The 68,507-nt window shown below is 56.8% G+C and overlaps 3 protein-coding genes across 8 annotated transcripts in view; 2 read left to right on the top strand and 1 right to left on the bottom strand.

Annotated features, from left to right (window-relative positions):
- GRINA (glutamate ionotropic receptor NMDA type subunit associated protein 1) overlaps window positions 1-2,540 on the top strand; it is a 26,054-nt gene extending 23,514 nt beyond the window's left edge. For all 4 annotated transcript variants that reach the window (XM_039526431.1, XM_039526433.1, XM_039526434.1 and 1 more), the window contains exons 6-7: window positions 144-287; window positions 1,335-2,540. In XM_039526431.1, coding sequence (XP_039382365.1) covers window positions 144-287; window positions 1,335-1,484 — 294 coding nt within the window. In that variant the 3' untranslated portion in view covers window positions 1,485-2,540. The remainder of the gene's footprint in view (window positions 1-143; window positions 288-1,334) is intronic.
- Window positions 2,541-9,815: 7,275 nt separating this feature from the next.
- Window positions 9,816-50,095, bottom strand: LOC120397350. Its single transcript, XM_039523042.1, has 5 exons — window positions 49,427-50,095; window positions 26,170-27,605; window positions 24,270-24,488; window positions 10,502-10,648; window positions 9,816-10,130 (listed from the first exon to the last, which is right to left on the bottom strand). The coding sequence occupies exons 1-5, from the start codon at window positions 49,626-49,628 to the stop codon at window positions 9,816-9,818; spliced, it is 2,319 nt and encodes a 772-aa protein (XP_039378976.1). The 5' UTR covers window positions 49,629-50,095.
- On the top strand, window positions 49,876-65,869 carry SPATC1 (spermatogenesis and centriole associated 1). Of its 3 annotated transcripts, none has more exons than XM_039521367.1 (5): window positions 49,879-50,555; window positions 51,423-51,698; window positions 57,374-57,640; window positions 61,693-61,832; window positions 65,482-65,869. In XM_039521367.1, the coding sequence occupies exons 1-5, from the start codon at window positions 50,267-50,269 to the stop codon at window positions 65,812-65,814; spliced, it is 1,305 nt and encodes a 434-aa protein (XP_039377301.1). In that variant the 5' UTR covers window positions 49,879-50,266; the 3' UTR covers window positions 65,815-65,869. The 3 variants fall into 3 exon arrangements, with proteins under 3 accessions (XP_039377303.1, XP_039377301.1, XP_039377302.1); XM_039521368.1 differs by having other exon boundaries at window positions 49,884-50,519; XM_039521369.1 differs by lacking the exon at window positions 51,423-51,698 and having other exon boundaries at window positions 49,876-50,519.
- The last annotated feature ends 2,638 nt before the right edge of the window (window positions 65,870-68,507 follow it).

The following is a 68,507-nucleotide window of genomic DNA, read 5'->3' as shown; positions in this document are numbered from 1 at the left end:
CCTGGAAAGCAGAAAGACCTGGGCTCCTTTCAGCTCCTCCAGCAGGCAGAGCAGTGCTGGGGCCAGGTGCAGGCCCAGCCACGAGGGCAGGGGCTGGAGACCCCACGTGTGACGCCCCGATGGCGCATCGTCCTCTCCTGCAGACCAAGTATGACTTCACCTCCTGCCGGGGCGTGCTGATCGTCTGCCTGGTGGTGCTGATCCTCTTCTCCATCCTGTGTATCTTCATCCGGAACCGCATCATGGACATCGTCTACGCCTCGCTGGGAGCCCTGCTCTTCACCTGTGTGAGTGTCTGCCGGGGCAGGGCGCTCCTGGGGGTGGGGGCAGCGCCACCCCACTGTCTCCTGCAGATCCCTGCCCAGCGTGGGGAAGGCCTGGGCTGGAGCTGAGTGGGCAGGAGCCAGGGCGCTCAGCCTAGGGGCTCGCCAGGGCCTCAAAGGGGACAGCTCTGCCTGATGAACCCCTCCCCCAGGGGCATCTGGCTGCCTCACCACGGCTGAGAAACAAACCCTCAGGGTCATGGGCCCTGCGCCCCTCGGGCCTTAAAATCCACCCTCTCCAGCTGCTGGTCTGCTATGCCCACCGTATCCCTGTGCCCCTGGGTGAGCGCGTTGCTGGAGGGTAGCCTGGAGCTGTGCGGTGGGGACCGCTCTAGAACTGGCGGTAGCTTCAGACCCTCATCGTGGCACCTCCTGCTCCTGCCTAGTCCCAGCTGGAACCTGGCTCCCCCTGCCTGGGGTGAGGGTGGGCATCAACACCAGGGTCCAGTGGCAGCTGTGGGACCAGTCATCACGCCTGGATAAACGCCCCTGTTCTTGAGATGGGGGCTGCTGCTGGTGGGTGGGAAGGGGCCAAGTCACAGCTCTCGCTCACAAGCCAGAGAGCCCTGTCTGGGCCAGCACTGGGACCCGTGCCCGGATCTAGAGTCGGAGGGGCGTTGGAGACTCGGCTCAGAGAGGGAAGGAGGGCTTGGCAGGGCGGTGTCAGTGATGGCCAGGGACAGCCCTTCCCCTTGGATCACTCAACCCCCAGTGCTCTGCTCCTGGGCATGGCACTGTCCAAGCCCCTCCATCCTGGCAGCATTTCCAGAGCACCCCCATGTGCAGGGGGCAGAGGCGCAGCCTGGCACGGGCCATCCCTCCTGCCATGCCATGCGCTGTGAGCCCTGGGTGTGCAGGACGGGGGGCTGCATTCTCCCGCTCAGAGCTGCTGGCAAGGCCTAGAGCTGGGTACCTGGGCATGGTCCATGCTGAACGCGTGCTGCTGCGGCAGGCCTGGTGCCAGGGCTGGCACCCTGCTCCTGGATGACACCCCACCCCCCTCTCTTGCAGTTCCTAGCGGTGGACACTCAGATGCTCCTGGGGAACAAGCAGCTGGCCCTGAGCCCGGAGGAGTACGTCTTCGCCGCCCTCAACCTCTACACGGATATTATCCAGATCTTCCTCTACATCCTGGCCATCATCGGCCGGGCCAAGGACTAGCACGCGCACGTCCGCTGCTGTGGAGAGTAGGGTAACCTCCTGCCCCTGTGCCAGCCTCAGCTCACTGTGTCCCCGCCCCTGCCCCCAGCCGTGCTCCCCCATAGCCGTTTGGTGTGGTGTTGGTTCTCGTGTTCTAGTTAGTTTGACCCATGGTCCCCTCACCAGCTCTTCGGGAAGGACAGTGGAGCTGCAGTGGGCTCATGGTTTTGGAAGGACCTGCCCTGGGCCATCCTGGGGTGAGGGACACTCTCCATCCTTCGGCTGCCTGTGCTGCGTGGGGCCGAGCGCACAGGGGGCAGGGCGGGGGGGTGTAAATCGCTTTGCTCTGCACCATGTCAGGAGCTGCTGTCTTGCTTCAGGGAATGTCGCTGCCTGGTTGTGTCCCAAGCATGCTGCTCCCGCCCTCTGGCAGCCCCCATCCTCCACCACGGACGTGCCCAGCTCCCTGGCAGCCAGGGGCAGCTCTTTGGCCGCCACTGCTCCTCTCAGCTGTCACTAGCCAGCTGTGTCCCCAGCCTCCCAGTGGTGAATGGATTGAGCCCCCCCGCCCTGCCCCCAGGGAGCTCTCTGGCCCCAGGCGCTGCACTCTAGGGGCAGTGCTGCCTCACGCAGGCAGATCAGGCCTTTAGTGAGCTGACCCCAGAGAGCTTCAAAGGCAGGCTCCATTAGCACCTGGCCCTGGAGATCTGGCATGCTGGGCGGTGCCTCCGAAGCGCAGCCCCCACCGGGCCTGGCAGCACCTGCCTGCATTCCCTGCAGTTGGTCATGAAGATGTTGGAGACCCTGAACCGGTGGTGGTGGCTGCTCCCTGGTGTGCAGCCCCCTTGAGACTGCTTCCCGAGGCGCTATGCGTGGCTGGCCCGGGGCTGAGCGCAGGGATCTGCCCAGTTCCCCTCCCACGAGCACCTGGTGGGGGCTGCGTCACAGCCCTGCCTTCCCTTTCCGTGCAGCCCAGCTCCCTCCTGCTCCGGGCGCCGGAGGGCTGGGTCCTGGGGGCCCTGTTGTTCTGTATGTGACTGGCTGCTGCTGTTAATAAAGCTCTGTTTAGATGTGAGACCAGCGCCTGTCCAGACTCTCCTTTCCCCGTCCCAGCCCTCTCCTGGGGCGCCCCCTGCAGGAGCAGCATCTGTGCTGCCCCTGCCCAGGGGCCTGGCTAAGCAAGGAGAGACCTGGGTGAGCTCGCCCTGCCTGGGCCTGCGGAGCAGCGCTGGTGCCCCGTGCTGGGCAGCCCAGAGACAGCTTCGCCATCCCCTCCACACACCAATCCCTGGGGCCAGCGGGCTGCAATCCTGGAGCTGTGCAGGCCTCTCCCGCCCCCTGGGCCAGCTCCCTTGGCAGCTAGACACTGAAGGGAGCAAGGGGCTGGCTGAGGAGGTTCTCGGCCTATAGCAGGGTTACTAGCCCTTGGGCTCCGGGCACCTCTGGGCCGGGCGAGAGGACTTGTGCCTGCCCCACGCACCTGGGGCAATCACGGAGCTAGTGGGGGCTTTCTGCACTGTCTGGGCCCGGGTGTGCTACGTGATAAGGCCAGCGGAGAGGGATCAATCCCAGAGCCCCTCCCGGCCCCTGGAGCAAGGAAGGCCCTGACAGACCCTGGGGCCATGTAGGGGCAGGGGTATAAAGCCATCTCTGTCCCAGCAGCCCCCAGGCCCTGACCACACACGCAGTCTCCAGGTAGCACAGGCGGGCCGTGACTCCAGGGGCAGGAGGTTCTGGGGTGTGGCCCTTGCACTGCTGCATGCTGCCTGGCTGTCCCTGTGCCCTGAGCCCAGTGCCACTCCGCACTCAGCTGTATAAACAGGATGTCCTAATAAAGTGAGAATGTACCAAGCTTTGGGCTCCTCTCGTCCTTCCTGGGCTGGGCTTTCCTGCAGCTTCTGCTCCCCCTTGCTGCCCTGTCTCCTAGGCATGTTGAGACAGTACCGAGGGTCATGAGGCCTCTCCCCACCGCCCACCTTAGCATGTCCCTGCCTGCTGTGGCTCAGTCTCTGAGACCCACAAATGCTGCCTCCCAGGCCCCGCTGGCTCTGTACAGGTTAGCGATAGGCACACGCCAAACCCCGAGGCATAGGACTGGCAGGGACTCGAGAGGTCGTCTAGTCCAGTCCTGCACTCCTGGCCCGACAACTATCTAGACCATGTGTGACAGGTGTTTGTCCAACCTGCTCTTAAACATCTCCAGTGATGGAGATTCCACAACCTCCCTGGGCCATTTATTCCAGTGCTTCACCACCCTGAGACAGTTAAGAAGTTTTTCCTAACATCCAACCTAACCCTCCCTTGCCGCAATTTAAGCCCATTGCTTCTGGCCCTTTCCTCAGGGGTTAACAAGAACAATTTTTCTCCCTCTTCCTTGTAACAACCTTTAATGTACTAGAAAACTATTATCATGTCCCCTCTCAGTCATCTCTTTTCCAGACTAAACAAATCCAATGTTTTCAACCTTCCCCGGGGCCGCCCGGGGGGAGTGGGGCAAGTGGGGCAATTTGCCCTGGGCCCCCACGAGAATACAGTATTCTATAGTATTGCAACTTTTTTTAATGGAAGGGGCCCCCAAAATTACTTTGCCCCAGGCCCCCTGAATCCTCTGGGTGGCCCTGACCTTCCCGCAGAGCTCGTGGTTTCCAGCCCTTTTATCCTTTTTGTTGCTCTTCTCTGGACACTCTCTAGTTTGTCCACATCTTTTCTGAAACACAGCGCCCAGAACTGGACATGATATTCCAGTTGAGGTCTAACCAGCGCAGAGTAGAGCCGAAGAATCACTTCTCGTGTCTTGCTTACAACACTCCTGCTAATACAGCCCAGAATGATGTTTGCTTTTTTGCAACAGTGTTATGCTGTTGACTCATATCTAGCTTGTGATCCACTATGACCCCCCAGATCCCTTTCTGCAGTATCCTTCCTATGCACTCATTTCCCATTTTGTATGTATGCAACTGATTGTTCCTTCCTAAGTGGAGCACTTTGCATTTCTCCTTATTGGATTTCATCCTATTTACGTCAGACCATTTCTCCAGTTTGTCCAGATTGTTTTGAATTTTAAGCCTATCCTCCAAAGCACCTGCAACCCCTCCTAGCTTGGTATTGTCCACAAACATTACAAGTGTATGTCATGGAGGGTGGGGAAGTCAGGGCCCTGCACCCCTCTTCCTGAGATTCACTGTGACTCTCAGCCAGCCAGTAAAACAGAAGGTTTATTAGATGACAGGAACACAATCCCAAGCGGAGCGTGTAGGCACAACCAGAACCCCTCAGTCAAGTCCTTCTGGGGGGTTCAGGGAGCTTAGACCCCAGCTTGGGGTTCCCTACGTTGCACCTCCCAGCCCAAGACTGAAAAACAAAACTCCTCCAGCAGCTCTTTCCCCTCCCCCCAGCTCCTCCTCTCCTTTGTTCAGTCTCCCAGGCAGAAGGTGTCACTTCTCCCAACCCCACTCCTGGCTCAGGTTACAGCTCAGGTAGCTTCCTTCAAGGAAAGTCCCCCCATCCCCAATGTAACTCTCCTGCAACCTTCCCAGGTCAAATCCGCCCTGCTTCCTGCTCCGTCACAGTGTACTATATGCCCTGCTGGCCAAGACCTTGAGAGCCCAGGGCTACGAAGTCCGGGTACACGCCCTGATCGTGGGAGCCTGGGGCTCGTGGGACCCCCACAACAAGCCGGTTCTGAGAGCGTGTGGGGTCGGTCGATGTTACACCCGGCTCATGAGACAGCTCATGGTGTCTGACACCATCAGGTGGTCTGGAGACATTTATACCGAACACATCACCGGACACCGCCAATACCACACCGAGTAATCGAGACAGCCAACCAGGGAAATAACCCACTTCCTTCCCTGACCGACCAAGGGACGCACCCCACCAATGTACCTATCCGCTCCACCGATACTGGCTTGGACTCCTTATTCATTCCATGGGTGGCGTACCCGAGCCCACTTATCCACTGACACTTTAAAAACCCTTGCACCCCAGTCTGGGTCTATGCCGGATATGCAATATGTATGTATCTTTTCATCCTTGCAAACGATATCTGTAACCCCCCATAACCCAAGCCTGACCCCAGATGTACAGTACCTTCCCTCTCAACCTGTGTATATTTCATTTCAAACATTTACTTTAATAAAAATTTTAAATCTGTGCCATTACTGATGAAGATATTGACCAGAACCAGACCCAGAAGCGATCCCTGTGGAACCCCACTCGTTACACCCTTCCAGCATAACTGTGAACCACTGATAACTACTCTCTGGGAACGGTTTTCCAACCAGTTTTGTACCCACCTTATTGTAGCTCCATCTAGGTTGCATTTCCCTAATTTGTTTATGAGAAGGTCATGCAAGACAGTATCAAAAGCTTCACTAATGTCAAGATATACCACATCTACTGCTTCCCCCCTATCCACAGGGCTTGTTACTCTGGCAACGAAAGCTGTTAGCTTGGTTTGACACGATTTGTTCTTGACAAATCCATGCAGACTGTTACTTATCACATATTATCTTCTAGATGTTTGCAAATTGATTGCTTAATTATTTGCTCCAGTATCTTTCCGGGTATTGAAGTTAAGCTGACTGGTCTGTAATTCCCTGGGTTCTCTTTATTCCCCTTTTTATAGATTAGCACTATATTTGCCCTTTTCCAGTCCACTGGAATCTCTCCCATCTTCCAGTTTTCAAAGATAATCGCTAATGGCTCAGATATCTCCTCAGTCAGCTCCTCGAGTATTCTAGGCTGCATTTCATCAGGTCCTGGTGACTTGAAAATCTCTAGCTTGTCTAAAAGCAGCAAAGAGTCCTGTGGCACCTTATAGACTAACAGACGTTTTGCAGCATGAGCTTGAATACCCACTTAAGCAGTGGAAATTTCCAGGGCAGGTGTGTATATATAAGCAAGCAAGAAGCAAGTTAGAGATAACGAGGTTAGATCAATCAGGAGGATGGGGCCCTGTTCCAGCAGCTGAGGTGAAAACCAAGGAGGAGAAACTGGTTCTCCATTCACAGTCTTTGTTTAGTCCTAAGCTGATGGTGTTAAATTTGCAGATGAACTGGAGCTCAGCAGTTTCTCTTTGGAGTCTGGTCCTAAAGTTTTTTTGCTGTAAGATGGCCACCTTAAAATCTGCTATTGTGTGGCCAGGGAGGTTGAAGTGTTCTCCTACAGGTTTTTGTATATTGCCATTCCTAATGTCTGATTTGTGTCCATTTATCCTTTTCCTTAGAGACTGTCCAGTTTGGCCGATGTACATAGCAGAGGGGCATTGCTGGCATATGATGGCATATATTACATTGGTGGACGTGCAGTTTTTAACTTGTTCTTTCCCTATTTTAGCCTCTGATCCTACCTCATTTTCACTGGCATTCACTATGTTAGACATCCAATCACTACTAACCTTTTTGGTGAAAACTGAGACAAAGTCATTTAGCACTTCTACTGTTTCCACATTTTCTATTACTCAATGTGTGGGTCGGGGGAACAGTAATTGGCTCTCGCGGACTCTCAGGATCTCATAGACTTTAAGGTCAGAAGGGACCATTATGATCATCTAGTCTGACCTCCTGCACAATGCAGGCCACAGAATCTCACCTACCCACTCCTGTAACAAACCCCCAACCTCTGTCTGAGCTACTGAAGTCCTCAAATTGTGCTTTAAAGACCTCAAGGTGCAGAAAATCCTCCAGCAAGTGACCTGTGCCCCACACTGCAGAGGAAGGTGAAAAACCTCCATGGCCTCTGCCAATCTGCCCTGGAGGAAAATTCCTTCCCGACCCCAAATATAACGATCAGTTAAACCCTGAGCATGTGGGCAAGACTCACCAGCCAGACATCCAGGAAAGAATTCTCTGTAGTAACTGAGATCCCACCCCATCTAACATCCCATCACAGACCATTGGGCATACTTACCGTTAATAGTCAAAGATTAATTAATTGCCAAAATTAGGCTATCCCATCCTACCATCCCCTCCATAAACTGATCAAGCTTAGTCTTGAAGCCAGATATGTCTTTTGCCCCCATTGCTCCCCTTGGGAGGCTGTTCCTCAGCTTCACTCCTCTGATGGTTAGAAACCTTCATCTAATTTCAAGTCTAAACTTCCTGATGGCCAGTTTATATCCATTTGTTCTTGTGTCCACATTGGTACTGAGCTTAAATAATTCCTCTCCCTCCCTGATATTTATCCCTCTGATATATTTATAGAGAGCAATCATATCCCCCCTCAACCTTCTTTTGGTTAGGCTAAACAAGCCAAGCTCTTTGAGTCTCCTTTCATAAGACAGGTTTTCCATTCCTCAGATCATCCTAGTAGCCCTTCTCTGTACCTGTTCCAGTTTGAATTCATCCTTCTTAAGCATGAGAGACCAGAACTGCACACAGTATTCCAGATGGGGTCTCACCAGTGCCTTGTATAATGGTACTAACACCTTATCTTTTCTGGAAATACCTCGCCTGATGCATCCTAAAACCGCATTCGTTTTTTTAACGGCCATATCACATTGGCGGCTCATAGTCATCCTGTGATCAACCAATACTCCGAGGTCCTTCTCCTCCTCTGTTACTTCCAACTGATGTGTCCCCAATTTATAACTAAAATTCTTGTTATTAATCCCTAAATGCATGACCTTGCACTTTTCACTATTAAATTTCATCCTATTACTATTACTCCAGTTTACAAGCTCATCCAGATCTTCCTGTATGATATCCCGGTCCTTCTCTGTGTTAGCAATACCTCCCAGCTTTGTGTCATCCGCAAACTTTATTAGCACATTCCCGCTTTTTGTGCCAAGGTCAATAATAAAAAGATTGGTCCCCAAACCGATCCCTGAGGAACTCCACTAGTAACCTCCCTCCAGCCTGACAGTTCACCTTTCAGTACGACCCGTTGTAGTCTCCCCTTTAACCAGTTCCTTATCCACCTTTCAGTTTTCATATTGATCCCCATCTTTTCCAATTTAGCTAATAATTCCCCATAATATCAAATGCCTTACTGAAATCGAGCTAAATTAGATCCATGGCGTTTCCTTTGTCTAAAAAATCTGTTACCTTCTCAAAGAAGGAGATCAGGTTGGTTTGGCTCGATCTACCTTTTGTAAAACCATGTTGTAATTTGTCCCAATTACCATTGACCACAATGTCCTTAACTACTTTCTCCTTCAAAAAAAAATTTTTTCCCCAAGACCTTACATACTACAGATGTCAAACTGACAGGCCTGTAGTTACCCAGATCACTTTTTTCCCCCTTTCTTAGTTCCTATTTTTATGTTAGCAATTCTCCAGTCATACGGTACAACCGCTGAGTTTACTGATTAATTAAAAATTCTTACTAATGGGCTTGCAATTTCATGTGCCAGTTCCTTTAATATTCTTGGATGAAGATTATCTGGGCACTCCAATTTCATCCCATTAAGATGTTCGAATTTGGCTTCTACCTCGGATGTGGTAATATCTACCTCCATATCCTCATTCCCATTTGTCATCCTGCCATTATCCCTAAGCTCCTCATTAGCCTCATTAAAGACTGAAGCATGCCTAGATTATCCTTAACCTCCATTCCATCCTCAGTGTTTAGCGATCCCACTTCTTCTTTCTTCTTATTTATATGGCTAAGAACCTTTTACTATTGGTTTTAATTCCCTTTGCAAGGTCCAACTCAACATGGCTTTTGGCCTTTCTCACTTCATCGCTACATGTTCTGACCTCAATAAGGCAGCTTTCCTTGCTAATCCTTCCCATCTTCCACTCCTTGTGCCCTCTCGGCTCTGTATGGCCCCTGGGAGAAACCCTCTGCAGTGTGACAGCCCTTCTCAAGGGTTGCACTCGCTCTGTGGGGTTAGGCCCTTTGGCTCCGCCCTTAGTATCAGTTTGCATCAGCACCGCCCCCAGCCCTGTGTCCGAGGCGCCGGTGAACACCAGGAAGGTTTGTTAAAATCCGGGTTTACCAGCACCGGGCCCTGGATAAGTGCCCCCTTCAGCGCACAGAGAGCCCTCTGGCACTGCTCAGTCCAGACCACCTTGTCCGGCTTCCCCTTCCTACACAGCCCCGTGAGGGGAGCCGCCAGGGAGCTAACATGGGGCACAAACCTCCGGTAGTACCCGGCCATCCCAATGACAGCCTGGACCTGCTTCTCAGTCTGGGGAGCGGCCAGTCCTGGATCGCCTCCACCTGGGCCGGCCCCGGCTTCGGGTGGCCGCCCCCCACCTTGTGGCCCAGGTATGACACCTCTGCCATCCCCACCTTGCACTTTTCAGCTTTTATGGTCAGTCCTGCACCCTGGAGGCGACCCAGCACCCTCTTCACCTGGGGGACATGGTCCTCCCAGGTCTGGCTAAAGACACAGATATCGTCAATTTACGCCAGAGCAAAGTCCTCCGTCCCCCTTAGTAATTTGTCCACCCGACGCTGGCAGGTGTCAGGTGCCCCCTTGAGACCGAAAGGCAGGACCAGGAACTCGAAGAGCCCTATTGGGGTGGTGCAGGCAGACTTCATCCTGGCCTCCGGGTCCAAAGGCACCTGCCAGTAGCCTTTGGTAAGATCCATGGTAGTGAGGTACCGGGCGCCCCCCAACTTCTCTAGGATCTCATCAGTCCTAGGCATGGGGTGGGCATCGGACACGGTGATGGCATTGAGCTTCCAATAGTCCACACTGAACTGGATTGACCCGTCCTTCATGGGGGCCAGCACCATGGGTGAGGCCCAGGGGCTGGCGGACGGCTGGATCACCCCTAAAGCCAGCATGTCCCCGACCTCTCTCTCCAGGTCCTGGGCTGATTTCCCAGTGACCCTGAAGGGGGAACACCTGATGGGAGGGTTGGCTCCCCTCTCCACCTGGTGAACAGCCAGGTTAGTGAGCCCAGGTTGGTTGGAAAACAGCTGCTGGTACAAATGCAGCACCTCTCTGATCTCTGCCTGCTGGGCAGGGATTAGCTGGTTTGAGAGGGGAATTGATTCCAGCGAGAGGCTGGCTCCCGTCTCAGGAAGGAGGCCGACCAGGGATCCTCTCCCTTCTCCTCCCACTGCCCACACACAGCCCATACCAACTTCTCCCTGCCCCAGTACGACTTCATCCTGTTGACATGGTGCACCCGGCGGCGGTGAGCCCGGCTGGACAGTTCCACCACATAGTTCACCTCGTTTACCTGTCCGATGACCTTGAAGGGGCCGTCCCAGGTAGCTTGTTCCTCCTCACGGGGATGAGGAGCATCACCTGGTCCCCGGTGCCATGGGAGCAGGTGTGACATTATTGACATAAACTATGACCGTATAGATCATTGTTGCAACCACTGTTATATATTTGCACCAAATCTTGTACAAAGGACGTCCAGTAAGGTGTCTATGGAAAGGTCATGATGTGCTGGGTATGATTAGGCTGCCTGTATGTGTGTATCATTTCTGTAGTTGACATTATGAATATTGGCTCTGTACTTGTATCTCAATGTGTTTTGATTCTAAGTAGCCTCAGTGAAGCATTTGGTCAGCTTGAGAAGGGGCTATTCTCCGTAAGTGCCCAATCGAGAAACACTTCACTGACAATGAACTTTGGGAGACTCCAATCCACATCTGAGCTTTCCTGGGAAGGTTCAAACTAACATGTAAACAATGGCGTTGGCCTGCAAACTGAGTCATGCATGGACATGTGACTTGCCCATGTGACTCCAGACTCCATCTTGCTGCTGTGATTTTCCACAGTAAGAACAAAGGGATCCTTCCACGGGCAGAGAATATAAAAGGCTCTGAAAGCCCCTCCATCTTGTCTTCAATCCTGCTTCTGACCTCTGGAGAAACCTTGCTACAAACTGAAGCTCTGTACAAAGGACTGAATGACCCATCCCAGCTGTGGACATACTCCAGAGACTTGATTTGAGCCTGCAGTTTATTCCATCACTGCTACAAGCCTGAACCAAGAACTTTGTCATTACTGGATGTAATTGATTTCATTTAACCAATTTTAGCTCTTATGAATAAACTTTTAGATTTTAGATTCTAAAGGATTGGCAACAGCGTGATTTGTGGGTAAGATCTGATGTGTATATTGACCTGGGTCTGGGGCTTGGTCCTTTGGGATCCGGAGAACCTTTTTCTTTTACTGGGGTGTTGGTTTTCATAAACATTTGTCCCCATAACGAGTGGCACTGGTGGGGATACTGGCAAACTGGAGTGTCTAAGCAGAGGTGGCTCTATATTTTTTACCGCTCCAAGTGTGGCAGTCAGGCGGCCTTCGGAGGTCCGCCCCAGTCCCGCGGATTTGGCGGCATGTTTGCAGGGGGTCCGCCGGTCCTGCGCCTTTGGTGTACCTGCCACTGAATTGCTGCTGAAGCCGCAGGACTGGCGGATCTCCCACAGGCATGCCCCCGAAGGCTGCCTGACTGCCGCCCTCACGATGACCGCAGGCCACCCCCACCCCCTGACTTGCTGTCCCAGGCACGTGCTTGGTGCGTTGGTGCCTGGAGCCACCCCTGTGTCTAAGGGAATTGCTTGTGTGACTTGTGGTTAGCCAGTGGGGTGAGACCAAAGTCCTCTCTGGCTGGCTGGTTTGGTGCCTTAGAGGTGGAAAAACCCCAGCCTGGGGCTGTAACTGCCCCGTGTTAAGTGATTTGTCCTGAATTGATTCTCTCAGTCGTGTTCCACCAAAGGCAGCACCTGTCACAGTGGCGTAGTCAGCAGGATCCACAGAACCAGGTCAATTAAACTTTGGGTCAGAACCCCACGCTATCCACATTGGAATTGTGGTATTGAGAGTTTGGTTGGTTAAGGAGCAGTTGCAATGGGTGAGCAAAGAGCATATGAGGTCTTGACAAAAAAGCCCTGGAAGATTTGTGCTCAGAAAAGGGGATAAACTTTAGAAAGACGCTACAAATCAAGAACTGAGAGATCTGTTAACGGCCAGTGATCAGGGGGCAGGAGCACGGCCCTTACCCGATGCTACAGAAGCTGCAGAATAGCAAGTAGCATGCAAAAGGCAGCAAGTAAACTGCAACTTGAGCGTGAACAGAAACTAGCAGACACTGGATTGCTGGAAAAGCAAAAGAATGTTGAATTAGAAAAAGAAGCGAAAGAAAGAATGGCTGAATTGGGGTGGGGGGAGGAGGGGAAGCTGCTGAAAGAGAGAGAAGCCAAAGAAAGGAATGTTGAATTAAAAAGAAAAGCTGATGAAAGAAAGAAGAAGGCCGCTGAGAGAGAGGAAAGGCCTTGGAGGGGGCGTATGGAGCTGCTGAGGAGAGGGGTGCCAGACTTAGGCTCCAAGTCAAAAAAGCAAGGGAAGAACAGCAGAAACTGTAATAAACAGGACTTTCAAGATGATACAATGTTGGGATGCTGTAGAGACGCTCCCCGGGTTATGCAAAGCCAACTTGCGCAAATCCGCACTTACGGAAAAAGTTCCGTAAGCTAGAAAGTTTTGGTTGGTTGTTTTTTGTGTCATGGTTGGGTAAACGTTTCCAACTTACACAAAATTCGAGTTACACAAGGTGTTCCGGAACGGAACACTTGCGTAAGTCGGGGAGCGTCTGTATTACTCTGTAAAAGCAGCAAAGAATCCTGTGGCACCTTATAGATGTTATAGTTTAACATCTGTAGTATGCAAAGTCATGGAAAAATTTTTAAAGGAGAGAGTGGTTATGGACCTTGAGGCCGATGGCAACTGGGACAAATTACAGCATGGTTTTACGAAAGGTAGATCGTGCCAAACCAACCTGATCTCCTTCTTTGAGAAAGTAACAGATTTTTTAGATAAGGGAAATGCGGTGGATCTAATATATCTTGATTTCAGTAAGGCGTTTGATACGGTACCGCATGAGGAATTACTGGTTAAATTGGAAAAGATGGGGATTGAAATGAAAATCCAGAGGTGGATAAGGAGCTGGTTAAAGGGGAGACTGCAGAGGGTCGTATTGAAGGGTGATCTGTCGGGTTGGAGGGGGGTTACCAGTGGAGTTCCTCAAGGTTCGGTTTTGGGTCCGATTTTATTCAATCTATTTATCGCTGACCTCGGAACCAAAAGTAGGAGTGGGCTGATAAAGTTTGCGGATGACACCAAGTTGGGAGGTATTGCCAATTCGGAAAAGGATCGGGATATCCTCCAGGGAGATTTGGATGACCTTGTAAACTGGAGTATTAGTAACAGGATGAAATACAATAGTGAGAAGTGTAAGGTTATGCATTTAGGGATGACTAACAAGAATTTTAGTTATAAGCTGGGGACGCACCAGTTGGAAGTAACGGAGGAGGAGAAGGACCTAGGAGTCCTGGTTGATAGTAGGATGACTATGAGTAGGCAATGTGATGTGGCCGCTAAAAAAGCTAATGCGGTCTTGGGATGCATTGTATTTCTAGTAGAGATAAGGAGGTGCTAGTCCTGTTATATGAGGCGTTGGTAAGACCTCATCTGGAATACTGTGTGCAGTTTTGGTCTCCCATGTTTAAGAAGGATGAATTCAAACTGGAATGGGTACAAAGAAGGGCCACTAGAATGATCCGAGGAATGGAAAGCCTGTCGTATGAAAGGAGACTTGAGGAGCTCGGTTTGTTTTCCTTAACCAAAAGAAGGATAAGAGGAGATATGATTGCACTCTTTAAATATATCAGAGGGATAAATACCAGGGAGGGAGAGGAATTATTTCAGCTCAGTGCTAATGTGGACACAAGGACAAACGGATATAAATTGTCAGTCAGGAAATTTAGGCTTGAAATTAGACGAAGGTTTCTAACCATCAGAGGAGTGCAATTCTGGAACAGCCTACTGAGGGAAACAGTAAGGGCGAAGGACCTCCATGACTTTAAGATTAAGCTAGATTAAGTTTATGGAGGGGATGGTATGATAGGATAACGGATTTAGTCAATAGGTCAATAACATGCCACAATGGTAATTAGTACAAAGGGTCAATGATAGGATATTGTTAGCCTTTTTCCAGAGGGTCTGGCTGGAGAGTCTTGCCCGCATGTTCGGGGTTCAGCTGATCGCCATATTTGGGATCGGGAAGGAATTTTCCTCCAGGGTAGATTGGCAGTGGCCCTGGAGGTTTTTCGCCTTCCTCCGAAGCATGGGGCAGGGATCACTTGCTGGTGGATTATCTGCTTCTTGAAGTCTTTAAATCATGATTTGGAGCATTCAACAGCAGAGTCAAGGGAGAGAATTATTTCAGGAGTGGGTGGATCGGCTTATGTGGCCTGCATCTTGCAGGAGGTCAGACTAGATGATCATAATCTATGATTCTATGAGACTAACAGAAGTTTTAGAGCATGAGCTTTCGTGGGTGAATACCCACTTCGTCGGATGCATGTAGTGGAAATTTCCAGGGGCAAGTGTATATATATGCAAGCAAGAAGCAGGCTAGAGATAACGAGGTTAGTTCAATCAGGGAGGATGAGGCCCTCTTCTAGCAGTTGAGGTGTCATCCGACGAAGTGGGTATTCACCCACGAAAGCTCATGCTGCAAAACGTCTGTTAGTCTATAAGGTGCCACAGGATTCTTTGCTGCTTTTACAGATCCAGACTAACACGGCTCCCCCTCTGATACTTGTATTACTCTGAGCAGTTTTCGGTATTTAACCCATTATGCTATGACCGGGGAGGGGGACTCTAACCTGGTGGGAAATAGCTGTTTGTCTGTGAATGAAGTTTCTGAATGTCTGTCTAATGAAGGGGTCGGCAACCTATGGCACACGTGCTAAAGATGGCACGTGAGCTGATTTTTAATGGCACGCTGCTGCCTGCTGGGCTGAGCAGGGATGGTGGCCGGGACCCCGGCAGGCAGCAGCGTGCATTAAAAATCCTGCCCAGCGCAGCCTGCTCCTCTCTGCCCCTCCCGCCGGCATTTGCACATGCTTTCCTGACCTCCGTCACTTCTGGCGGGAGATTGTTTCCGGGTTAGCCTGTCCATGCCGCTACCTGGTGTCCGTGGAGTCTGAGTGACCCCAGAAGCGGCCCCGCCGGCGGGGGCAGGAAGAGGGACCCGGCCCCACAGGAGCTGCAGCGCCCGCGAGGCCTGTAAGTGGGGAAGGGTCCCAGCTGTGCCGTCTGCCCGCCCGCCCCGAGCACGGCCGGCCCCGGTCCCTGGATTCAGGCAGGCTGCCCCGGGGCTGGAGCTCCAGTACCGGGATGAGCTTGGCTCTGTACTGGGGCAGGCCACATCCCACAGCCCGAGCCCGGGGGCTGCGGCTCGCCGCCTGCTGGACCCTGGGAACAGCTGGGTCGCGCCTCTTTCCCCACCCCAGGTCACTGGACCCCACTCCCCTCCGCCACTGAGGGCAGAACCCAGGTTCTGGCCGCCGGCCCATTGCCAGCCAGGGTCCTGGCCACCGGTCCCACTCAGCCTGTTGCTGGCCTAGGTGAACAGAACCCCAGGCCGGCAGCAGGCTGAGCAGGCCAGCGGCGTAAGATCTGCATTTTAATTTAATTTTAAATGAAGCTTCTTAAACATTTTGAAAACCTTGTTTATTTTACATATGACAATAGTTCAGTTATATAATATAGACCGAGAGAGACCTTCTAATCCGATGAAGTGGGTCTTCACCCACGAAAGCTCATGCTCCAATATCTCTGTTAGTCTATAACAGGGGTCGGCAACGTTTCAGCAGTGCTGTGCCGAGTCTTCCTTTATTCACTCTCATTTAAGGTTTCACATGCCAGTGATACATTTTAATGTTCTTTGAAGGTTTCTTTCTATAAGTCTATAATATAAAACTAAACTATTGTTGTATGTAAAGTAAATAAGGTTTTTAAAATGTTTAAGAAGCTTCATTTAAAATTAAATAAAAATGCAGAGCCCCCCGGACCGGTGGCCAGGACCCGGGCAGTGTGAGTGCCACTGAAAATCAGCTCATGTGCCGCCTTCGGCAATTGTGCCATAGGCTGCCTACCCCTGGTCTATAAGGTGCCACAGGACTCTTTGCTGCTTCTAAAAAACGTTATAGGGTATTATCAGCACGTAAAACCTTAACTGAGAGTGAATAAATGAAGACTCGGCTCAGCACTTCTGAAAGGCTGCCGACCTCTGGTCTAATGTCTCAGAAGTGAATCTGAAATTAGATCAAGCACAGACAGAACTAATTGGTCAAGAAAATGTTTCTCTGGAGCAGATTAAAGTGGATAGTCAGGTTGAAGCGCTAGCTGAGGAAGGCAAGGAAAGTTTGGATGGGCCGAGGCGACCTTGTGAGCTGATGTCTTCCCAAACTGATGACTAGACAAAGCCAAGGACAGTGGAAGATGAGTGTCCCTATCCCTTAGCTGTTACCTGTGTGGGAAAATGTGACAGTGAAGGGAATGTGCCTGTGTCTCTCAGGGGTATTGACTTGCCTACGGAGGGAGCTGGGAGCTACCTCGGTCTCCAAGGAGTTGTCTGTGAACAGCCCTGTGTGCTGGGACAAGGGAAAGGAGATCCCAAGCTGTGTGTCTGGTAGAGGAGAATGTGTCTCCGGCTCTTCTGTGTCTGTGGAGCAGACAGAAGGGGCCTTTCAGCCTGGGAGGGTGGAGAATAGTGCAGTTGTCTCAGAGTTGGTTCTGGATTCAACTAAAGCCCAGGAAGGGAATGGTCCTGAGTTTGTGTCTGCTGGGGAGAATGGCCCTGTGACTAGGGTGTATCCAGTTAGTGTCTTAGCAAAATCCCAGAGACCAGACAATTCTGGTGCTTGTATTTTGCCTGTTGCTAATGTGTGGTTGGAAAAGGGTGTAGCAGCTCTGTCTGATCAGGGTGATACCCTAGCCAGGGCACAAGGAGAGCATGAAAGTGATTTAACTGTGTTACCTACTGACAGTTGGGAAACTTGCAGCAAGAAGGAGAAGGCTTCTGACCTTTTGACTATGAAGTCTATGAGTTTGCCTGAAAGGGGATTGTGTAGGAATCTGCCTGATGGTCCAGAGTTGATTCTAAATGTAAGTGAGACCCAGAAAGAGTCTGTGGTTGCTCAGGGAAGTGTTCCTTTAAAGCAAGCCCTAGGTGAAGCATGTAAGGGCAGAATTTCTGAGAGGGGTGAATTGCTGCTTAGAAAAGCTCATAGGGAAAATTTCCACTACTTGCATCCGACGAAGTGGGTATTCACCCACGAAAGCTCATGCTGCAAAATGTCTGTTAGTCTATAAGGTGCCACAGGATTCTTTGCTGCTTATAGGGAAAGGAATCCTCATGGTAATCTGTGCAAGCAGTTTACTGCAGCTAAAGGGTGTGAAAGTGATTTAATCAAGAAAGTTTCAGTTCCTAACAGCCAGAAATTTTCTGTTGTGAATGGATCCCCGCTGACTTTCCTTTTGAAAGATCCAGTGTGGGCAGCTTTGAAAAGGTCTCAGATGGAGTAAAAGCTGTTAAGAAAGTTGAGCAGCTCTATAACCAAGGGGCTGTGCTTGAACAGCTTGTTGGGAAGACAATGGTGTTGGGACAGGACTGTCTCCAGGCTGATTCTGGGAGGGAGCAGTCTGTGCTTCAGGGTCCAAGGAAAGAGTTGGTTACTGGTGTTTCAGAGCAGAATAGTTTTATGGCTAAATGCTTGAGGAGGCAGGGGAGAGCAAGCAAACTCTCACCCTCAGACCCTCTGGATTTGTGTGGTATCTCTGTAAGACAGAGTCCAGTCTTGGAATTGGTAGCAGCTAAGGGCTAGTCTACACTTATGAGCCGGGTTGACGTGGTGAGTTCGACTTCTCGGAGTTCAAACTATCGCGTCTAATCTGGACGCGATAGTTCGAACTCCGGAAGCGATAGTTCGAACTCCGGTACTCCACCACTGCAAAAGGCGGTGGCGGAGTCGACCTTGGAGCCGCGGACTTCGATTCCGCGGCGTCTGGACGGGTGAGTAGTTCAAACTAGGGTACTTCGAATTCAGCTATGCTATTCATGTAGCTGAATTTGCGTACCCTAGTTCGACCCTGCTTCTTAGTGTGGACCAGCCCTAAGAAGTTAAAAGCTAGTGTCTGTGTTGATGCAAATTACCTGGCTGGCAGGGAGAAGAAAGACTTGCTAATAGCTGTTAGCACCGAGAGCCCACCCCATCAGCCAGTGAATTCTGTTAAGCAAGAGAAATCAGGTTATATCCTTCAGGACAAGGAAGAAGAAGAAAACTTAATTTTGCAAAGGGAAGCCATAGAGTAACCCTAAAAGGCCCAAACCCCAATGGTATTGAGCCAAGGGTGTGGCATGACAAACATGATTGTAGATGGACACTTGCAATGGATTTGTTGTTATTGCTGAGAGTGATTTTTGTAACTAATGTGTTGCTGTTACCAAGAACTGTAAGAATGTACAATGTGCCTAATGTTCTGGAAAATCCCTTGAACACGTTGATAGGGAGACATGAGAACACGCTTTATGTTAAAAGGCCTTGTAATGCTGATGTTTCACAGTTAGTGCCTGTAAACAGTCTTGGAACTTTTCACAGGGGAAAAGACAGTCCAGACCTGATGTGCTGTATGAAAAGGGAAACTGAGGCACACTACCATATTGCTTGCATGGCTAAATGCCAAGATTCCTGTACTATGGACAACATTAGTGCAGTGAAACCCCACTATAATGCGATGTTTGGGGTCCATAAACTTCCATCGTGCTAAATGCGGGTCACGGTATAGCGGGGTTTCAAACCAGTCAGTTTGTCAGTGGTCCCCAACGCGGTGCATTGATGTGCGCCGCCTAGTGCCCCGCAGGGGAGAGGAGCCGCGGCCCCGCCTGCCGGGGACAGAGAACTCCAGGGCTGCGGGCGCCGGTGCTCTCTGTCCCCAGCAGGCGCGGGCTGCAGCTTCTCTCCCCTGCCATGGTGTTGGGACCACTGGTACAGTGCTGTATTGTGCCTTAAAGGGAAGCCAACCTCTGATCGCGTTATATGCGATTTTGCATTATGGTGGGGGGCGTTATTGCGAGGTTTGACGGTATCTACATTGACTTGATGTTAATTGGGTTCCAAACATTGGCCAGAGCTTGTATGGATAAAGTAGCTCTGTTCTGTAGCTCTTGGCAATATCACGTGAGACATACAGGGACCATGCTGCAAGAGCAGATCCAATCAGCCATTGTTCTAACCAAGTTTTACCTTGAGTTTGTAAAGAGATTCAATCATGTTATGGAACATGACTTTGATAAACCATTTCTGTTATACACTGGTACGGCCTCTAACCCAACACCAGCTGTGTGAGACCGAACCCAGGATGGGGAGCTCTTGGGATGCAGTCAGCGATGTTTGTGTCCATCCCTTCCTGTATCAATTTTGCATTGGGGATGTGACGTTAGGAGTGTGATATAATATCTCATTGGAAGGTGACAAGGCCAGAAAAAGTTAATTAACTGACAGACTAACTTGACCCAGGGCCGAACTTTAGAGACTGGTTAGGAAAATATGTAAATGAACAGAGCTTTGGAATGCAGCTGGCATTGGTAGAGGTAGAAGGGGAGATGTTTGCTGACATCCCAAGCCCTGAGCAAACAAGGCTTGTCTATCGCTATGGCTTTAATTCAAAGATCAAAAAAGGAATATTAACATTTATGATGATACTTGAGTGAAATAGTATTATTGTCTATGTGTCTCTTTGAAGGTAGGAGGCACCCACAGGTGGCAAGGAACAGTGGCTGGCAGGGTGGCCAGGCGGTGAGGAACAGTGTCTGGTGGGGCACCCACAGGTGGCAAGGAACAGCGGCTGGAGGGGCACCCAGGCAGTGAGGAACAGAGGAAGTACTCAGATGGTGAAACAAGCCAGGTGCCTTCTTCCCAGTGGGAGGGGAACTCACACAGATGCATCTCTGAACCCAGGGTCCTCACTGACCAAGGACAGCCACTGTGAGTGGGGTGTGGTGAGGGAGCAGAGGGGGGCACGGTAAAGGAACTTTTGGTTGTAGAACTCAAGAACGTGAGGCAGAAGACGACTCTGCCTCATGCACTCTGCGGTGGGTGTCCTGCTCACAGTTTATGTTTATGAGTCCTGCTTGTGGTGTTTTCCCTAATTAATGTCAGGTGACTTCTCTCCTTTCATGAATGTTTCTTTTGTACACTCAGACTCTGTGCTTGCAAGTGGGGAAGTACTGCCTCTCCAAGGCACCCAGGGGTGCTGTGTAATTTCCCCAGGTTCCTGGGTGGGGGCTCGAGCTGGGTCTGTGTTGTATCGATGGAAAGGAGCCCCTAGATATTGAACCTGGCCCTGGTTGCTGCCAGCTCCACCTGGCAGACGGGTTACACAGCGGCTGTGAGATGATGTAATTTCCGTGTGTCAGTGTCATGGAGTCCCCGGGCGCTGCTCTGGAACTGCTCCCCACCAAGCCAGGCAGGACTCTGGGGAGCCTCCTCTCCCTCGGAGCAGCCTGTCTGCAGGGCAAGAAGCTCCCACGGCTTCACCTCCTGGGTCTCTCCTTGGAGCATTCAGCATCCCCTGCCCCTCCGTGCGCTTCCCATAGCGAGTCCCCCCAGTGGGGTCCGGGGGGGGGCCACAGGGTCCTGCCCCCCACTCTGCAGTCAGACGTGACTCTCAGCCAGCCAGTAACACAGAGGTTTATTTGATGACAGGAACAGGGTCTAACACAGAGCTTGTGGGTACAGAGAATGGGACCCCTCGGCTGGGTCCATTCTGGGGCCCAGCAAGCCAGACCCCCACATCTGCACTTCACTCCTCGTCCCCCGCCAGCTCCAGACTGAAACCCCCTCCAGCCCCTCCTCCTCTGCTCAGCCCCTTCCCCGGGCCAGGAGGTCACCTGATCTCTTTGTCTCCAACACCTTCAGTTGGCACCTTTGCAGAGGAGGGGCCCAGGCCATCAGTTGCTAGGAGACAGAGTGCCAGGCATTTAGGTGCACTGGCCCTTTGCTCTGCAGCAATCACACCCCCTGATCCCACCACCTAGATACTTAAGAACTGCAGAGGGGACACTGAGGCACCAACACAGTATTCAGAGCAAACATTCAGAACATTCCCAGTTCGTCACATCCAGTATCTTCCTGGGGAGGAAATCCCCAGCATTAAGGAGAGAAAGGCAGCACCAGGTGGAGCCAGGCACAGGGAAATGGGACACACTGTTAGCTCCACTCTCCAGCTCTTGATGTCTCCAGATCCGGCCTGGCCACCGTTCTGGAAGATGCTTTGGTCACTGGGCTCAGTTCAGAAGATGCTGGTGGGAGGGTGTCTCTGAGCTGTGCTATGCAGGTCACACTAAATGGTCTGATCCCCTCTGGCCTCAAACTGTATGAACAGTGCTGGGAACAAAGGGGAAATGTCTAATATTTTCATGAAAAATGTGACTCGGTTTCCCCACTCATTGTCTGTTGCCACCCACGGAGTGTGACGGGGTTAATTTCTCCTCTGGGCCTGGGAGGGAGTGAGGGTGGTTGGCTGGCCTGGGTGACTGCCTTGGAAAGGCCTGGAGCGCAGGGGAGGGCACAGGGAAGCAGTAGGGCTGCCAACTTTTAAATCGCATAAAACCGAACACCCCTGCCTGCCCCCTTCTCCGAGGCTCTGCCCCCGCTCACTCCATCCCCCCACCCTCGTCATTTTCACCAGGCTGGAGCAAGGGGTTGGGGAACGGGCTCTGGGGTGGGGCTGAGGATGAGGGGTTTGGGGTGCAGGAGGGGGCTCTGGGCTGGGGCAGGGGGTTGGGGTGTGGGAGGGGGTGCGGGGTCTGGGCTCCGGGCGGCGATTACCTCAGGTGGCTCCCGGAAGCAGCCGGTATGTCCGACTCCTAGGCAGAGGGGCCAGGGGGCTGTGAGCGCTGCACTCACCTGCAGGCGTTGCCCCTGCAGCTCCCATTGGCCATGGTTCCCAGCCAGTGGGAGCTGTGGAGCCGGCGCACGGGGCGGGGGCAGTGCGCGGTGCCCCTGTGGTCACCCCTTTACCTTGAAGCCAGAGGGACACGGCTGCTTCCAGGAGCCTCGCAGAGCCTGCCAGCCCCCCAATCGGACCATTAATGGCTGCCAGGGTCCCTTTTGGACAGGGCGTTCCAGTCGAAAACCGGACACCTGGTAACCCTAGGAAGCAGTGATGGCCTGGGAGACACAGGCTGAGGGGTGAGGAGCTCGGCTGGCTGGGCAGGGGAGGCGCTGCGGGGAGGGCAGGTGATGGATGCTCCTTCAGGCCTTTCCAGGGGGCTCAGAAAGGCAGCGTGTGGCGAAGGGGCTGCAGCTCCCCGCTGGTCCCATCGCTGCTGACGGGCCCAGTGTCTCCGCCGGCCCTGAATGTGTGAGGACCCAGTGAGTGCCGGGGGCACCCAGCTCCGGGCTGGGGGGGTCGCCTTTGTAGGCACAGGGACTGGGGCACTGCTGGGGAGTCTGGGTACAGGTTTGAGCCTGCCCATCCGCTGTAAATCTGTGTAAAGGTGTGTGTGGGGGGGCATTCTGGAGAAGAGTCAGGAGCAGGCAGGTGGGGGGCAGCTGCAGGGCTGGGGCAGAGCGGAGGAGCCCACAGCTCCCTGGCCCATCCCTGCTCAGCACCAGCCACGCTGGGGGGAGCTGGAAATGAGCTCTGAGCAGAGCCCCTGGCCCCCTTTGAGCAGCACGGAGGCCTGTGCCAGGCTGGCTGTGTGCCCGGGGCCGGGAGAGGAAGCAGGGGCCGGTGGGGCCAGTCCTGGCCGGAAGGTGAGACTCGGGGCTCCGGCGCTGTGAGGGCCAATGATGCAGGGCTGGCGGAGCGTTGTGGCCAGGCTCAGCCCCCAGGCAGTGCGGATGCCCCTGGCCCCTGTGCCGCTCAGCTGAGCAACCCACGGCACAGGCCAGTCTGGGGAGCTGACCCCGAGCTGGCACTGACCCACGCGTGGGGGGCAGGCACCAGCGTACCAGCGGTGCTCGCGTCCAGCGCCAAGGCAAGGAGAATGAGCCCTGGGGGCAGCAGCAGGTCTGGGCCGGTCCCTGGGGGGGACAGAGCAGGGCACCGCCTGGGGGTGGGCAGCCTGTAGAGGGGAGGCGCATCTTTCTGTTCAGAGCAAATCCTCAGCTCTTAGCTCAGCCGTCAGCAGGGCTTTAATGTGCCTGGGATGACCCAGCGTCTCCCCTCCCTGTGCACCTCCACCAACGCTTCCTGCCCCATGGTGCCCTCCTCCCCTGCTGCTCCCCACACCCCCCGCTGGCCTGCAGCACCATCCCCAGCTCCGTCCCGCACTCCACCGGCCTGCAGCACCCTCCCCAGCTCCGTCCCGTACTCCACCAGCCTTCAGCGCCCCCCCTTCTCCCCCGCTGCTCCCCACACCCCCCGCCGGCCTGCAGCACCATCCCCAGCTCCCTCCCCACCCTGCCAGCCTGCAGCGCCCGCAGCCTGCAGCGCTCCCCCCAGCTCCACCGGTGCCTTCCCCCCTGCTCTCACAGCCAGGAGCTGAGGTGCCCGTCCCTCCACTGGGCTCTGGCTTCCCTCCTGGGGTGGGGTGGCCCCGGCGGATGGGCCCTGGCGACAGCCCGGCTCGGGGGAGTTTGCAGCCTGGAGTCTTTGACCTGGGCGGTGCCTCTCTTGGGCTCTTGGGAACGGCCCCTGGGGCCCCGGGGCTCCCTGCCCGGGCTGCCTGGGGCCCTCAGAGCCCTGTGTTCCTGAGCCCTCCGCTCCCTCTTGGCTCGCGCAGCCTCGCGCTGTGCTCGCCGCTCAAAGGTCTTGGCAATGAGCCACACCCTGTTCTCACGGCCCTGCCCGGGGCCCCCAGCCAACTCCTTGGGCCAGACCCCCTGCTGCTCCCTGGGCCAGGCTCTGCGCTGTTCTGGGGCCCTCCCTTGCTCCCCGGCCCTTTGCCGTGCATCCCTGGCCCGTCCCTGGTCCCTGCCCCGCTCCCCCGCCCGTCCCTGGTCCCCGTCCCATCCCTGGTCCCTGCGCCGCTCCCCTGCCCATCCCTGGTCCCTGTCCCGTTTCCCCGCCCGTCCCTGGTCCCTGCCACCCACCCCGTCCCATCCCTGGTCCCTGCCCCGCTCCCTCCTGGGGTCCCGCTTGCAGCCGTGCTCTGAGTCCTGCTCGTCCCCGCCCAGCGGGGGGTGGCTCTGGCTCCAGGCCCCCGGGCACCGGCCCGGCTGGCACCGTTTCATGCAGTAGGTGCAAGTGCAGTCGTCTTCCGGGCTCTCGGCAGGGTCTGTGTCGCTGCAGCTCAGCTTCCTGGGGCCAGGCTGTGGCCAGTGAGGAGAGACAAAGGGAGGGCTCAGCCCAGAGGGAGCCAGGGCACCAGCTGCCCCCAGGCCTGGCGAGCCAGGCTGGCACCTCAGGGGAGCCCTGGGCCGAGGGCAGCAGCGTCCACCTGCCCTGAGGGGCTGCCGGGTGCCGAGAGCCGGCTCCCTAGGGCGGCCCATGGAGCTGGCCCTGCTCCAGCATGGGGCCAGGTGGGTCGGCCCAGGGCAGGGCAGAGCCTGCTGAGTGCTGCCAGCTCTGTGCTGCGCTGCTCCGTGGCTGCCCCAGCCTGAGGCTTGGTGCCCCCGTAGGCTCCAGGCCTGGCCAGGGGCTGATAAGCTTTGGGATCCCTAATGCTTCAGGGGCCCCATCCCTGGTGCTTGTCTTCACTGGCTGCCTGGCTGGGTGAGAGTGGAGCACGCTGCCCCCGCCCCCAGTGCTGGCTCCACAGTGCCCATTGGCCAGGAACCATGACCAATGGGAGCTGCGGGGGTGGTGCCTGCAGGGGCGAAAGCAGCGTGCGGAGCCTCCCTGGCTGCCCATGGCCTAGGGGCTGCAGGGACCTGGCGCCACTTCCCGGGAGCCGCCGTAAGCGCTGCCAGGACCCCGAACCCCCTCCCACACCCCAACCCCAGCCCCAGACTGGAGTCCCCTCCTCCACCCAAACTCCCTCCCAGAGCCTGTGCCCCCCCCACCAACCCCCTCTTGCACCCCAAACCCCTCATCCCCAGCCCCACCCTACAGCCCACACCCCTAGCCGGAGCCCTCACCGCCCCCAACCCCTGCTGCAGCCTGGAGCCCTCGTTTCTGCCCCCACCTGGAGCCCGCACCCAGAGCCCCTGCCCCAGGCCCAGTGAAAGGGAGGGAGGGAGGGGGAAGGAGGGAGCAGGGTCGGGGCCTCAGGGCAGAGGCAGGGCAGGGGTGTTGGCAACTGTCCCCACTGCAGCCAGAGCTGCCTCCCCAGTCGCTCCCCCAGTCTACAGGGAGGGGCTGCCCCCTCCCTCCCCAGGACTAGGCTAGGAGAAAGTGGGGGGCTGCCACCGGCCTGGCCCTAGGTGCTCCAGCGGAGCTGAGAAACCTTTGCCCCGGGCCCTGTCCCTGCTCCCCAGGCCCAAGGAGTCACCCCCTGCTCCCAGCAGCCTTCGCGCCCCCCAGCCTGCCTGGCACGACCCAGCTCTGCCCGCCCAGCAGGGCCAGCCGCCCACCGGCTAGTGGAGCACACGCCCTGCCCCTGCCCCACTCTGGCCCTGGAGACCCCTCAGCCAGGCCCCATGGGAGGAGTCCTGTGACATCACCATGGCAGTCACTATGATGTCACATGCACTAGGCTGTGATGTCACTGAGCAGAGCTGGGGGGAGGGGCTGCATGGCCAGGCCCCAGAGCATGTGTGTGTCTGTCCCTCCATGCTGCTGCAGCATCCCCAGCCCAGCCCGGATGCAGGCCTGGAGCCCCCCCCCCCAGCCTAGGAACGCCCCCCGGCTAGTGACTAGGGGGGTGTACGGAGAGTCTGCTCCCAGCCCCAGAGCTCTCTCGGCACTGCTCCAGATCCCCACCTGCACCAAGGGGGCTGGGAGCTAGGGGGCAGGGGCCAAGGTCGGGGACCCTCCAGGGGGAGGCAGGACTCTGTGCGTGAGGGGACCCCATTGAAGCCAGTGTGAGCTGTGAGTCCCCTCCCCATCTACCTGGGGGGTCTGGGGGGTCATCATGGGCTCTGGTTCCCAAGGGCAGCTCCTGCCAGGCCAGAGGGGGGCATAGCAGTCTCCTGGGCGGGGCCTCGTGGCAGCTCTGCTGGTTGCCTGGCAGGGGCTCCCTGGCGCGTGGTCAGAGCAGGAGGTGCTGGCCCAGGAGCCTGTGTTATGGGCATGGAGGCACAGGGTGCTGTGGCTCGAGTGTGCCCGTCTCAGCGCTGCCTGCACCGTGTGGTGGCTGAGGTACGTGGCGGGCAGGTCGCTGGGACACGTCTCAGTCCATTCGGGGGTGCCTCCCATTTCCCTGTGGCTCCCCCTGGTCGCCTGGGTGCCTCTGCCGTCGCGCTGGGGTTCCCAGGCTGGGCGGGGGCTGGCACGGTCGCTGCAGGGCTTGCGGCAGCAGCAGTGAAATGCAGAGCTCCAGCCTCGGCCCTGGTCCTGTCGAGGTCTCCTGCCCACGACTTCAACGGTGGCACAGCACCCGTGTCCCATGGGCAGGCCTGTGGCGTGGAAGGGAGGGCCCCTGGCATTGCACACAGCAGAGTCCCATGCCATGCTGCGGTGGGGCGGACGTGGCTCGGCCCGCCTGGCTTCCCCGCTACGGCTGCAGTGCTGTGTGCCCCCTGCGCCCCACGCCTGCCTGGTCTCTCTGGCCGGCAGCTGGCCCAGCTCGCTCTGCCAGCCACAGGCCTCTGTGCCGCTCTCAAAGCGTGCCATAGCCTGCTGGAAGCGGTGGTTGTGGTGCCACAGCTGCTGCAGAGAGGTGGAGGCGGTGGGGTGGCTGGGGCAGCAGGCTCTGTGCAGGACGTCCCCCTGCCCTGGGGGGCTACCTCCGTCCGTGCTGGCAGGCAGGGCGGCCAGGTCTGTCGCTCGGGCCTTCTGGGTCAGGAACTCCTCCAGCAGCTGCGCCGCGGTGCTGTTGGAAGTGGGGGATCTGTCGATGCCGAGGGGCAGGGCTGCTGCCCCGAGGCTGATGGCGCAGCAGCCCAGCATGGAGCTGATGGTTTCCTCCGCTGAGCCCCCCAGGTCTGGGGCAGAGGCCAGAGCCCTCTCATCTGCCCTGCCTTTGCCCTCGCAGAGGCTGGGGGTGCTGAGGGACGAGGTGGCAGTGGAGAACCCACAGCTGTCCAGGCTGTCTGCAGAGCGTGACGGTGCCCCCAGGCCGCAGGGCAGCGCTGCTTGGCATGGGCATGGCTTGGCGCCCCTGCCGTCGCTGTCCACTGCCGCCGCCTCCTGCTGCCGGGGCACCTGGGGACGGGTCAGGCTCGGCCAGACCTTGGCCCAGCAGGTGTCTCGCTCGATCCTCCCAGCTCCGGCGCGCCAGCTGCAGCAGCCGCCATGCGCCTGGCCTGGCTGGAGATGCCGCCCCTGGGCTGCGCTGCAGGAGAGCGTGTCCCCTGGGTTCGGGCGCCCACCGGGCGGAGAGACCCCTGCAATCAGAAAACGAGAGTGAAGGGGTGTCCTGGGCCTGGCCACCGTGCCGCCCGCAGAGCCGCCGACGGGGTGAAGCCACATTGCCCTCAGCACCCCCCGGGGGGGCATCGCCTGCAGAGCCCCCAGCGGGGTGATGCTGTGCCTAGGCCCTGCTCTGCCCACATTCAGTCAGGGGGCCAGGCTCTTCAGGGATGTTGGAGCAAGGCCGTGGGTCAGGCAGGGATGGGGGGGGCTGAGGAGCCCCCTAAAACTCAGGGCTGGGAGGGTATGACCAGACCCTGTGGGGTCCTGGCTGGGCTTGGGACAGCTTCCGCCCCAGCCCATGCTCTCTGGGCTGTTGTTGCAGTTCAGGGAATGTGCCCATAAGGTCCCACCCATCCAGCCCCAGCCCCTGCCCCAGCCCCTGCCCCAGCCCCAGCCCCTGCCCCAGCCTCAGCCCCTGCCCCACACAGCTTGCAGAGCCAGCCAGGATTACACAGCAAGAGAGCCCTGGGGTGGCCTGTCCCCAAACCTCAGCCAGACCAGCATGGACCAATAGGCCGAGGCTCCCAGAAGCAGAAAGTGTTGGGGCTGGGAGCATAGGCGCCAACTGCTTCTGGCACCAGTGGGTGCTTGACCCCCCCACTGTCCCCCCCGCCCCATCCCAACCCCTTCCCCAAATCCCTGCCCCAGCCCCACCTCCTCCCCTGAGCGCGCCATGTTCCCACTCCTCCCAGCCGGAGCTTTCTACCGCTGTTTGGCGGTGGCAAGCGCTGGGAAGTAGGCAGAGGAGCGGGGACATGGCACGCTCAGGGGAGGGTGGCGGAGGAGCGGGGACGCGGGGCGCTCTGGGGAGGAGGCGGAGGAGCGGGGACGCGGCGCGCTCAGGGGAGGGAGGCAGAGGAGCAGGGACGCTGGGCACTCAGGGGAGGGAGGCGGAGGCGGGGGCGGCGCGCTCAGGGAGGCGGAGGCGGGGCGGCGCTCGGGAGGAGGCGGAGGCGGGGATGCGGGCGCTCAGGAGGGAGGCGGAGGCGGGGATGCGGGCGCTCAGGGAGGCGGAGGCAGGAGGCGGGCGCTCACGGGAGGCGGAGGAGGCAGCGCGCTCAGGGAGGGAGCGGAGGAGCGGGGCGGCGCTCAGGGAGAGGCGGAGGCGGGGCGCGCGCTCAGGAGGGAGGCGGAGGCGGGGGCGCGGGCGCTCATGGGAGGCGGAGGCGGGGGACACGGGCGCTCAGGGAGGAGGCGGAGGCGGGGGCGGTGCGCTCAGGGAGGAGGCGGAGGAGCGGGACGCGGGCGCTCGGGAGGAGGCGGAGGCGGGGGCGCGGCGCTCAGGGAGGGAGGCGGAGGAGGCGGGCAGCGCTCAGGGAGGCGGAGGAGCGGGGCGCGCTCAGGGGAGGGAGGCGGAGGAGCGGGACGCGGGCGCTCAGGAGGAGGCGGAGGCGGGGGCGGCGCTCAGGGAGGCGGAGGCGGGGGCGGGCGCTCAGGGAGGCGGAGGCGGGACGCGGGCGCTCAGGGAGAGGCGGAGGCGGGGCGGGCGCTCAGGGAGGGAGGCGGAGGCGGGGACGCGGGCGCTCAGGGAGGCGGAGGCGGGGCGCGGCGCTCAGGGAGGCGGAGGCGGGGACGCGCGCTCAGGGAGGAGGCGGAGGCGGGGGCGGGCGCTCAGGAGGGAGGCGGAGAGCGGGGCGGGCGCTCAGGGAGGCGGAGGCGGGGGCGCGGGCGCTCAGGAGGAGGCGGAGGAGCGGGGCGGCGCTCAGGAGGGAGGCGGAGGAGCGGGGGCGCGCTCAGGGAGGAGGCGGAGGCGGGGACGCGGGCGCTCAGGAGGAGGCGGAGGCGGGGCGGGGCGCGCTCAGGGGGAGGCGGAGGCGGGGGCGGGCGCTCAGGGGAGGCGGAGGCGGGGCGCGGCGCTCGAGGGAGGCGGAGGCGGGGACACGCGCGCTCAGGGAGGAGGCGGAGGCGGGAGGCGGGCGCTCACGGGAGGCGGAGGCGGGGACGCGGGCGCTCAGGGAGGAGGCGGAGGAGGCGGGGACGCGCGCTCAGGGAGGCGGAGGCGGGGAGGGCGCGGCGCGCTCAGGGAGGAGGCGGAGGCGGGGGCGTGGGCGCTCAGGGAGGAGGAGGAGCGGGGGCGTGGGCGCTCATGGGAGGTAGGGAGGCGGGCACACGCGCTCAGGAGAGGCGGAGGCGGGAGGCGGGCGCTCACGGGAGAGGCGGAGGCGAGGGGCGGGCGCTCAGGAGAGGCGGAGGGGCGCGGGCGCTCAGGGCAGGGAGGCTGAGGAGCGGGGCGCGGCGCTCAGGAGGGAGGCGGAGGCGGGGCGCGGGCGCTCAGGAGGAGGCGGAGGCGGGGCGCGGCGCTCAGGAGGGAGGCGGAGGCGGGGGCGTGGGCGCTCAGGGAGGAGGCGGAGGCGGGGCGCGGCGTGCTCAGGAGGAGGCGGAGGCGGGGCGCGGGCGCTCAGGAGGGAGGCGGAGGAGGCGGGGCGCGGGCGCTCAGGAGGGAGGCGGAGGCGGGGCGGCGCTCTGGGAGGCGGAGGCGGGAGGCGGAGGAGCGGGGCGCGCTCAGGGGAGGCGGAGGCGGGGGCGCGGGCGCTCAGGGGAGGCGGAGGAGCGGGGCGCGCGCTCAGGAGGAGGCGGAGGAGCGGGGCGCGGGCGCTCATGGGAGAGGAGAGCGGGGCGCGCGCGCTCAGGGAGGAGGCGGAGGCGGGGCGCGGGGCGCTCGGGAGGGAGGCGGAGGCGGGGATGCGGGCGCTCAGGGAGGCGGAGGCGGGGATGCGGGCGCTCAGGGAGGGAGGCGGAGGAGCAGGGGCGGGCGCTCACGGGAGAGGCGGAGGAGCGGGGCGCGGGCGCTCAGGGAGGGAGGCGGAGGCGGGGCGCGGGCGCTCAGGGAGGAGGCGGAGGCGGGGGCGCGCGCTCAGGAGGAGGCGGAGGAGCGGGGCGCGGGCGCTCATGGGAGGAGGAGAGGCGGGGACACGCGCGCTCAGGGAGGGAGGCGGAGGCGGGGGCGCGTGCGCTCAGGGAGGAGGCGGAGGCGGGGGCGCGGGCGCTCAGGGAGGCGGAGGCGGGGGCGGGGCGCTCAGGGAGGAGGCGGAGGCGGGGACATGGCGGGCTCAGGGAGGCGGAGGCGGGGACATGGCGCGCTCAGGGAGGAGGCGGAGGCGGGGGCGGCGCTCAGGGAGGAGGCGGAGGCGGGGCGCGGCGCTCAGGGAGGCGGAGGCGGGGGCGGGCGCTCAGGGAGGGAGGCGGAGAGGCGGGGGCGGGCGCTCAGGGAGGCGGAGGCGGGGGCGTGGCGCTCAGGGAGGCGGAGGCGGGGCGCGGGCGCTCAGGGAGGCGGAGGAGCGGGGACGTGGGGCGCTCTGGGGAGGAGGCGGAGGAGCGGGGACGCGTGTGACGTTATGACTGTGATACAATATCTCATTGAAAGATGACAGGAACAGAAAGAGTTAATTAACTCATAGACTGACCTGACCCATGGGTGAACCTTGAGGACGGTTAGGAAGATATGTAAATGACTAGAGCTTTGAAATGCAAGTCTGCATTGTTAGAGGTAGAAGGGGAGATGTTTGCTCAGGTCTTGTGATGCAAGCAAACAAGTCTTGTCTATTGCTATAGTTTTAATTCAAAGATCAAAAGAGGAATATTAACATTTATGATGATACTTGAGTGAAATAGTATTATTGTCTCTGTGTCTCTTTGAAGGTTGTGCTAACCTGTATCTGAACTGTTTAATGGATAAATTACTCTGTGCTAATTGCCAGGATGTTTGGGAGAAGGAGTTAAGCCTATTGTTTTCTCAGGCCGAAAGGCTGCTGGAAATGTATAAGAAGCCTGGGACAGGATCCTGCTTCATCTCAGATCTGCTTTGGGTTTCAAGAGGGGGAAACCTTAAGCCATAAGGATTGAGATCCCCAGTCATTGACTGGAGCCACCCTGAATATGGACATTGGACTATAACCTATGGACTATTTCTAAAAGGACTTTTGGCAACTACAAGCTCATCTCTGCTGTGTATCTGAACCTCAAGAATTGAATTCAAGTCTGTCTGTAGATTAATCTTTTAACCAACACTCTCTCTCTTTTCTTTTTTAATAAATTTTAGCTTAGTTACTAAGAATTGGCTATAGCGTGTATTTTGGGTAAGATCTAAGTTATAATTGGACCTGGGTATGTGGCTGATCCTTTGGGATTGGAAGAACCTTTTCTTTTATATGATGAAGTAAGATTCTCAGGAATCATCATCATATCTGACAGGTGTGTCTGGACGGAGGCCTGAGGCTGGGCACTTTAAGGGAACTGCGTGGTTTGGACTTCTAAGTGACCAGTAAGGTACTGTAGAAGCTGTTTTGTGCTGGTTGGTAAATCTAAGTATTGGAATAACCACCAGCATTTGGGGTTTGTCTGCCCCGTTTGGTTTGCAGTTCACCCTGATTGAGTGACCTCAGCTGGCTCCCACGGGCAGCACCGTCACAACGCGGCACACTCAGGGGAGGGAGGCGGAGGAGCGGGGACACGGCGCGCTCAGGGGAGGGAGGCGGAGGAGCGGGGACGCGGGGCGCTCAGGGGAGGGAGGCGGAGGAGCGGGGACGCGGGGCGCTCAGGGGAGGGAGGCGGAGGAGCGGGGACGCGGGGCGCTCAGGGGAGGGAGGCGGAGGAGCGGGGACGCGGGGCGCTCAGGGGAGGGAGGCGGAGGAGCGGGGACGTGGGGCGCTCAGGGGAGGGAGGCGGAGGCGGGACGCGGGCGCTCAGGAGGAGGCGGAGGCGGGGACATGGCACGCTCAGGGAGGAGGCGGAGGAGCGGGACGCGGGCGCTCACGGGAGGGAGGCGGAGGAGCGGGGAGGCGGGGCGCTCAGGGGAGGGAGGCAGAGGAGCGGGGACGTGGCGCACTCTGGGGAGGGAGGCGGAGGAGCGGGGACGCGGGGCGCTCCGGGGAGGGAGGCGGAGGAGCGGGGACGCGGGGCGCTCAGGGGAGGGAGGCGGAGGAGCGGGGACGCGGGGCGCTCAGGGGAGGGAGGCGGAGGAGCGGGGACGTGGCGCACTCTGGGGAGGGAGGTGTGATGGAGTCGGGACTGTCTTCATGGGGGATGGGAGAGCCGGGGAGGACGTTAGGTGATGGACAATACCTGAGCCTATAACCTGAGCGAGGTAGCGGGGAGGGGAGGTCAACACCTTTGCCCGGGAAGCTAGACAAAGGCAGAGAGCTGGCTGGAGAGGGTTGGGTCAGTTTCGATTTTGGGCTGTGGGTTGCAGTGCAGGAAATCCCAAGCTGGCAACTAAGCTCCCTGCACCCCCAGAAGGGCCAGATTGAGGGGTCCTGTCTGTATCTCCAAGCTCTGCTGTAGCCTGCATTCCTGTGTCCAATAAACCTTCTGTTTTACTGGCTGGCTGAGAGTCACTGTGAGTCCCAGGAAGAGGGGTGCAGAGCCGGACTCCCGCACACTCCGTGACAACTGGTGGCAGCGGTAGGATGTACTGCACCCCGTGGACGGTGCTTCCTAGAGTAAGTGACTGGGGAGCAGTAAAACGAAGGGGCGATTTCAGGAGGCGATTAACCCCTGGGAGTGTGTGACCAGAGCGAAGGACTTTGCAGTAACAGGGTCCCCCGGGGGATCGCAGGAGCAGTCCCAGGGGCGGAGGAATCTGCAGCTCAACCCTGGCAGAGAGGGGGTGAGCTGAAGAAGGGCTGGTGCACGAGGGGTCTCCCTGGAACCGGTGGGAAGCTGAGAGCACAGGCCGGCGAGTGGCCAGCAGGAAGATGTTTGCTAAGCACCTTAAGAAAGACCTGGTGGAGCTGTGCAGGCAGAGGGGGCTGCGCATTGGGAGGTCCACCAAAGACCAGCTAATTGCCCAGCTGGAGGAGGAGGATCGCTTGAGTGAACCGAGCCCTGTCCCGGAGGGAAGCCGCCCAGCGGATGCAGCGTGGGCCCCGGGGCCTGACATGGCTGGGAGGGGCCAGACTGCTGCCGAGAACACCCCAAGACCCTGCCCACCTATACCTAGGGGAGGGGTGGGGGGAAGCCCAGTGAATACCGAGGGCACCCTGATGCCGGTGGCCAGCAGGGGATCGACCCGGCGGAGCTCCCTGTCCCTGGAACGAATGCGGATGGAACAAGACAGGGAGCTGAGGTGGGAGGAGCTCGAGTTAAGGAGGCAAGAACTGAAGGAGCGGGAGAACCAGCGTAAACACGAGGAGAACCAGCGCCAGCATGACTGGAACTGGCCCGGCTGAGGAGCAGCGGGGCCCCGGCTGCGGTGAGTGAGGGGGGACCCAAGCCTACAAAGAGCTTTGATAAGAACTTCCTGGCCCGGCGTAAGGAGGGGGAGGACATAGACACCTTCCTGACGGCCTTTGAGAATGCCTGCGAGCTGCACCGGGTTGACCCTGCAGACAGGATCCAGTTTCTCACCCCCTTACTGGACTCCACCGCCGTGGAGGTGTACAGCCGGATGAAAGGGGCGGAGGCAGGGAACTACGAACTGTTCAAACAGGCCCTGCTCCGCGAGTTTGGGCTGACCCCGGAGATGTACCGGAAGAGGTTCCGGAGTCAGTGTAAAACCCGTGAGGTCACATACCTACAACTGGTCAACCGGGCGCAGGGGTATGCCCGCAAGTGGACGGCTGGGGTCCAAACTAAAGAGGACCTGCTTGACCTATTCATACTGGAGCACCTGTATGAGCAGTGCCCACCCGACCTGAGGCTGTGGTTGATGGACCAGAAGCCGGAGAACCCGCAGCACGCAGGCCAGCTGGCCGACCAATACATGGACAGTCGGGCAGGGGATAACAGGAAGGAGTCTCGAAGGAGCAGGCCTGCCTCAACGCAGAGAGAAAGTCACCATGGGACCTCCCAGCAGGGGCCTATGGAGAACCCCCACAAAAGGGGAACGTCCAGCGTCAGGTCCATTCGACCCACTCGAGGGGACCCACGGGACATGGGCTGCTATCACTGTGGACAACGAGGCCACATACGGGCCCAGTGCCCCAAGCTCAGGGACAGACCGAGCAGACCCAACCCGCAGAGGGTTGACTGGGTAAAGACCCAATCGGATAAGGGGCAAAATTCCCAGGAAAGGGGGGCTGGCAGCGTACCACCTGGGAAGGAGGGAGGAGGGCCCCAGGTCAGCTCCTCTGGGGGGCTGGATGCTCCAGACTCCGGGTTTTTGGTTTACAGGGTGGGCACGGGGCTGCCCCTCCGGAGGGAGTGCCTTGTTCCCCTGGAGGTAGATGGGAGGAAGGTCACTGGGTACTGGGACACGGGCGCAGAGGTGATGCTGGCCCGGCCCGAGGTGGTGGCCTCAAATCGAATGGTGCCCGACACCTACCTGACCCTGAAGGGCATGAGCGGCACCCCATTCAAGGTGCCCGTGGCAAGGGTGCACTTGAAGTGGGGGGCCAAGGAGGGCCCCAAGGACGTGGGGGTACACCCACATTTGCCCACGGAGGTGTTAATGGGGGGGTACCTCGAGGACTGGCCAAGTAACACCCGGGGTGCCCTGGTCGTGACCTGTAGTCAAAGTCGGCGCAGGGCACTGCGCCCTGACAACGGGGAAGGTACTCTGCCCGAGGCGCAGGACCCTGACCTGGTGGGGAGGGAATGCCCAGGGACACGGCTCAGAGAGGCTGCGGCCTCAGACCCAGCCAGCAGGAGAGAGCAGGTCCCCATCCCTGTCCCAGCTGCTGAGTTCCAGGCCAAGTTGCAGAAAGATTCCTCCTTGCGGAGGCCAAGAGACCTGGCTGACCTCAGTGCAGTACAGACCATGAGGAGAGGTTGCAAGGAGAGGTTCCTGTGGGAGAAGGGGTTCCTGTACCGAGAATGGGCTCCCCCCGGGGAAGTAGAGTCATGGGGGATCAGGAGGCAGCTGGTGGTTCCCCAAAAGTTTCACCACAAGCTACTGTACCTGGCCCATGACATCCCTCTCACAGGACACCAGGGAATCCGGCTCACCGGGCAGAGGCTGCTACAGAACTTTTACTGGCCTGGGGTCTTTACCCATGTACTGTCAATCCTGTGACCCCTGCCAGCGGGTGGGGAAGGCCCGGGACAAGGGGAAAGCGGCTTTGAGGCCTTTGCCCATCATAGAAGAACCTTTCCAGAAGGTGGCCATGAACATAGTGGGACCTCTCAGCAAGACAACCCGGTCGGGGAAGAAACACATTCTGGTGGTGGTAGATTTCGTCACTCGCTATCCCGAGGCGGTGGCCTAGTCCTCTATCGAAGCAGACACCATGGCAGATGCGCTGCTGACCATTTTCAGCCGGGTGGGGTTCCCCAAGGAAGTCTTAACGGACCAGGGGTCCAACTTCATGTCGACCCTGCTCCAGTCCTTGTGACAGAAATGTGGGGTCCGGCACAACTGGGCCTCAGCGTATCACCCCCCGTCCAACGGGCTGGTGGAAAGATTCAACGGGACGCTAAAGATGATGCTAAAAACATTTATGAACCAGCACCCACAAGACTGGGACAAGTACTTACCTCACCTGCTGTTCGCGTACAGGGAGGTACCCCAGGAATCTACTGGGTTTTCGCCTTTCAAACTGTTATATGGAAGGCGGGTAAGGGGGCCCCTGGACCTGATGAGAGACGAATGGGAGAGGAAGTCCGCTCCTGATGGCAAGTCAGTGGTGGAGTATGTCCTGACCTTCCGGGAAAGACTTGCCGAGCTCATGGGCCTGGCCAGGGAGAATCTGGCCCGAGCCCAGAGGAAGCAGAAGGTCTGGTACGACCGCATGGCGCGGGCCCGCGCCTTTGCCACCGGGGATCAAGTGATGGTTCTCATCCCTGTGAGGAAAAACAAACTCCAGGCTGCCTGGGAAGGGCCCTTCAAGGTTGTTAAGCAACTAAATGAAGTAAACTATGTGGTGGAGCTGTCGAACCGGGCTCATCACCGCCGGGTGTACCATGTGAATATGATGAAGCCGTACTATGATGGGGGAATGTGGTGTTGGCCGTGTGTGGACACTGGGAGGAGCAGGGAGATGACCCTTTAGTGGATCTTTTCCCTGGGACAAAAGCTGGTCCCCCCCTGGAGGCGATTCCCCTCTCTGATCAGCTGACCCTGACCCAGCAGGCTGAGATCAGAGGGGTGCTGCATCTGTACCGACAGCTATTTTCCAGCCAGCCTGGACGCACTAATTTGACTGTCCACCGGGTGGAGACTGGGTCACATCCTCCTATAAGATGTTCCCCTTTTCGGGTCACTGGGAAAACCGCCCAGGACCTAGAAAGAGAGGTCAGGGACATGCTGGCCTTGGGGGTGATTCAGCCGTCCGCCAGCCCTTGGGCCTCGCCGGTGGTGCTGGTCCCCAAGAAGGACGGGTCAATCCGGTTCTGCGTGGACTATCGAAAGCTCAATGCCATCACCGTATCTGATGCCTACCCCATGCCAAGGCCTGACGAGCTCCTAGACAAGCTGGGAGGCGCTCGGTACCTCACCACCATGGATCTTACCAAGGGCTACTGGCAAGTGCCACTGGACGCAGATGCCCGGCTGAAATCAGCCTTTATCACCCATCTGGGGCTCTACGAGTTTCTGACCCTGCCCTTCGGCCTCAAGGGAGCGCCGGCCACCTTCCAGCGCCTGGTGGATCAGCTACTGAGGGGGATGGAGAGTTTTGCCGTGGCGTATATTGACGACATCTGCGTCTTCAGCCAGACCTGGGAGGACCACGTGTCCCAGGTTAGACAAGTGCTGGACCGACTCCGAGAGGCTGGGTTAACCGTAAAGGCTGAGAAGTGCAAGGTGGGGATGGCTGAAGTATCTTACCTGGGCCATCGGGTGGGGAGCGGCTGCCTAAAGCCGGAACCAGCCAAGGTAGAGGTGATCAGAGACTGGCCTGCCCCCCAAACCAAAAAGCAGGTCCAGGCCTTTATCGGGATGGCGGGGTACTATTGAAGGTTCGTGCCCCACTTTAACGCCATAGCCGCCCCCATCACTGAGCTGTGCAAGAAGGGGAAGCCAGACAAGGTGGTCTGGACCGAGCAGTGCCAGCAGGCTCTCCGGGCGCTGAAGGAGGCTCTGGTTAGTGGCCCAGTTCTGGCAAACCCAGATTTTGACAAGCCCTTTATGGTGTTCACCGACGCCTCAGACACAGGACTGGGGGCGGTGTTAATGCAGGAGAATGAAAAGGGGGAGAGACACCCCATCGTGTACCTGAGCAAGAAGTTGCTACCCCGGGAGCAGAGCTATGCAGCCATCGAGAAGGAATGCCTGGCCATGGTGTGGGCCCTTAAGAAACTGGAGCCATATCTCTTTGGGCAACACGTCACCATGTACACCGACCACTCTCCCCTGACCTGGCTGCACCAGATGAAAGGAGCCAACGCCAAGCTCCTGAGGTGGAGCCTGCTCCTGCAGGACTATGGGTCAGTGTCGGTTTTGGGCTGGGGGGTGCAGTGCAGGGAATCCCAAGCTGGGAACTAAGCTCCCTGCACCCCCAGAGGGACCAGATTGTGGGGTCCTGGCTCTGCCCACAAACTCTGCTGTAGCCTGCGTCCCTATTGTCCAATAAACCTTCTGTTTTACTGGCTGGCTGAGAGTCACTGTGAGTCCCAGGAAGAGGGGTGCAGGGCCGGACTCCCCCACACTCCGTGACAGGGGGCAGGTGAGCCAGCGGCGGGAGGGGAGGGGGCTGAGGAGGCGAGGGGGCAGGTGAGCCGGCAGCGGGGAAGGGGCTGAGGAGGCGAGGGGGCGGGCATTGGGAAGTGGGGGGCTGAGGCGGCGAGCGAGGAGTCAGTGGCTGACCTGTTCTACTGATCTGGTCTGGCTCCCAGCCCCTCTCCAAGGGTTGCAGCTGCCTGGAGGTGCTGCCTTCCATGCCTTCCTCATTCACACCTCATTCATTCAACAGGCAATTGATTACAAAGTGGGGGGAAGATTTTATTCTACTTCTAGCAAAAAGACATTTTTCTTTTACCTTAATTATACTACCTTAGGGACCCGCTATTACATATTACCAAGGTTCAATACCGCTGTTTCAGCAGGGTGGCACTGGGGAAGGAGGGTTTGTTTCCATGGGGTGGGCGGTGCTTGGGGGTGTTTGGGGCTGGGCGGCGCTGGGGGGGGTTCAGCGGTGTTGGGGGGGGTTCGGCGGGGCCGGGGGAGGGGTTCGGCCCTCAGCTGTTTTCTTTGGAGTAATATGGCCCTCGCTGCTTTACGAGTTGTGCAGGCCTGGATGTAAGCAAACAAGTCTTGTCTATTGCTATAGCTTTGATTCAAAGATTTAAAAAGGAATATTAACATTTAGGAAGACACTGGAGTGAAATAGAATTATTTTCTCTGTGTCTCTTTGCAGGTTGTGGTCACCTGTATCTGAACTGTTTAATGGATAAATTACCCTGTGCTAATTTTCATGATGTTTGGGAGAAGGAAAGTTAAGCCTATTGTTTTCTCAGGCCAAAAGGCTGCTGGAAATGTATTAAAAACTCTGGGACATGATCCTGCTTCATCTCAGATCTGCTTTGGGTTTCAAGAAGGGGAAACCCTGAGCCATGAAAATTGAAATCCCCAGTCACTGACTGGAGTCACCCTGAATATGGACATTGGACTATAATCTGTGGATTGTTTCTAAAAGGACTTTTGGCAACTATAAACTCACCATCTCTGCTATATATCTGGACCTCAAGAGATTGAACTCAAATCTGTCTGTATATTGATCTTTCAACCAACTCTCTCTCTTTTCTTTTTTTAATAAATTTTAGTTTAATTGGCTATAAGCGTGTGTTTTGGGTAACATCTAAATTATAATTGGACTTGGGTGTGTGGCTGATCCTTTGGGATTGGAAGACCCTTTTCTTTCAGACGATGAGGTAAGATTTTCAGTAATCTGATAAAGTTTTCAGTAGGGGAAGCAAAAGTGGATGGGAACCTGGGAGGCAGTGACCATGAGATGGTCGAGTTCAGGATCCCGACACAAGGAAGAAAGGAGAGCAGCAGAATACAGACCCTGGACTTCAGAAAAGCAGACTGACTCCCTCAGGGAACTGATGGGCAGGATTCCCTGGGAAAATAAAATGACGGGGAAAGGAGTCCAGGAGAGCTGGTTATATTTTAAAGAAGCCTTATTGAGATTACAGGAACAAACCATCCCGATGTGTAGAAAAAATAGTAAATATGGCAGGCGAGCAGCTTGGCTTAACGGTGAAATCCTTGCTCGTCTTAAACACAAAAAAGCAGCTTACAAAAAGTGGAAGATTGGACAAATAACCAGGGAGGAGTATAAAAGTATTGCTCAGGCATGCAGGAGTGAAATCAGGAAGGCCAAATCACACTTGGAGTTGCAGCTAGCCGGAGATGTTAGGAGTAACAAGAAGGGTTTCTTCAGGTATGTTAGCAACAAGAAGAAAGTCAAGGAAAGTGTGGGCCCCTTGCTGAATGAGGGAGGGAACCTAGTGACAGAGGATGTGGAAAAAGCTAACATACTCAATGCTTTTTTTTGCCTCGGTCTTCACGAACAAGGTCAGCTCCCAGACTACTGCACTGGGCAGCACAGCTTGGGGAGAAGGTGACCAGCCCTCTGTGGAGAAAGAAGTGGTTCGGGAGTATTTAGAAAAGCTGGACAAGCACAAGTCCATGGGGCCGGATGCGCTGCATCCAAGGGTGCTAAAGGAGTTGGTGGATGTGATTGCAGAGCCATTGGCCATTATCTTTGAAAACTCATGGCGATCGGGGGAGGTCCCGGATGACTGGAAAAAGCCTAATGTAGTGCCCATCTTTAAAAAAGGGAAAAAAGGAGGATCCGGGGAACTACAGGCCAGTCTGCTTCACCTCAGTCCCTAGAAAAATCATGGAGCAGGTCCTCAAGGAATCATAAGAACATAAAAACATAAGAACGGCCATACCGGGTCAGACCAAAGGTCCATCTAGCCCAGTATCCTGTCTACCAACAGTGGCCAATGCCAGGTGCCCTAGAAGGAGTGAACCTAACAGGTAATGATCAAGTGATCTCTCTCCTGCCATCCATCTCCACCCTCTGACAAACAGAGGCTAGGGACACCATTCCTTACCCATTTCCACTACATGCATCCGACGAAGTGGGTATTCACCCACGAAAGCTCATGCGCCAAAACGTCTGTTAGTCTATAAGGTGCCACAAGACTCTTTGCTGCTTTTACAGATCCAGACTAACACGGATACCCCTCTGATACTTACCCATCCTGGCTAATAGCCATTTATGGACTTAACCACCATGAATTTATCCAGTCCCCTTTTAAACATTGTTATAGTCCTAGCCTTCACAACCTCCTCAGGTAAGGGAGTTCCACAAATTGACTGTGCGCTGCGTGAAGAAGAACTTCCTTGTGTTTGTTTTAAACCTGCTGCCTATTAATTTCATTTGGTGACCCCTAGTTCTTATATTATGGGAATAAGTAAATAACTTTTCCTTATCCAGTTTCTCCACATCTGTCATGGAGTGTGCGGGAGTCAGGGTCCTGCACCCCCAGCTTCCTGCGATTCACCAGGACTCTCAGCCAGCCAGTAAAGCAGAAGGTTTATTTAGACGACAGGAACACAGTCCAACACCGGTCTTGCAGGCACAGATAACAGGATCCCCCCTGTTAGGTCCATCTTGGGGTCCCAGGAGCCCCACAGCCCCCATTGGGAACTCAGAGCCCTGTCTGTCCTTCCCTTCCTTCCCCAGCCAGCTCCAGTCTGCCCAACCCCGTCTCCCGGGCCAGGAGGTCACCTGACCCCTTTGTCTCCAACACCTTCAGCCGGCACCTTTGCAGAAGAGGGGCCCAGGCCATCAGTTGCTAGGAGACAGAGTGTCAGGCATTCAGGTACACTGGCCTTTTGCTTTGCTAGATACTTAAGAACTGCCTAGGGGACATTGAGGCACCAACACAGCATTCACAGACCCCAGTAAGAACAGTCCCACTTCGTTCTTCACTCATGATTTTATAGACCTTTATCATATCCCCCCTTAGTCTCCTCTTTTCCAAGCTGAAGAGTCCTAGCTTCTTTAATCTTTCCTCGTATGGGACCCTCTCCAAACCCCTAATCATTTTAGTTGCCCTTTTCTGAACCTTTTCTAGTGCTAGAATATCTTTTTTGAGGTGAGGAGACCACATCTGTACACAGTATTTGAGATGTGGGCGTACCATGGATTTATATAAGGGCAATATATTCTCAGTCTTATTCTCTATCCCCTTTTTAATGATTCCTAACATCCTGTTTGCTTTTTTGACTGCCGCTGCACACTGCATGGACGTCTTCAGAGAACTATCCATGATGACTCCAAGATCTTTTTCCTGACTCGTTGTAGCTAAATTAGCCCCCATCATATTGTATGTATAGTTGGGGTTATTTTTTCCAATGTGCATTACTTTACATTTATCCACATTAAATTTCATTTGTCATTTTGTTGCCCAATCACTTAGTTTTGTGAGATCTTTTTGAAGTTCTTCACAATCTGCTTTGGTCTTAACTATCTTGAGCAGTTTAGTATCATCTGCAAACTTTGCCACCTCACTGTTTACCCCTTTTTCCAGATCATTTATGAATAAATTGAATAGGATTGGTCCTAGGACTGACCCTTGGGGAACACCACTAGTTACCCCTCTCCATTCTGAGAATTTACCATTAATTCCTACCCTTTGTTCCCTGTCTTTTAACCAGTTCTCAATCCATGAAAGGACCTTCCCTTTTATCCCATGACAGCTTAATTTACGTAAGAGCCTTTGGTGAGGGACCTTGTCACAGGCTTTCTGGAAATCTAAGTACACTATGTCAACCGGATCCCCCTTGTCCACGTTTGTTGACCCCTTCAAAGAACTCTAATAGATTAGTAAGACACGATTTCCCTTTACAGAAACCATGTTGACTATTGCTCAACAGTTTATGTTTTTCTATGTGTCTGACAATTTTATTCTTAACTATTGTTTTGAATAATTTGCCCAGTACCGACATTAGACTTACCGGTCTGTAATTGCCGGGATCACCTCTAGAGCCCTTTTTAAACATTGGCGTTACATTAGCTAACTTCCAGTCATTGGGTACCGAAGCCGATTTAAAGGACAGGTTACAAACCTTGGTTAATAGTTCTGCAGCTTCACATTTGAGTTCTTTCAGAACTCTTGGGTGAATGCCATCTGGTCCCGGTGATTTGTTAATGTTGAGTTTATCAATTAATTCCAAAACCTCCTCTAGTGACACTTCAGTCTGTGACAGTTCCTCAGATTTGTCACCTACAAAAGCCAGCTCAGGTTTGGGAATCTACCTAACATCCTCAGCCGTGAATACTGAAGCAAAGAATCCATTTAGTTTCTCCGCAATGACTTTATCGTCTTTAAGCATCCAAAGCACTTAGAGGAGAGGAAAGCGATCAGGAACAGTCAGCATGGATTCACCAAGGGCAAGTCATGCCTGACTAACCTAATTGCCTTCTATGACGAGATAACTGGCTATGTGGAGGAGGATAAGCAATGGACGTGTTATTCCTTTACTTTAGCAAAGTTTTTGATATGGTCTCCCACAGTATTCTTGCCAGCAGGTTAAAGAAGTATGGGCTGGATGAATGGACTATAAGGTGGATAGAAAGCTGGCTAGATCATGAGGCTCAATGGGTAGTGATCAACGGCTCCATGTCTAGTTGGCAGCCGGTATCAAGCAGAGTGTCCCGGGGTTGGTCCTGAGGTCAGTTTGGTTCAATATCTTCATTAATGATCTGGAGGATGGCATGGACTGCACCCTTAGCAAGTTTGCAGATGACACTAAACTGGGAGGAGTGGTTGATACGCTGGAGGGTAGGGATAGGATACAGAGGGACCTAGACAAATTAGAGGATTGGGCCAAAAGAAACCTGATGAGGTTCAACAAGGACAAGTGCAGAGTCCTGCACTTAGGACGGAAGAATCCCATGCACTGCTACAGACTAGGGACCGAGTGGCTGGGCAGCAGTTCTGCAGAAAAGGACCTAGGGGTTACAGTGGATGAGAAGCTGGATATGAGTTGACAGTGTGCCCTTGTTGCCAAGAAGGCTAACGGCATTTTGGGTTGTATAAGTAGGGGCATTGCCAGCAGATCGAGGGACATGATCATTCCCCTCTACTCAGCACTGGTGAGGCCTTGTGACGGTGCTGCCCGTGGGAGCCAGCTGAGGTCACTCAATCAGGGTGAACTGCAAACCAAACGGGGCAGACAAACCCCAAATGCTGGTGGTTATTCCAATACTTAGATTTACCAACCAGCACAAAACAGCTTCTACAGCACCTCACTGATCACTTAGAAGTCCAAACCCCGCAGTTCCCTTAAAGTGCCCAGCCTCAGGCCTCCGTCCAGACACACCTGTCAGATATGATGATGATTCCTGAGAATCTTACTTCATCATATAAAAGAAAAGGTTCTTCCAATCCCAAAGGATCAGCCACATACCCAGGTCCAATTATAACTTAGATCTTACCCAAAATACACGCTATAGCCAATTCTTATTAACTAAGCTAAAATTTATTTAAAAAGAAAAGAGAGAGAGTGTTGGTTAAAAGATTAATCTACAGACAGACTTGAATTTAATTCTTGAGGTTCGGATACACAGCAGAGATAAGCTTGTAGTTGCCAAAAGTCCTTTTAGAAATAGTCCATAGGTTATAGTCCAATGTCCATATTCAGGGTGGCTCCAGTCAATGACTGGGGATCTCAATCCTTGTGGCTTAAGATTTCCCCCTCTTGAAACCCAAAGCAGATCTGAGATGAAGAAGGACCATGTCCCAGGCTTCTTATACATTTCCAGCAGCCTTTCGGCCTGAGAAAACAATAGGTTTAATTCCTTCTCCCAAATATCCTGGCAATTAGCACAGAGTAATTTACCCATTAAACAGTTCAGATACAGGTTAGCACAACCTTCAAAGAGACACATAGACAATAATACTATTGCACTCAAGTATCATCATAAATGTTAATATTCCCTTTTTGATCTTTGAATTAAAACTATAGCAACAGACAAGACTTGTTTGCTGACATCACAAGACCTGAGCAAACATCTCCCCTTCTACCTCTAACAATGCAGACTTGCATTTCAAAGCTCTGTTCATTTACATATCTTCCTAACCCGTCCTCAAGGTTCACCCATGGGTCAGGTCAGTCTATGAGTTAATTAACTCTTTCTGGCCCTGTCATCTTTCAATGAGATATTATATCACAGTCATAACGTCACAGGCCTCATCTGGAGACTGTCCAGTTTTGGGCCCCACACTACAAGAAGGATGTGGATAAATTGGGAAGAGTCCAGTGGAGGGCAACAAAAATGATTAGGGGGCTGGAGCACATGACTTATGAGGAGAGGCTGAGGGAACTGGGATTGTTTAGTCTGCAGAAGAGAAGAATGAGTGGGGATTTGATAGCTGCTTTCAACTACCTGAAAGGGGGTTCCAAAGAGGATGGATCTAGACTGTTCTCAGTGGTGGCAGATGACAGAACAAGGACCAATGGTCTCAAGTTGCAGAGGGGGAGGTTTAGGTTGGATATTAGGAAACACTATTTCACTAGGAGGGTGGTGAAACACTGGAATGGGTTACCTAGGGAGGTGGTGGAATCTCCTTCTTCAGGAGTTTTTAAGATCAGGCTTGACAAAGCCCTGGCTGGGTGATTTAGTTGGGTTTGGTCCTGCTTTGAGCAGGGGGTTGGACTAGATCCCTCCTGAGGTCCCTTCCAACCCTGAGATTCTATGATTCTATATCTGACAGGTGTGTCTGGACGGAGGCCTGAGGCTGGGCACTTTAAGGGAACTGCGTTGTTTGGACTTCTGAGTAACCAGTGAGGTACTATAGAAGCTGGTTTGGTAAATCTAAGTATTGGAATATCCACCAGCATCTGGGGTTTGTCTGCCCCATTCTGTCTGCAGTTCACCCTAATTGAGTGACCTCAGCTGGCTCCCATGGGCACCATCATTACACCATGTAATTACTCCTTGAGAACTGTCTGTCAACCAGTCATTCACTCATTGTGACGAAGTGGGAATTTTTCATAATGTTTTGTATGAATGCTATGCGTGCCTCAGTTTCCCCAATGAGCTGCATGGTAAACTAGGTGGAGGGAAACAGTTGTTTACTCTTTGCAGAGCCCTAGAGGTATAGATCTGACTGACGCTGGGCTATCTGGGGCCTGGCCCCATGCCCATGGAGGGTCCCAGAAAACAATGGCTACTCCAATTGCCTGGAAATTTGGTACCTAGCAACTGAGGACCACGGATGACTAACCCTCCGCAGGAAGCCAGCCGGGTGTGAGGAGCTGGAGAACAAAGGGCTGAGGAGGAGGTCAGGTGACCAGGTTTCCCGGGGAACAAGGACAAAGGACAGAGCAGGGGCCAGGTGCGGTTGTTACGTGGGGGCTGCTGGACTGGGACTGGAGAGGAGTCGGAGAGCTCTGGGCTCTGGACCGACCCAGCTGGACTTTGCTGTAACTTCCCCATCTGTGTTAGCGAAGGGCTCTCTACGCTGATTCCAGACACCTAATGACCCCCCTGTGTTAGCCCGCAGGCTGAGAGTCACCCCCGATTAAGGAAACTGGGGGCGCTTTCAGGGGCGGCTCCAGGCCCCAGCACGCCAAGCGTGTGCTTGGGGCGGCATGCACCGGGGGGCGCTCTGCCGGTCGCCGCGAGGGCGGCAGGCAGGTTGCCTTTGGTGGCTTGCCTGTGGAGGGTCCACTGGTCCTGCGGCTTCGGTGGACCTCCCGCAGGCTGCCGCTGAATCCGCGGGACCGGGGACCTCCCGCAGGCAAGCCGCCGAAGGCAGCCTGCCTGCCTGCCATGCTTGGGGCGGCAAAATACCTAGAGCCGCCCCTGAGTGCTTTGTTCCCTCTGGGTTCCCCGTGGTGTTCCATCCAGGTGGACTCGCTGCAGGGCGCTCCTGGCGTGACCCAAGTGTGACCCTCTGGGGTTTTCCCATGGGCTGTGACAGAGCCGTGGGAGAGCACTGGGCCCATGGACCCGTCACACCCACCTTACGGTTATTTCATCTCCGCCACATTTCCCTAGTTTGCGTATGAGAACGTCATGTGGGACTGTGTCAAAAGCCTGACTAACATCAGGGTATCTCATGTCTGCTGCTTCCTCCCTGTCCGCTGGGCTGGTAACCCTGTCTAAGAAGGATATCGGGTTGGTTTGGCATGGGTTGTTCTTGACAGATACATGCTGGCTACTCCTCAGAACCGTCTTATCGCCTGGCTCAGGTGCTTGCAAATGGATTGTTTAATGATTTGTTCCAGTGTCTTTCCAGGTATCAAAGTCAGGCTGACTGGGCTAGAATTCCCCAATTCCTCTTTGGTCCCCCTTCTAAAGACAGGTTCTGTGTCTGCCCCGCTCCAGTCCTCTGGAACTCCCCCGTCCTCCAGGAGTTCTCCCAGCTAATTGCTCATGGTTCCGAGATTGCCTTAAGTATCAAGGATGAATTTCATCAGGTCCAGCCTGCTTGAATACATCCAGCATATTAAAATATTCTTCAGCCTGAGCTGTCCAGTCTTCGTGTTCCTTCCCCCGGCTGTTCACGTTAATTGTGCTGAGTGTCTGGTCACCATTAGCGTTTTTAGCGACGACTGAAAGACAAGAAGAAAGCGATCCGTTCCTGGATGCCATGCGCTCTTAGCTCTCCTTCCCTGCTACGCACAGGACCCACCCTTACCTCCACCTTTCTCTTGCTCCTAATGTAGGGACGTCTTCGTATTGCTCGTTGTGCCCCTGGCTAGGTGTAACTCAGGCTGGGCCTTAGCTTGTCTGAGTTTGTCCATACATGTTTGTGCTGTTCTTCTGTGTTCCTCCTTAGCAATTCATCCGGGTTTCCACTCGATGTCAGACGCCTTTTTGATTTTCAGCTCCTTAAAAAGCTCCTGATGGAGCCAGGTTGGCCTTTTACTGTTCTTCCGATCTCTCCTTCACATTGGGATGGTTGGCAGTTGGGGAACACCGCCAGTTACTGACGCCATGTCTGTAACTGTCTGCTTGAGAAAATGCCAGCTTTCCTGAGCTCCTTTTCCCCATAAGAACATAAGAACATAAGAACATAAGAAGGTCCATCTAGCCCAGTATCTGTCTACCGACAGTGGCCAATGCCAGACAGGCAATGATCAAGTGATCTCTCCTGCCATCCATCTCCATCCTGAACAGACACAGGCTAGGGACACCATTCTTACCATCCTGGCTAAATAGCCATTTATGACTTAGCCACCATGAATTTATCCAGTCCATTTGTTTTAAACCTGCTGCTATTAATAATTTCATTTGGTGACTAGTTCTTGTATTATGGGAAATAAGTAAATACTTTTTCCTTATCCACTTTCTCAACATCACTCATGATTTTATATTTAGTCTCCTTTTTCAAAAACTGAAGAGTCTAGCCTCTTTAATCTTTCCTCATATAATCATTTTAGTTGCTCTTTTCTGAACCATAGATTTTCTTCCCATGGGACTTTATCCCCCAGTTCTCTGAGTTTCTTAAAGTCTGATTTTTGGAAGTCCATTGTCCTTATTCTGCTGCCCTGACTCCTTCCTTTCCCTTGGAAGCAGGAACTCCATCATTTCGTGATCACTTTTATCCACATGGCCTCCCACTTTCAGATTCGCTACCAATTTCTCCCTGTTGGTCAGAATTAAATCTAAAAGGGCTGCCCTCCACTTTCTCCCTCCACTTGCTGGACAAAACATTCTCCCCAGCACATTCCAAGAACTTACTGGAAATGTTGTCCCTTTGATATAACTTAGCAGTTACAAAGCACTGAAAATGGATAAGGGAAGCAAAATACACCAGGCAAACTCCATGGCTGGCAGAGCTAAGGGCCATAAGGAGTTTTAAAATACAGTAGGAAAAACCGAAACCCCAGCAATGAGCTAGGCCCGTGGCCTCTGGAGATGGGAAAATTGTGACTAAGGACCCAGAAAAGGTAGCAGTGTTTGATAACTATTTCTGTTCTGTTCTAAGAAAGAAGCAGGATGATGTGTTCTTATCACATGAGGATGACGAAGCACTTTCCAGTCCATTAGTAAGAGGAGAATGTTAGAGAGCATCGCCTACAGATAAACATTTTCAAATCAACAGGCCCAGATGGCTTGCACCCAAGAGTCAGTCCTAGGCTTGGCTGAGGTGATCTCTGCCCGGCTGATATGAATTCTGATCAATCTTGGACCATCAGGGGGATTCCAGACGCTGGGATGAGTGCTAATGTTGCGCCAATATTCAAGGGGAAGTAGGATGATCCAGGAGTTCATTACAGGCTGGTTAGCCTGAGAGCAGTTGTCACTGATCCAGCTTTGGAACAGTCCCGTGGAGGAAGCCTTCAGTGTGCCAGACCCGCAAGGGGTCCCACTCTTCGTCCAGGGCAGGCCACACAGTCTCTTTCCTGAGCCCCTGGGCTCCAGCCCTCCTGTCACGCCCTGCGAGCCCCACTGAGCCAGACCCTGGGAGACGTGTACACTCTGCAGCCAGTGTTTGCAAAACAGCGTGGAGTTTACTAGTCAGCTGGGACAGCGCCAGCTCCAGGCCTGTGTCTGCCCCGTGCCCAGCCCCGATTCCTGGCGCTGCCCTGGCTAGTGCGGAAGGGGCTGGCTTCAGAAGAAGGCTCCCTGCCCCCCCATGCACCCGGCAGCCCCTGTCCTTGCCCTGGAGCCTGCAGGCTCCCTGCCCCGCACTGCTTTGCACCTGACAACAGATGGTACGACTGGCCCTGAAACAACCTAGTGCTGCATGGCCCCCCTCCCGTGGGGCCTGGCCCCCAGGAGCTCTGCTGGCTGGGCCGGACACGCTGCTGGCTCCGCGCTTGCCCACCATTAACATGCAGCGAGCCCTGGTCTGGTCCCTTCCGAGCCCAGGTCCCCGCTGCTCCCGCTTTGTGTGCAGCCCGCTGTGTCCGACACCCCAGCTCTGCCCCATGTACCTGTCGCAGGCGGAGGGCTGGGCTTGGCCCCCTCCCAGCCCCAGCACGCCCCTTCGGGGCCCCAGGTGCGGCTGTCTGCGGCAGGGCACACGCCGTGGTCCCGTTCCCACATGCCCGTGTGCTGCCCGCAGGCCCAGCTGCAGGTTCCTGCTGGGCCGTGGGCACAGGGGCCGTGTGGGCACTGGTTGCAGCCGTGAGACATGGTGCCCTGGCATAGGGCCTGGGCGGAGCAGCCAGCCTCGCACCCTTACGCCCGCTGTGGCTCCATTCTGGGGGGCAGAGGAGCCCGGAGGTGGGGCCGGGTCCTGGGACTCCCTTTGTGACGCCTTCCATGGAACTGGCCAAAGGTTCCGGGGCCAGGCCAGCCGGGGGGCCCTGGCCAGGGGGCCCTGGCCGGGCCATTCGCTGCTACCCTCCTGCAAAGCCAGAGGGAGGGGGGCGGGTTGGCACATGCTGGTGAGGGCACTGGGAAGTGGCAGGTGCCTGTTTACCACAGGGCAGGAGGGGGCGCGGGGAGCAAGGGAACGGGCAGAGCAGGACAGCACCTCTGTGCCCTGTGCCCCAGGCTCCTACTGGCTGGCTGGAGACGCCCTGTGGCCAGAGCCCCCTTCCCAGCTCTCGCTAGCTCCCCACCACCGGCTCCCCCCCAAGCTCTTTCAGCACAGGACCTGCCAGGGGAGCCCCGGGCTCTGGTGTTGAAGCAGGAGCTTACATCACAATGTCTGCCAGGTGCCCTGCTCATGTCATCACCACCCGCCAGCCACCGGCCCAGCAGTGGAGGCCAGAGGGGGGCGCATGGCCAGCTCCCAGCCCACCTAAGCCCCTGAACGCCCTTTCCCCATGGCGTCGCTGCCAGGCGCAAGCCCCTTTTCTCCGGGGATGGCCGTGATCAGCTGCTACGAGCGGCTGAGAATGGAGATCCAGGCGCTGATCACGGAGAACAAGGAGCTCAGGAAGCTGGTGGACTTGATGAAAGAGAACCAGGACCTGAAAAACGTCCTGCGGAACCAGTCGCTGGGCGGCGAGATGTCGCTGTCCACGCTCGCCTCCACGAGGTCCAGTGAGAGAGAACAAAGCGGTATCCTCGGCCCAGGTCAGGCAGCGCTCGGCGACAGTGCCGTGGCGGGAGGTAGGCAGCTGGGGTCTCCGGCATGGCCCCAGGAGCGGAGCTGGCTGGACAGTCCTGAGGAAACCCCGGTGTGCTTCGAGGTGGGGCACCCCGGTCCTCTCTAGGGGCACTTGGGGCCCCACATGCTTCCTCACCAGCTGGGAGACCATTTTCTCCAGTGACCTGCTGGTGGTTGGGCCCTGAGCTGTGCACAGGGCATTCCTCCTCTCTATGGTCCGTACGCAGCCCTGCGCTGTGCCCTGGGGCAGCCCTGTTCTCGGGGCAGCAATGCTTCTCAGATGTGGTCCCTGCCAAGGCACTTGCCAGGCCAACCAAGCCCAGACACCCAGTCCTGGCACAGGTGCCAGGCCCTGCTACCACAAACTCGCTGCTGGCTAGATTGTCCTGCAAAGCTCTGCCTCCGAAGGGCTGGCTTTGACTGAAGAGTGGCAGAGGGCTGCAGGTGCCTGGGCAGGATCTCGTCTCTGCCCAAACCCTGTGGAGGGGACGTGCTATGAAGAAAAAACCTCCCCCAGCACCCCCCATGCCCCCATTTACACCCCCACCCCCAGCACCCCTTTGCATCCTGCACACAGGGAGCCAGGGAGGGCAGGGTACGCTAGGAAGTGAGGTGGTGTCCGGCAGGCAAGGACAGGCCCTGCACGGAGGAGGGAGCCTGGCACCCACCCACTCGCAGGCTGAGGGGCAGGCACAGCCGGCACTGCCCTCCCTGGGCTTTCGCCCCAAGCAGCGGCGTAGGCTAAGTGCCTGGCCTGGCTCCAGGCCCCTGTGGGAACAAGCAGCCGTCACGGCAGCGTGACCCAGGCTAGGCGATCGCGTGCCCAGGGGTGACAGGCGTTAGCAGGAGACCCATCTCCACCCCTGCAGGCCCCGCAGCCGGGTCCCCGCTCTTCCGCCAGAGCACCTCCATGCTGTGGGACGACTCCATCGAGGAGGGGCCGCTCTCCAGCAACCTGTTCGGCTCGGGCTCCAAAACACCCTCCCGGGCCAGCAAGACATCCCTGTCAAAGCACTCCAGCCAGACCTCCGAGGGCCAGGTCTCTGAGGCCAGGGCCCGAACCCCCGAGTCCTCCTACCGGAGCTCCACCGACTCCAGCAAAAAGTACATGCACACCCGGCTGCCCTCCAGCGTCAACTTCAAAGGTAACGGCGCCCCGTATCAGGGCGGGGGGGGGGGACACGCGTGTCTGTGGGGGTGTTTGTGTGTATATATTCATGTGGAGAGGTACATGTGCATGTAGTGTGTTTGTGTGGGGGCTATGTGTGTATGAGAGGGTGTTCGTGTGTACATGGGGGAGTATGTGTGTATGTGGGGTGCTTTGTGTGGGGGGGTACGTGTGTTTGTGGGAGTGTTCATGGGGGGTAAATCTGATGAGGTTCAACAAGGACAAGTGCAGAGTCCTGCACTTGGGAAGGAAGTATCTCATGCACTGCTACAGGCGGGGGACTGACTGACTAAGCACCAGTTCTGTGGAAAAGGACCTGGGGGTTACAGAGGCTGAGAAGCTGGATATGAGTCAGCAGTGTGACCTTGTTGCCAAGAAGGCTAACGGCATTTTGGGCTGTATAAGTAGGGGCATTGCCAGCAGATCGAGAGACGTGATCATTCCCCTCTATTCGACATTGGTGAGGTCTCATCTGGAGTACTGTGTCCAGTTCTGGGCGCCCTGTGACAGGTTTGATCACAGAAACCCCCTTGGGACTGTCACCTAATGTGCCGAAACTACCTCTGAGCCTGTTTTCCCTGCCAGTTTGGGCCTCCAGAACCCTGCCTTGTTGAGCCAGACACGCCAGCCTGCTGCAACACAGACCCAGGTCTGAACCACACGCCCCAAAGCTACAGACTTAATTGAAAACAACTTAAGAAGTGCTCCTGTCTCCAGCAACGAGACCCAGCTCCCAATGGGATCCAAACCCCAAATAAATCCATTTTACTCTGTATAAACTTTATACAGGGTAAACTCATAAATTGTCCACCCTCTATAACACTGACAGAGAGATACGCACAGCTGTTTGCTCCCCCAGGTATTAATCACTTACTCTGGGTTAATTAATAAGCAAAAAGTGATTTTATTAAGTATAAAAAGTAGGATTTAAGTGGTTCCAAGTAATATCAGACAGAACAAAGTAAGTTACCAAGCAAAATAAAACAAAACACGCAAGTCTAAGCCGAATACATTAAGAAGCTGAATACAGGTAAATCTCACCCTCAGAGATGTTCCAATAAGCTTCTTTCACAGACCAGACTCCTTCCTAGTCTGGGCCCATCCTTTCCCCTGGCACAGACCTTGTTCCAGCTCAGGTGGTAGCTAGGGGATTTCTCATGACTACAGACCCTTGGTTCTGTTCCACCCCCTTACATATCTGTGGCACAAGGCGGGAATCTTTTGTCTCTCTGGTCCCCACCCCTCCTTCTAAATGGAAAGGCACCAGGTTCAAGATGGATTCCAGTACCAGGTGACATGGTCACATGTCCTGTGAGACCCCCACCCCCCCAAGCCTCCATTTTTTCCAGCCTGACGCACAGGAAGGCTTGCAAGTAAACAGAGCCATTCACAACCAATTGTACTAGTCAATGGGAGCCATCAAGATTCCAAACCACCATTAATGGCCCACACTTTGCATAATGACAATCGGACCTCAGAGTTATAGTTCATATGTCCAGTTTCAGATACGAGAATGATACATTTATACAAATGGGATGAACACCCTCAGTAGATGATAAGCTTTGTAATGATGCCTTACAAGAGACCTTTTGCATGAAGCATATTCCAGTTACATTATATTCCCACTCATTAGCACATTTTCGTAAAATCATATAGAGTGCAACGTCACACCCCCCAATACAGAAAAGATGTGGACAAATTGGAGAGAGTCCAGCGGAGGGCAACAAAAATGATGAGGGGGCTGGAGCACATGACTTATGAGGAGAGGCTGAGGGAACTGGGATTGTTTAGCCTGCAGAAGAGAAGAATGAGGGGGGATTTGATCGCTGCTTTCAGCTACCTGAAGGGGGGCTCCAAAGAGGATGGAGCTAGACTGTTCTCAGTGGTGGCAGATGACAGAACAAGGAGTAATGGTCTCAAGTTGCAGAGGGGGAGGTTTAGGTTGGATATTAGGAAAAGCTTTTTCACTAGGAGGGTGCTGAAGCACTGGAATGGGTTACCTAGGGAGGGGGTGGAATCTCCTTCCTTAGAGGTTTTTAAGGCCTGGCTTGACAAAGCCCTGGCCGGGATGATTAAGTTGGGGTTGGTCCTGCTTTGAGCAGGGGGTTGGACTAGATACCTCCTGAGGTCTTGTCCAACTCTAATCTTCTATGATTCTATGTCTGTTGGGGGGGGTATGTGTATATCTGGGGGTATGTGCTGTGGGGATGAGGGTGTTTGTGGGGGGTACCTGTGTTAGTGGGGGGAGGTTATGGGAAGGTACATGTGTATGTGGGGGTGTCCGTGTGGAGGGTACGTGTTTGTAGGGGTGGAGGTGTTTGTGGGGAAGATATGTGTGTTTGTGGGGGGGAAGTGTGTATGTGAGAGCACGTGTATGTGTGGGTGTTTGTGTGGGGGTGTCTGTGTGTGGGGGTACATGTGTCTGTGGGGCTGGTGCAGTTCCTCAGAGCCGCCGTCAGGCCGGACACCACCCGCTAAGGGCCTGGCCACTGGGCGGCTCTTCAGGGCTCTGTCCAGTCAGTGTTGACTGCCCCCAAGGGTCTGGGGGAGAGGGGGTCCAAGGGGGTCCCACCCACCCCAGGACACAGCGCCCCACCTCAACCCACTTCACTCCCAGCAGCTTTCTCTTGACAGTCACCCAGAACAGCCCTTCCTTTCACCCCATTCCTCCTAGCTCCATGGCTCTGAATATCCCCCCCCCCCCAGGGCCTACACCCTCAGTGCCCCCCCCCCCACACCTCTGAATACCCCCACTGGGCCTGCCCTCTCAGCCCCACCCCCCTCCATGGCTCCGAATACCTGCACTGGACCTGGGCCCTCAGCGACCCCCCCCATGGGTCTGAATACCTCCACTGGGCCTGCACACTCAACGACACTCCCCCTCCAGGTCTTTGAATACCCCACAGGCCTACACCTTCAGTGACCCCCGGCTCTGAATACCCCACAGGGCCTGCACCCTCAGCGCCCCCACAGCCCTGAATGCCCCCCCCGTCCCCTCGCCCTTGCTCCGCCCCTTTGCCTAGGCCCGGCCTCCCCAGTACTGCATTCCCCCCCCCCCCCCCCGTTCACTCGCTCACTCGCTCATTTTCATTGGGCTGGGACGGGGGGTGGGGTGCAGGAGGGAGTGAGGGCTCTAGCTGGGGGTGCGAGTTCCAGGGTGAGGCCAGAAATTAGGGGTCAGGGTGTGGAAAGGGGCTCTGGGCAGGGGCAGGGGGTTGGGGTGCAGGAGGGGGCTTTGGGCTGGGGGCTGGAGCTGAGGGGTCTGGAGTGTTGAAGGGGGCTTTGGGCTGAGGCTGGGGGTTGGGGTGGGGGAGGAGGTACGGGCTCTGGGCTGGGGGTGTGGGTTCCAGGGTGGGGTCAGAAATGAGGAGTTCAGGGTGTGTGGGGGGGGCTCAGGGCTGGTTCAATGGTTGCGAGGGGGTGTGGGGTGCAGGCTCCAGGAGGGAGTTTGGGTGAGGGAAGGGGCTCCAGGTTGGGGCAGGGGGTTGGGGTGCAGAAGGGGGTGCAGGCGCCGAGCAGCGCTTACCTCGGGCGGCTCCCTGGAAGTGGCGACGTCCCTCGGCCCCTAGGTGGAGACGCGGCGGGGCGGCTCTGCGCGGTGCACGCTGTCTTGGCTCACAGGTGCCACCCCCACAGCTGCCATTGGCTGCGGTTCCCGGCCAATGGCAGCTGCGGAGCTGGCGCTTGGGGCGTGGGCAGCCTCGGAGCCGGACATGCCAGAGCTGCGTGAAGCCGGGCGGGGACCTGCCTTAGCCCTGATGTGCCGCCAGCTGGACTGTTAACGGCCCGGTCAGCGGTGCTGCTCCCTTTCGACCCACGTTCCAGTCAAAAACTGCACACCTGGCAGCCCTATGGCTCTGAATCCCCCCCACTGGGCCTGCCCCTCAGCGACCCCCACCCCAGTTCTGAATCCCCCCCCCCACTGGGCCTGCCCCCTCAGCGACCCCCACCCCAGTTCTGAATCCCCCCCACTGGGCCTGCCCCCTCAGCGACCCCCACCCCAGTTCTGAATACCCCCCACTGGGCCTGCCCCCTCAGCGACCCCCACCCCAGTTCTGAATACCCCCACTGGGCCTGCCCCTCAGCGACCCCACCCCAGTTCTGAATACCCCCACTGGGCCTGCCCCTCAGCGACCCCACCCCAGTTCTGAATACCCCCACTGGGCCTGCCCCTCAGCGACCCCACCCCAGTTCTGAATACCCCCACTGGGCCTGCCACCTCAGCGACCCCCACTCCAGTTCTGAATCCCCACTGGGCCTGCCCCCTCAGCGACCCCCACCCCAGTTCTGAATCCCCACTGGGCCTGCCCCTCAGCGACCCCCACCCCAGTTCTGAATCCCCACTGGGCCTGCCCCTCAGCGACCCCCATCCCAGTTCTGAATCCCCCACTGGGCCTGCCCCTCAGCGACCCCCATCCCAGTTCTGAATCCCCCACTGGGCCTGCCCCTCAGCGACCCCACCCCAGTTCTGAATACCCCCACTGGGCCTGCCCCTCAGCGACCCCCACCCCAGTTCTGAATACCCCCACTGGGCCTGCCCCTCAGCGACCCCCACCCCAGTTCTGAATCCCCCCCCCCACTGGGCCTGCCCCTCAGCGACCCCCACCCCAGTTCTGAATACCCCCCACTGGGCCTGCCCCCTCAGCGACCCCCACCCCAGTTCTGAATACCCCCACTGGGCCTGCCCCTCAGCGACCCCCACCCCAGTTCTGAATCCCCCACTGGGCCTGCCCCTCAGCGACCCCACTCCAGTTCTGAATCCCCCACTGGGCCTGCCCCTCAGCGACCCCACCCCAGTTCTGAATCCCCCACTGGGCCTGCCCCTCAGCAACCCCCACCCCAGTTCTGAATCCCCCACTGGGCCTGCCCCTCAGCAACCCCACCCCAGTTCTGAATCCCCCACTGGGCCTGCCCCTCAGCGACCCCACCCCAGTTCTGAATCCCCCACTCGGCCTGCCCCCTCAGCGACCCCCACCCCAGTTCTGAATCCCCCCCACTGGGCCTGTCCCCTCAGCGACCCCCCACTCCAGGTCTGAATACCCCCCACTGGGCCTGCCCCTCAGCGACCCCACCCCAGTTCTGAATCCCCACTGGGCCTGCCCCTCAGCGACCCCCACCCCAGTTCTGAATACCCCTCTCACCAGAGCTGTCTCTTGGCCAAGCAGCTCGATTTAGCTCCGTCTCCTCTCCCCGCTCCCCAGCCCGGTGCTGGCGCCCCAGCCCCTCCTTGTTGCCGGTGGCTGTTCTCTGAGCTGCCCGGGTTTGCCAGTGGCTCTGTGGCACTGAGGTGCCAGCTGTCAGAAGGACGCCCCAGGCGCAGCTGGGCCCAGCACCTCCCGATTCCAGGCCTCCTCTGTGTCATCCTGCTGGGACTGCAGTGCGGGCGGGCTGGGCCAGGCCTTTCCAGTGCACCCATCCTGCCTCAGCCCCCGAGCTGGTGCTGGTGGCGGGGAGCCGGTGCCAGGGCAGGGCCCTGGGCAGGGCCTGGGGAGGCGTCCGTAGCAGCAGTGCCCGGGATGGACGGACAGGCGTGCTCAAGGCAGCCAAGCGTCGGGGCGGTTTGCTTTGGCGGCGTGGCCTGCACTCCCTGGCAGGGCTGGTGCTGGGCTGGTGCTGTCGGGACATTCACCGCGGGCTCTTGGTCCCCTGCAGCCTCCACAGACAGCGTCCCCCACAGCGCCTCGCCATGGGACACCACCCTCAACGACACCGTCTTCAGCGACGACATGCCCTTGCTCCCGCAGAGTGCCATCTCCCCCGCCAGCAGGGCCGCCCCCGTCAGCTTCCAGATGCCCCCGACCCCACAGGACCCCCAGCGCCCACCAGACGTCAGGCCCAAGGAGATGACGCGCAAGGTCTTCCGAGCCACCGATAGGCCCCAGACACAAGGGGCCACTTCCAAGCCCAACCTGGTCAAAGGTAAGTGGCAGCTCCTGTGCGGCCCGCTGGAAACGAGCAGCGTGGCAGGCCCCTGCAAGTTGTGGTCATACCGAGAGTCCCAGGCGAACGTGGCACGGGCTGGGGAACCCCCGGGGGCTCCGTGGGAACCAGGCAGCTGGGAATGAGGTGGCCTGGCTGGTATCTCTGCCTGTGTCCCGGGGATCCGGCTGAGAACAGCCCCGGTGCCGTGTCTCAGAGCCATAGCCAGAGCACGGTGCTCTTCCAGTCTAATGCGTGTGAGCCCCCCCTCGTCAGTCCCCACTGCACCCAGATGCTGCACCTACCAACCAAGAGTCCTGGGACTTTGCTGGGGCTGGTGCCTACAGATTGTGGTGCTGCCCACTGCAAATGGAGATGGGGTCCGGGGACCAGCAGATTACGAGTCCCACCATGCAATGCAGGCTGCCCACATGGCAAGGCACTATATGCTGGCACATTGGCGCCTCTGGCTGCCCTTCAGCATTAAAGGGACATGGCCAGTTTGTAACCTGGGCTCTTTCAAAGTCACACTGGGGCCTGGTCCTGCACCATCCTGCTGGGTTTGGTGGCTTTCTGTCCATGGGCTCCTGGCTAACCTGACCTTCCCCCATGACTGTGTGGTGGCAGCAGTGCCAGCCCAGCCCTTCCAAATGCAGGAGTCTGGGCCTGTAGTCAGGAGACTCTTGGAAAAGTGCAGGGTCAGTTTCTTTGCCTTTTGTGGGGCACCTTTTCCAGATTGTCTCTGCACCCACGAGGGCTGGAAAGTGACTTCAAACAAAAGGGGCAGCTAGGATTCTCCCCTACCCTGCCCTGCGCCCAGAGCTCCTGATCAACGCCGGAGATCTGGCTGCGCAGGGGAAAGCCACAGCCTACACAGCAGGAACCACTCCCGGGCTCGGCTGTGACTCTCCTTGAGTGTGACTGGCTTCGCCTCAGGCCCAAGTGGCTAATGCACAAAGGGAACAAATGGAAAGAGCATTCTCTCCCCCCTCCCCGATCACCCACCTCCGCTCCTCCTGTGGGCGCCGGCTCACAGCCAGGGGCAGACAGACGCTGCCTGGGACATTGAGGGAGCCTCTTTGAGATGAGGGCAGTGAAAGAGCACTTGGCTGGCTTTAGCTGCCTCTGAGACTTGGAAGCAGTTTTCTGTACTTTCCCTCACTATATCATACCACATATTAACCATTACATTAAACATGATCATTTGAGCAAACTCGGCCGACTAGGGGGATTAAAATAGCCTGGCTCTGTTGCATTCATACGAGACCTTCTCCCTGACCTGTAACATATTTGTATGCTAGGTTTTGGTCGATCACAACCGGAATTCTCAGCTGATTCTACTCCACTTACCTCCAATTCCTACTTCACATGAGCTCAGTTGAATTTTACTAGCCAGCCTAATATCTAATTTCGAACACTGCACAAGAGGCACGTAACACCATGTAGAGACGTCCTTCCACAAATAATTAACCCCTTAGCTGGTTTCAACAATTACTTAAACAAGTCCCGAGAAACAGCAGCAGGGTGGGGAGGGGTCTGCTCCCTCTCTCTTCCCTCGATGGCTAATGTGCTCTTAGCTGATCAAGAGGTTATTACCCAGTCGGGCTCTATCGAGCAGCAAGGGGCAGGCGGACAATACACGGATCTGGGCGCTGAGGGCACTGAAATAAGGTAGTCGGAACCGTACAAGTTCTGAGTTACTGAGGCCTCTTGGCAGCAATTAAAACATAAATCAATCAGCTCTCCCACCACCACCAGGGTGTGAATTTTTAGGCCCAATGCAACTGCCATTTTAAACTTCTGGTATCTTAATATTACCACAAGTCAACTTACAAAGGCCCCTTAACACATGTACAAAGATTCTAAACCCCAGTGACTAGTCAGTAATACCCAATGAGGCTTCCCTCGGCGTGCAATGGGGAGTCCTCACACAATATCCATGGAGACCTTATGGTGGGAGATGCCAAGTTAGTCTGATGGTCAAGACCTCGAGTGCTCCTTTGTGTGAAGTGCGTATTTGTGTCGATGTCCACTATTTCCCCCTGGAGGACATATTCCTCCCTCTATTGCAGAATTAATCAGTTAAGAAAAGCAGTGTACGAGAGGCAAAGAAACAGAAAGGAAACAGTTGAAGGAAAAGAGGAAGTCACTGATGAGTTGCAGTGTTTCTGATCGGCATCAAATTCTGACTGAGAGATCAGCTGAATTTCAACTTAGACTTTTACTTAGAGTTTCCTATCTTGGGTAGGGAGGTTGCCCCTGTGCACCTCTCAGGGTCCTATCTGGGGTGCCAAGCTGTAGCCTGATCTTTAGATTATGTATTAATTATATTGATTACTTAAGAATCCCCAGTTATTATTTTGAGAGTTGAGAGGTTCTTGTCCCAAGATGCGGCCCAGTATTATTTAAATTATTGTATCGTTGGATAGGATAGTGCACAGGTGCAACACTCAGACTATAGGAATTCTTTTATATGTACAAATATAGTTTATTAATACATTTAGCACAGTCACAAACACCCCAGCTCAGTAAGGTAGATAGAGTTACTACAGAACGTACATCTGCACATCCATATACTCACAACATCTCTTGTAGAACAACCTGAAATGTTAGCCATCATCTTCCTCATCACCAGCACCTTCACCATCATCACCAGTGGCATTATTCTGGCACTTCAGTTCATTGCCATGACACTTCTGTGGTCAGAACGTCCCCTTCAAGACTCTATTTTCAGCTCCCCAATACCTGGGGTTTTCTGTTGGGCTGTTAATCTGTGCAAAGTTCCTAGGCCTCCAGGTTTATGCTGACTTGCTGAAGCTAATGTCTTATAGGATACAGGCCTGGAGGTTCCTTGTATTGCTGCTCAGTATAATACAGAGCAGTGAATATAACAAAGGCAAACTAGCCTGCTGGGCTGCAGTCCGGTGACGGACACACTGAAGGAGCATTAGAGAGGCAAGAAGAGGACCGGGGAGGACTGCAGCATGGGAGCCCAGGGAGGACCCAGTTTCCAGAAAAGTGTGGTTGACCATCGAAGGCAGCTGACGGGTTGAGGGGGCTGGGGGTGGAGCGCTGGTTCAGAGCGACTGTGTCGCCGTAGCGTCCTGTGGTCTGTTGTGCGAAGGCCAAGGCCAGCAGCCCTGTGTTAGGTGGCCATTGCTGGGACAGGCTGGCCCCTGCTAGGGCCAGCGCTTGGCTAAGCCTGTGTGTTTTGCATTCCCTCGTGTGGCCCTGAATGACCTGCGGGGAGAATGGCTCAGCATCTCGCAGCATTTGGGAGAAAGGGGAAGTGGGCAAGTAAATGGCTTCTGGTTCTGGCAGGATAAGATTAAAATTAAAAACCCGTAAAACATCGAAATCTGCTTCCTTGTCGTTCCATTAGGCTCTGTCTAATGTACACGTACAAGGTAAAGCAAACGCCCCCCCCAAACGTGCAAGTGGGAGGGGGTAAGGGCAGAAGCCAGGGTTACACCCCTTAGGTGACATTCAAGTAGTAAGATTGTTTTGTTACTTGCATAAGCCAAACTGCAGCCACAAAACGCGTTGGGTTTCCATTTGCAGTTGGTCATGAGCATATTGCTAATATAACTAATGGAGAGGGAATCCCGCTGTCCCTTTGCTGCTGGACTCGGCTCGTTTGAGCTGACGTCCCGCGGGAATGCCGGTGTGGAGGTGCACGCACCAGCACCAGGGGCATGTTCTCCCCCAGACTTGGGGCTTCAGCAGCAGTGAGGCAGCCGCCCCGAACGGGGCTCTCCTCGGGGGTTACGGTGGATGCCAGGCGGGTGAGAGGAAAGGATTCAACCCAGAGGGCTGGGCAGCTGCAGCATCCAGGGGGAAGTTACTGCACAGCCACGGCCTGGCAGACATGGGGAGGGGTCAGTGTGCACACGGGGCAAGGGAGCCGGGGGCATTGCCATAGAAACGTGGCTTGTTGGCACAGATTGGTGCCTGCCAGTGAGGGTCATCATCCAGCTGATTCCTATTGCTGGCGCTCTGGGGCGGCCGGGGCCAGAGGGTGACACCCTGACCCGCATCCTGGGGCCTTGCAGATCACAACCAGCTGACCTGGGAGCGCATCGTGGGGGAAATCGCCTTTCAGCTGGATCGCAGGATCCTCTCCAGCATCTTCCCCGAGCGTGTGCGGCTCTACGGCTTCACCGTCAACAACATCCCCGAGAAGATCATCCAGGTAGGAGAGCAACAAAGAATCCTGTGGCACCTTATAGACTAACAGACGTTCTGCAGCATGAGCTTTCGTGGGTGAATACCCACTTCTTCAGATGCAAGTCAGGTAGGAGAGCAGCCGAGGGGTGGGCAGGCCTGGCTCTGCGGCTGGCACGAGCTGGGCTGGGCACGGGGCTACGCCCGGCTGCTTCGTCCCACCAGGGCAGGGAGCTGAAGCCAACGGGCCCCCCCTTGTCTGTGCCCCAACTGCCAGGGGGTGGGGCTCATTACCGGCCCTGGGCCATTTCCAGTCTGCCGGCGAACGCTGGATCATCTCCTCAGCCCCAGAGCAGCCTGGCAGGGCAGGGTAAGCTCCCCACAGCGCCCTGCCCCTGGGCGAGAGGGGAGGGGCCAGCCCTCGCTCTGCGGCACAGCAGCCGGGGGCAGCTCGGAGGCTCCCTGATGGATTGCGATGGGGTGCGGCCAGGTGGATGCCTGGCCACTAGAAGAGGGGCTGGGACTCCACCAGCCCATCTCACACAGGGCCCTTGGAGGTGTGACGGAGCGATTCTGGCGGGACCCAACTGAGAGTGCCAAATCAGGACCAATTGCTCAAACAGGGCAGTCACAGCCCTAGGCTGGGGTTTTTCCACCTCTAAGGCAAACCAAACCAGCCAGACAAAAGGACTTTGGTCTCACCCCACTGGCTAACCACAAGTCACACAAGCAATTTCCTTAGACACTCCAGTCTCCCAGTATCACCACCAGTGCACTCGTCCTGGGGATAAATGGTTATGAAAACCAACACCCCAATAAAAGAAAAAGGTTCTCTCAATCCCAAAGGACCAAGCCCCAGACCCAGGTCAATATACACATCAGATCTTACCCACAAATCACGCTGTTGCCAATCCTTTAGAATCTAAAATCTAAAGGTTTATTTACAAAGGGAAAAAGGTAGAGATGAGAGGTAGAATTGGTTAAATGGAATCAATTACATACAGTAATGGCAAAGTTCTTAGTTCAGGCTTGCAGCAGTGATGGAGTAAACTGCAGGTTCAATTTAAGTCTCTGGAACATCCCCCACTGGGATGGGTCCTCAGTCCCTGGTGTAGAGCTTCAGTTTTTAGCAAAGTCCCTCCAGAGGTCAGAAGCAGGATTGAAGACCAGATGGAGATGAGGCATTAGGCTTATATAGACTTTTCCAGGTGTAAGAATCCCTTTGTCTTCACTGTGGAATTTTACAGCAAAATGGAGCCTGGAGTCACATGAGCCAATCCCTGCATACTTTGCTGAGTCACAAGGCGTGTCTGCCTTCTCTCCAAGGGTCCATTGTGTAGCCGATGGCCTTTAATGGGCCATCAAACAGGCTAGGCAGAGCTAACACCAGCTTGTCTGGGAGGCTTCCCCCAGAAGCACAGCACCAACTTGAAATATTGACAGCATAGAGCCAACATTCATAACTTCAACTAAAAATGATACAGACATACAGACAGCATAATTATAACCAGCAACCCGGAACCTGGTCTTAGCCACCTTAGATGTCCCCCTTTATCTAAGATTTGGTGCCACTGCAGGACCTTGGTTGCAACCCATGTTCTATATGGTCCCCATTTATATCAATAACGTCACAGGAGGGTCAGGGCCTTGGGGCACAGCAGAGTCAGCGGGGGTTCAACAGGGCCCTGGAGGCAAAGGGCACAGCCCAGCCCCATGCCCAGTCCCCTGGGACAGAGAGCGTCACCCAGCCGCAGTCTGCGGGTGGGGAGAGCTGGGACTAGCAAGGGCTGCTTGGCTTCGCAGACCCAAATGGCTGCACCAAGGGGCGGGCGCCAGGGCGCGACCCACGCTGCTGACGGGGCCACACCTGGGCAGACAAACCGCGGGGAAGGTTCCCCGAGCATCAGGCAGATCCGTCTGGCAGGGGGACAGATCCCCTGGGGAGCGTCTCCTAGGGAAGGGGTAGGAAGCCATGGCCACTGCATTTGCAGCCAGAGCCGCCCGCCCTCCGGAGGAGCCTGCTCAGGCCCTGGGCTGCATGGATGGGACGGGCGCTGACAGGGCTCTTCCCACTGAAAGTACACGGCCCTTCGGACTAGCCCTTCCCGTCCTGTGGACATGCTCCTGTGGCAGCGAGGCAGCTCCCAGCCCTGCCAGCCCCAGTTCCTGGCTCCGTGGTGGGGCAGCCCCTGCCCAGCCAGTCCCAGCTCCCCAGAGGGGTAGTAACCCCTGGCCCAGCCATCCCAGGCTGCCATCTCCCTGGCAGGGCAGCCCCCAGCCAGCCATCCCAGGCTGCCATCTCCCTGGCAGGGCAGCCCCCAGCCAGCCGGCCAGGCTGCCATCTCCCTGGCAGGGCAGCCCCCAGCCAGCCGGCCAGGCTCCCATCTCCCTGGCAGGGCAGCCCCCAGCCACCAGCCAGGCTGCCATCTCCCTGGCAGGGCAGCCCCCAGCCAGCCATCCCAGGCTGCCATCTCCCTGGCAGGGCAGCCCCCAGCCAGCCATCCCAGGCTCCCATCTCCCTGGCAGGGCAGCCCCCAGCCAGCCGGCCAGGCTCCCATCTCCCTGGCAGGGCAGCCCCCAGCCAGCCGGCCAGGCTGCCATCTCCCTGGCAGGGCAGCCCCCAGCCAGCCATCCCAGGCTGCCATCTCCCTGGCAGGGCAGCCCCCAGCCAGCCAGCCCAGGCTGCCATCTCCCTGGCAGGGCAGCCCCCAGCCACCAGCCAGGCTCCCATCTCCCTGGCAGGGCAGCCCCCAGCCAGCCAGCCAGGCTCCCATCTCCCTGGCAGGGCAGCCCCCTCCCAGCCATCCCAGGCTGCCATCTCCCTGGCAGGGCAGCCCCCACCCAGCCGGCCGGCCAGGCTGCCATCTCCCTGGCAGGGCCGCCCCCAGCCAGCCATCCCAGGCTGCCATCTCCCTGGCAGGGCAGCCCCCAGCCAGCCATCCCAGGCTGCCATCTCCCTGGCAGGGCAGCCCCCAGCCAGCCAGCCAGGCTGCCATCTCCCTGGCAGGGCAGCCCCCAGCCACCAGCCAGGCTGCCATCTCCCTGGCAGGGCAGCCCCCACCCAGCCGGCCGGCCAGGCTGCTATCTCCCTGGCAGGGCAGCCCCCAGCCAGCCGGCCAGGCTCCCATCTCCCTGGCAGGGCAGCCCCCAGCCACCAGCCAGGCTCCCATCTCCCTGGCAGGGCAGCCACCAGCCAGGCTCCCATCTCCCTGGCAGGGCCGCCCCCGGCCAGCCATCCCAGGCTCCCATCTCCCTGGCAGGGCAGCCCCCAGCCAGCCAGCCAGGCTGCCATCTCACAGCAGCCGGCACCCGCTGCTTCAGAGGAAGGTGCAGGAGCCCTGCAGTCTCAGTTGTGGGATGAGCTGCCCCAGGGGAAGTTCCGCTGAGCCTGTCATGGGGGGCTGGCTCCTGCCCTGGAGGCTCGTTCCCGTCTGAATTCTGAGTTAGGGGTTAGCAGTGACTCTGGCCAGCGGCCTCTCCACGTAACTGTCTCTCATCCCATTTCAGGCTCCTGCTAAGGGCTTGGATGCCCCGACATGTAGTGGCAGTGAGTCCCGCAGGCTGACTGTGTCGGGCTGAATCCGGTCTCCTCTGTTCTGCCCCCCCGTGATAAGTTAACTGGGGTTTCTGACCTCAGGGTGCCCAACCCCTCCCCTCAAACCGCTCCTCTTTTCCAGGCTTCCACCAACACCCTCTCCAACCAGGTGGACGAGCAGCAGTGCACAGCGATGACGCGGCGCTACCTGGAAATCATGAACCGCCTGAAGGCGGCGGGGTACAACCCATGCATGCACCCCAGCTTCACCGAGTACATCGTGAACACCTACGGCATTCTGCGGGAGCGGCCAGAGCTGGCCGCCTCTGAGAGCGGCTCCTACAACAACGTGGACTTCCTGCGCAAGGTGGTGATGGAGACGGTGCCCGACGCCGTCCGGGACAGCGCCCTCATCCTGCTCGAGTGCCTCGCCCAGCTGGCCAAGGACGACGGCAAGCCCATGTTCATCTGGTGAGCCGAGGCCGCCTGCCCGCGCGCCGCAGCGAGCCCATTAAACAGTCAGCAAAAGACCCAACGCCCCAGAGCTTCATTTGAGACCAATGCGGCACCAGAGCCAATGAACTTCATGGCAGCGTCTCCTAGCCGTGCCCCGGACCAGCCCCCTGTGGCCGCAGGTCGGGCAGGGCAGCCCCCGCTACACGTACTCCCAGCAGGGCTTCCCGGAGGCACCCTCTACCCCAAGGGCAGCGGCTAGTCTGAAAGACAGAGGCTCACACAACTCTGGCAGGTTGCCATTTGAACAGACATACACATTCACACCCCGCAGGGCAGGCTGCCGCGGAGCGTGCCCACTGCCCCCTTTCTCCCCGGCGGCCAGTGTGGGCCCCGGGCAGCCTGCGGTTCGTGTGCAAACGGCTGCCCCCACAGAGGAGCTGCTCCCCGGTTGCCTCTTCCCTTTGGCGGGCAGCAGCGCGCGCCACCGCCGCGCAAGCGCGCGCAGGGGGCGGCCGGCGCCGGGGCGGGGCGGCATTTGGGCCGCGCGTGCTCGCGGCTCGGCAGGTCGTCCACCGGGGCGGGCGGACCCCGCGCGCCATGGATGCGGGCGTCCCGTTCGCCCGGGAGCTCGTTGAGCTCGCCCGCGCGACTGCGCGGCAGGTCCGCCCGCCCCGGTTTCTGACCTCTGCTGCCGGGCCGGCAGCAGGCCCTCAAACCGGAGAGAAGAGGGGACCCGCCGCCTGGCCGAAGCGCGCGCGCCTCCGCGCCGCGGGGGGGGCCGATTTCTAGAGCCGCCCCTGTTGGCGGGTGTATTATTGTTCAGCTCGGTGCAGGTGTGTGACACGTTCCAGGTTAACCAAGGCGTGCGGGGTGAATCCCCACCCCCTGCTCACTGTGGGAGGGCTCTTGTCTCTGCCCACTGGGGGATGTTGTCTCAAAGCTACTGGCTGCTGGCAGCACCTTGCTCTGGGCTCCACACGCCCTGCTCTTTCCCTCAGCAGGCCAGCAATTCACATACCCCACCTGGCGACACTGAGCGCCCAGTGCAGATGTCTCAGGGCCCTTTAGGTGCTCTGCCATGTGCATGGAAAGTTACTTGCCCAAGATGGAGTCCAGGGTCACATGAGAAGATCTCATACCCCCATGTTTTGCTGAATCACAGGGGTGGCCATTGGCTCCGTGCGTCCGAGGAAGCCCTGTTGGGCGGGACGAGCTCCTTCGGTGGCCATGGTGACAGTGGAGTATCCTTAATGGGCCAGCAACACACCACTGGCTAGCCCTGATGTCAGCCCACCTGGGGGGGTCACCCAGGCCTACAACGCAGGTCTGAGGTGCAGGTACTTCGCCAATGTGCAAAACTGCCGGTACAATGATGATACGTGGATTTAACCAGGATACTCCTACTCGACCAATTGTAACTTTTCCATTGATACCGTACCCGACACACGGTGTACAACACTCAATGCCCCTCGGTGTGTTACTGTAACTAGTGCATTTTATACAGCATCACACCAGGCTTTTGTCTCGTTTCCTGAGCAGGGAGTTTCATCAAGTTGAGCTCAGTCCTAATGGTCCCCTGTTCCAAGTTCTTCCCTAGGCTCTGTTTCTCCCTGGCAGCGCTCACGCCTGCACCTTGTCAGGCTGTAACCACAGGGCTGGGTCGACAGATCTCAGCGTCAATAGAGCCAGCCCGAGACTGCCCCTCCCCGAGTGACGTTTCACCTCCCGGAGATTTGGAACCCCGTGTTCTGTGTCACGTAACACTACAGTTTTCCTGTACAAACATCCCACAATCGCTGTGACAAGCAGCGAGTTCCTCACTTTCAGCAGGGACCCCACACAGCCCCATCGGTGAAGGATTGGGCAGAGGGTCGGACGCAGGCTTGTTATACCGACTTCGGTCTGTCTGCGTTACAAGCAGCCACGCGAGTCCCTGCTCAGGGCCCTGTTGGGCCAGGCACTGCACTCATGGGTGACGACGACAGCCCCTGTCCCAGAGCCGCAGTCTAAGCACCGGCCTGCCCTTTCCCAGGGCCTCAAGATCCTGGGAACATGGGCTGCGACTCCCTCTGTCCTCTGTGCTGAGTCTCTATCCCCGGCTATCTAGGTGCTGATCCCCTGGGCCCTGCAGCCAGGGGTACAGTGAAGGGAGTCATTGAGGCTGGGGGAAGCTGAGTGTGAGCATCAGGAATGGGGCGAGGGGTCTGGGGCAGCAGCATCTGGCTTCTGTGATGAAGTGGGAATCTTTCACGATGTTTGGTATGAATATTGCAGGTGCCTCAGTTTCCCCTAGCTGATGCCTGGTTACTCCTTGCAGAGACCCAGGTGTGACCGATGTTTAGCTGCTTGAGGCCTGGGGCCTTGTACACATGGAGGGTCCCAGAAGACAAGGACCACTCCAATTGCCTGGATATTTGACACCAGCCCCGTGTGAGCAGCTGGAGGAGAAAGAACTGGGGAGGAGCCAGGTGGGGTTGTTACGTGTGGGCTGCTGGAGGCAGGAGATGCTCCTGGACTGGCACTACACAGCGGGGAGAGAGCTCTGGCCTTTCCTGTAACTTTCCATTCTCCATGTTAACTAACGACTCCCAACGCTTTGCTCCACACCCCTGCTGTTACCCGCGGGCTGAGCGTCATGCCAGAGGCTGGAAGCCAGCTGTGCATTGATTCCTTTGGGGTACAAGTCTCCCTGTGGGGTCCAGTCCAGGTGGA

The sequence above is a fragment of the Mauremys reevesii genome, linkage group 2, assembly GCF_016161935.1.
Source record: "Mauremys reevesii isolate NIE-2019 linkage group 2, ASM1616193v1, whole genome shotgun sequence".
NCBI lineage: Eukaryota > Metazoa > Chordata > Testudines > Geoemydidae > Mauremys > Mauremys reevesii.
The sequence above is the reverse complement of the archived record's forward strand: the minus strand, read 5'-3'. Positions and strand labels throughout refer to the sequence as shown.

What these genes read in the sequence shown, in the direction of transcription:
- SPATC1 (XM_039521367.1), top strand. Translation starts at nt 50,267, where the DNA reads ATGGCGTCGCTGCCAGGCGCAAGCCCCTTTTCTCCGGGGATGGCCGTG. An exon ending in CTCCAGCGTCAACTTCAAAG is followed by an intron (nt 51,699 to 57,373) that starts GTAACGGCGCCC and finishes GGTCCCCTGCAG; the next exon opens with CCTCCACAGACAGCGTCCCC. An exon ending in TCCCCGAGAAGATCATCCAG is followed by an intron (nt 61,833 to 65,481) that starts GTAGGAGAGCAA and finishes CCTCTTTTCCAG; the next exon opens with GCTTCCACCAACACCCTCTC.
- LOC120397350 (XM_039523042.1), bottom strand. Translation starts at nt 49,628, where the DNA reads ATGTCTCACGGCTGCAACCAGTGCCCACACGGCCCCTGTGCCCACGGC. An exon ending in CAGCCCTCCGCCTGCGACAG is followed by an intron (nt 27,606 to 49,426) that starts GTACATGGGGCA and finishes TTCTGATTGCAG; the next exon opens with GGGTCTCTCCGCCCGGTGGG. An exon ending in TGACCCCCCAGACCCCCCAG is followed by an intron (nt 24,489 to 26,169) that starts GTAGATGGGGAG and finishes CACTGGCCACAG; the next exon opens with CCTGGCCCCAGGAAGCTGAG.